General features: G+C 57.4%; 1 protein-coding gene across 1 annotated transcript; it reads left to right on the forward strand.

Annotated features, from left to right (window-relative positions):
• The first annotated feature begins 4434 nt into the window (after positions 1 to 4434).
• TMEM132E (transmembrane protein 132E) lies at positions 4435 to 60443 on the forward strand. Its single transcript, XM_043583697.1, has 9 exons — positions 4435 to 6045; positions 47860 to 48790; positions 50237 to 50383; positions 50659 to 50851; positions 51656 to 51799; positions 54131 to 54336; positions 55910 to 56198; positions 57116 to 57307; positions 58293 to 60443. Exons 1-9 carry the CDS (start codon positions 5979 to 5981, stop codon positions 59346 to 59348), a joined length of 3225 nt encoding a protein of 1074 aa, XP_043439632.1. The 5' UTR covers positions 4435 to 5978; the 3' UTR covers positions 59349 to 60443.
• The last annotated feature ends 9221 nt before the right edge of the window (positions 60444 to 69664 follow it).

Consider the following 69664-nt stretch of genomic DNA (forward strand, 5'->3'; position numbering starts at 1 on the left):
CCATTATAGGAGGACAGAAGACACATGGACACAATGCCATGCATGCTTGGATTCAGGAAACAAGACCCCCCAAGTGCACAAAATAAGGATGGGTGTAGGGAGTGTCCAGGAAGGCTTCAGAGAGCAAGAGGTGTCCAAAGTGAGACGGAATAAGTGAATGAGGATGTAAATGCAATTACTAAACCGAATCTAAGGTCTGAGCTGAACCAAATGAGGGCTGAACCCCCAAAATAACGACCTGGGAGCCTCAATCCCTCCCTCAAAGAGAAGACTGGTTCCCAAGTCCACAGCGGGACTGAGACAGGTGGTAAAACTTTGGGGATGGCCACACTGTGGGGCAGGGTGCCAGGCTTATCCTTACACTGGGTTATATTCCTGTCTGTCAATAACTGGCTGTGTGACCTTGGGCCAGTCACTAGCTCTCTCTCTGGGCTTCGGGTTTCTTATCTATACAATAAGAATATAGTGGATTCTTATCACAATCCTAATTGAGAACCTGACCCCCTACTAAGGGGGATGGGGGAGGGTGGGGATTAACCGTGTAGTAATGACTGGTTGCTCAGGACACAGAAAGAAACTGAGCAGGGTAACTAAGCAGGATTTGGACCCTTGCCTGGTGATGGTGCCGGCTGGCCTAGCCTGGCTGGGGCAGAGGATTCACACTGGGGAATTAGCTGTAGCACGGTGCTGTGCAAAGGACACTACCCTCTCGTCAGAGGCTCCTGTCCCCGGGAATCCCTGTGCTGGCCTGCACAGCACTGCCTCCGCAGCCGCCCCCACGCCCCCGGCATTGAATGTCCCCACTGACTATGAGTTTCTCCAGTCAGAGGCAATAGCTTTGTCACAGGGCATCTTGGGAACTTACACCTCACAGTAAAAGTGGTTAAATGGGTTACATACCTGAGTTGGAGCTCAGCTACTTTCTAGCTGTGCGAACTTAGGCAAGACACTTAACCTTCTCTGAATCTCCGTCTCCTCGTCTGGAAAATAGCAATAATAGTACATACTCTTTTTTTAAGCTTATTTATTTATTTTGAGAGAAAGAGAGGGGCAGAAAGGGAGGGAGAGAGAGAGAGAGGGAGACTCCCAAGCAGCTTCTGCACTGTCAGCCCAGAGCCCAGGGCAGGGCTCAAACCCACAAACCATGAGACCATGACCTGAACCGAAATCAAGAGTTGGAAGCTTCAACAGACTGAGCCACCCAGGCGCCCCAATAATAGTATCTACTTAACAGGGTTGTTGCAAGAACCCAGATAATAATGCATGCAAAATGCCCAGAACGATGCCTGGCATATCAAAAACACTCAATAAATGTTGGCTATTATATGACTAGGCACTCAATATGGGTTTGTAGAACTAAGCTCTTGAACTTCCCCATCTGGCTCTTGTCTGTCTTATCCAACCGATGTATTCCAGTACCTAACACAATGCTTCACATATAATTAGAGCTCAATAGAAAAAAGTTGAAGTATTTAATAAAATGAATTAACTAATAAAATGAATGAATCAAATGACCTCAGTTTTTGCAGCTGTAAACGGAGAGGGCTAATGTAGGAAATCTCTGAGCCCCTCACCAGCTGAGCCAGAGTACAATTCTAGGGGAATCCCAGGAACTCCCTCCAAATGGTGACTTCCCCTTAGTGAAGTCCCACGTTGGCCTGTCCATCTTCTCTTCTCCGCAGGCATCCTGAAACACGGGGACATGCTGATAGGGCAGATGTCATCAGGTCCACCATGGTGGCAGAGGTGAAGCCAGGTGCCTGGTTCAGCCTAGCTCCCTCGGGGACATCCACACAGGGCACAGGGACCTGACATAGAGCCCCACTGACTCTTTGGCTGTCTGGCAGGAAGGTGGGGCTGCTCCAGGCAGCACCCAGGAGCTGGGGATCTAGGACATCCCCAACCATTGCCAGCCCTCTGGCTAGAAAGACACCTGACCCTGAACAAACTGGTAACAGCAGAAAGGAGACGCCACCACCTGAATGAATAAGGCGTCCATTTGGGGAAGAAGAGTACATACATGTCAGTCCTTCCTCCAGTCTGGGCTCCTACCCAGGTTCCAGGTGGGATCCATGAGGAAGCCCCACAGGTGAGGTGGGGGCAGTCTGTGGGTGTGGCAGGAAAGGACCGCAGGAAGGTGTGAGCCCCTTTCCCAGTAAATGACATACGGGATTGGGATGGTTATGGCAGCTGGCTGTGTCTACCTCTTGCCCGCTGCTCTCTCCCTGAGCTCTAGAACAGTAACAGGCCCACGGGGCACTGGAGTTGGAACAACTTGGGCATTTTATTCTCCAGGTGGGCTGCCAGCAGCCCTCCACTCCCTAGGGTGAGGAGAACAAACTGCCACTTGGAGCAACAGAGAATAATCAGATATGCTGACCAGGCAGAAGACTCTTGGGGGGGGGGGGGGGCAGAAGAACCTGGGACTGAAATTACATAGCAGGCTGCCCCCCTTTCCTGACCCTGGGCCTCAGTCTCCTCTGTAAGAGGAGCCAAAATGTATGTTGCCTTATAACTTAACACAGTGGCCATCAGTGATTGGCTGAAAGTCTGTCTTCCCCTCTAGAGTGGAAGTTCCATGAGGATGGGCTAGGTCTGCCTTGCTCTCTGTTGTAAGCAGGGCCGGTGGGGCTGGAGTCACTCACCGAAGTGTTGTGAAAGGAGAGGGGGAGGGGAGGCTACTTTCTCTTCACCTAAGAGCCGGGGGAGGGGAGGGTGGATGCGGTGCAGAGAAGAACCAGAAGTCTCCTGGGCTCGGTTTCCAGAAAAGGCTGGGAGAGTGGCTGGAAATGCTGGCCCACGTCAGCGGCAGACATCTGGGGAGGATGGCTTGCCCCACATCACTGGGTCCTCAGCTCAGAAAAGCAAACTTGTGTCTCTCCTCTGGACTTACTCTTTACAGGCCCTGTGCCCCCTTCCATTTGGGGAGGGAGAAAGGAAGGTGGCTTCTTTTCCCCCTTTCTTCCATACACGGAGCTCCTCGCTAGCCTCTCAGTGGGATGGCTAATAAGCCTTTGGGTGACATTAATTGCCGTGAAGCATTAGGGGCCTAATGAGAATCATCTTCCTTGATGACTCCAGCACCTTCCATCCATCCCCAGGGCCTCCAAGTGCCTGGGCAGCCCTCGGTAGCTGCGCCTCGGAGCTCCAGACAGATGTGGGCATGGGGGAGGGGCGAGAGCGGCTCTCGGCAGGCCCCGGTTCTAAGCTGAGACAGCAACAGCAGGCTGCCAGGGAGGAGGGAGGCTTCCAGGAACCGTCCAAGCCCATTTTCCAAAAAGAAAATGCCAGTTTCCTGGATAACAGGGTTAAGAAGTCTAGGGCAGAGTCAGGCACATGGGGGACATAGATTGAGCACCCCAGCTAGCCTTGTTCTGACCTCCCTCACCCCACACTCTCTGGACGCATGCACACGTGTGGCGGAGTGGCCCTCAAGATCCATAGTCACCCCCCCCCCATAAGAGGTATGTCCATAGGCTTGAAGACCCCGTCCCTCCCGAGTTGAGTGGGATTGAGACCCGGCCCCTGGGGGCTGGGGCCCCACACCCAAGGATGCTATAAAATCATTGCCATTGATCGAACGCCTGGCTGACGGTTGACGGTTGACTTGTCGGGTCTGATCTGGGTTGCGCTCTAATGGAACCGGCCTGACGGTGGGAAAGAACGCCACCCCCGTCGCCCCTCCCCCTCGTCAGCAGGTGCTCTGGTGAGTGTGCCAGAGGGGCAGATCCCCACCACTACCCGCACGTCCCTTTAAAGGCTTGCAAAACAACCTGTAGAAAGGCACGTCCCCCTCCTCTCCCCCCCCCCCAGCATCGGACGGGTTTTTCCCCAGCTGCGCCCCAGATCCATCCCAAACGAAGCTGAGCCGACGAGTTCCCGCGCGGCGGAGGGGCAGGGCGCGGCAGCTCGGTCGATTCCCACCCAGTGCCCCCCGAGAGCCCCGCACAGACTCAGGGGGTGGGGGTAGAGTGCCCCCTACCCGCGCCTCTGGCAGAGCGGCTGGAAAGCACCTCCGGCGCCCGGCGAGGAGCGTGCTTCCTTTGAAAAGGGACATCGGTGGTTGCGGTGGCGTCTACCCGGGGGAAATGCAGCCACCGCAGCCGGCCGGCCCCGCTCGGGCCCCAGCGCTAGCCTACAATGGGGAGGAAAAAATAAAACATAAAAGAGAGGCGAGCGGAATCGCGAGGTCGGCCGCGGCCCGAGTCTCATTAAGGAGCCGCGCGCGCCCCCAGGCTGGGAATGCGGAATGGACACGTGGACCGGGGTGGGGGGAGCAGGGTGGGGGGGGGGGTGTCTCCGAGGCGCGCGAGTCGTGGGCCGCGCGCTCCGGGCCCACGTGACCACGGGGAATCTGGGAGGGGAGGGGAAGGGAGCGAGCGCGCCAGGCTCCGCGCCCGCTACTGCCGGGGTGGGCGCTGAATCCCGGACGGGGGAGGAGGGCGGGCGGGCGCGAGTGTGTGTCTCTCTCGAGTCATTTACGGCGGAGCAGCCGGCGCGAGCGCCGAGGAGGCAGCGGCGGCGGCGGCGGTGGCTTCGTGCAACTGTGGCTCCCCCCACCTCCTCTCGCTTTTTGCTCCTTGATTCTTCTCCCCCCACACACGTCCATGGGGAGCCGGCCCCCCTGCCGGCACCTCCTCTCGGCTCGGCCCCGTAGGCTCCAGCTGCCGCCTCCCTGGCCGCGGGCTGCGCGGGCGCCCGGTGCCTCGGCCCCTGGCGTGGCGCCCGGGTCTCGCCGCCCGCAGCCTGGGCTGGCGCGGCGCTCCGCTCGCCCAAACTGACTCCGAGAGAGGCAGCCGATGCCCGGCTGCACCGAGACAGCGCGCGAGCCGGTATCCGGGGGCAGGGCGGGGGCGGCGGGGAGAAGGAGACATCGGAGACTCTGAACCCCCGAAAAGTTCAAGGTTTGTGCAGGTCCCCCCGGGGAAGGCGACGAGCGAGGTGGAGCGGCGTGCCCCTCTGCTGAGACAGCGAGACCTGGGAGGAGAGGGGAGCGGCTCGGGGCCGCGGCGGGCTGGCCGAGCCCTTCTCCATCCTAGTACGGCTTACCGGCCGGGAGGCTGAAGTCGGCACCCCTGGCAGGGAGGGCGCGGGTCGAGCGCATTAGCCGGCTGTCCCGCTCCCCCGCTTCTCCGAGCCCCATCTCCATGGGGCAGCGCGTTCCGGCCGCACCACCCTCGCCCCAGCCGCGGAGCCGCTGCCCGGGCAGGCGGCGCTGAGCCAGCCTGCGTGGAGCCCGGGCCCTGGTCGAGACTGGAGAGAGCGCGCTGGAGCCGAGCAGCGAGCTCTGCGAGGGGACGAGCTGCTGGCCGCCTGCCTCGGGCATTTTGTCCCGGCGTCGCCCAGGGTGGTGGCGACCCGCGTCGCCGGTCTCAGCACCGCACGGAAACTTTTCCTGCTCCAGATGGATTAAAGTTGCCTGGATTTGCTCTTTCTTTGCGAAAGAAATCATTCATTTGCACCTAACCTGGAATTTCTATGCTGGGGCTGCTGCAGGGCGCTTGGAGGAAGGAAGCCGCGCTATCTATGTGGGGTTACTACCGAAACCGAAGAAACTGGGGCTTGCGTCGGAAATCTGCACCCTCGAGCGAGTTCGGGTTCGAGCTGGGCCTCGGGGCTGGGGGATCCAGCACTTGGCTCTAGGCAGTCCCCGAGACGCCGGTGGCCACTGGGCTCCGGGACCGCACGTGCGGCTCCCCCCTCGCCGCACAGATCCTGCAGGGGGCACCAGCCGGGGGAGGTGGAGGCTCCTCCCGCCCGGAGCTGCGCCCCTACCAGCTCCGAGGGTGTAGCCTGCGGCGCCTGGGACGCCCCCTCCCCTCAAAGTGTCCCCGAATTGCACTCCCTGGCCCCCCAGAGCTTCGGCAGAGACATTCGGGCGCCACGGCCACCCTGAGTTGGATGTGACCAAGCCCAGCCTGGGGCTAAGTCGTCGAGGACTGTTGCCCCCTCGGCCCCTTCCCGCTCCCGCCTCGGCCATGGCCCCAAGGATGTCGGGCCGCGGCGGCGCCGCCCTGCTCTGCCTCTCGGCGCTGCTCGCCCACGGTAAGTGTCGCGGCGCGGATTGGGAAGTGAAGATGCGGCGGGCGCCGCTGGAGGGGGCACAGGGGAGACTGGAGAAAGGCAAGCCCCCACCCTCCGGACTCGCAGCCGCGGTTCCCAGCCTGGCATCTCGGGCTGCTGCTCGAGTTACCTTCAGTCCCCTAGCCCTTTGGCGGGAGCGGCGGCTGCGAGCCCCGCCCTGGGGACCGAGCCCGGCTCCCGAAAAGGGCGGTGGGGGGAGGGGGGGTAGGCACTCCAATCCTTTCCTGGTTAGAAAGAGGGTCCAAACCCTAGAGTCTGGGGGCGTGTCCGCCCACGGAGATCTATGGGGATCCAAGGGATCCGCTAGATCGCATCCGGGCCGCCCTTCCTTCCACTTTCACCCCCGCAACCTGCGGGGCTGGGGGCCGTTTGGGTCCGCCGGGATCCTGTCTTCTCCGCCGCGGGCGCGCAGGCCAGTGCGGGGCCGCGCCGCCGGCCGCCTGGCTTCCTGCGGCGGTCCTCGGGAAGGGAAGTGGACTGACCGGGGCCCCGGGAGCCGCGGCGGCTCGCCGCTCGCCGCCCGCCGTCCTGTGAGCTGCATCTAAATGGCCGGCTTAGCCGAGCCTGGAGGGCGGGGGTCTGGGCCACGGGCGCGGGCCGGGGCGGCGAGCGGCGCGCGGAGGGGACGGGCTCCGCGCTCTCGCGTTCTGCAATCTGTTGCGTCTGCTCCCTAGGCTCGCCCCGGGCTCCGCGGTAAAGGGGGTGGGAGAGGGAGGGGCCGGGGTTGGCGCGCTTTGGCAGTGGGACAGCAGGGATACGGGTAGGGGACAGAGGGTCGCTGAACAGCCCCCCCCCTCCCCAGAGTGGGAACTCCGAGCCGACGGGAGAAGGCTGCAGCGGGCCTTCCGCAAGCTGGAGGCGCTCCAGGAGGCGAGGGGCGCTGACCGAGCGGGGAGAGGGAGAGAGCTGGGGCGGAGGAGGAGAATGGAGAAGAGAGGCCCCCTGCCCCCTCCCAACACGAAACCAGCAGACCTGGGACACATTTCCCCCACCGGGGGTGGGGGTGGGGAGGGCTTTGTCGCCCCACGCTGAGGGGTGAGCCTGGACAGGCTGGAGGCGACTTGGATGGAGAGGGCAGGGGGCTCTCCGGGTTGATGGAAGACCCTCGATGTGTCGGGCTCAGCGTTTGCCCACATCTGCCCAGTCCTGAGGGGCCGGCCCAAGCCCCCCCTGAGCTTGCCCCCCGCCTCTAACCAGCTGCCTCTCTCACCCTGACCAAGGCGCTTCCTCAAGGTTGAAAGAAGGAAAGGAATGGGTTCCGGGAATCTGGGGGCCTGGGGTTAGGAGTGGGTGGGGAATAAGGCCAACCTCCCTCTAGGGTAGATTGGCTCTTCTCTGCCCGGGGGGTTGACTCTGGGTGGGAGCCCATTTGAGTTCAGTTCACCAGACACAGCCAACCTCAGTTCTTTATCGGAAAAATGGGCAGGGCAGCGGGAGGGGGGTAGGGGCAGGGGGAATGCAGCTGGGAACCAGAAATCTCGGCTCCGTGTGCAAGACTGAGGGTGGGGAGGGGGTGGGGAGGTGGGCTGTGCCCCGTCTGGGCACTGGAGGTGCAGGGGCTGTGCCTGTGACCCGGCCCTGCTGAGCAGGAAGTGTGGGCGCCTAGCAGGAGGAAACTGAGCTGGGGCCTGGGTCTAGGCGTGGTTCTGCCCCCTCCCGCGGTCTTGTGTCTTATTGTCGGGTCTCCTTTCTAGAACCCAGCCATGGCCCCACCTGGGGGCAGCTCAGCCGCTCTTATTAGGTTCCCACTGCCCAGCTTCCTGACCCCTCAGCCTGGTATTAAAGATCCTTTCTCCTCCCTCACCTGTTAGAATCCTGCCTGCTTCCAGAGACCCAGCCCCAGTGGGGCCTTGGCGTCCTGGCCCTGCTTCTCCTGAGGGGTAGCAGTCTGCTTCGTTTCCTCCTGAGATGTCCCTGTCTTTTCTGCACCCCGTTAGTCCTGGAGTGGTGGAGGCAGAACAGTGGGCTTATTCTCCTCTGTCCCTCCACACAGCCAGTGCTAGTATGCACAAGACCCCTGGCTGACCAGCGATCAGAAAGAAGCTATTTGCAGAGGTGGGGTGGGATTCCCCCACTGAGCAAGTGGTTTCCCTTCCTGGTTACCTGGCTCCCTTTCTGAGCCCCTTCCCGGAGTTCCCATGCCATGCCTCAATCTCCCCATCCTCAGGGAAGGGTGCCAGGAGATGCTCAAAGCTTGGGGAACTCCCCACTCCAGAGCTGGATAAGGCCAGAATCACAGAAGTTCCTCCCCCCTTGAGAAACAACCCGTCTTCCCTGGACTTTCCTCCTTCGGGGCTGTGTGACACCCACCCACCCGGACCGTCCCTCTGTCAAGAAAAGCGGTCATGGATTTAGTCTCACTTCAAGCTAACTGTTGGTTGGGATTTCTGGGCTCTCCAAAGATGCTGAGATAGGGGAGGGACTTGTAGTCTTCGGTGCCCAGCAGGCTACTGAGGCCACAGGCTTCTGACCACACAGCCAGACTGGGAGCCAGATAGCCTAGGTTTCTGTCTGACTCTGGCGCCATCCGGCAGGGTGACCTTGGGCTGTCTCCCTCGTGCTCCCCATCTTGCACAAGCAGTCCCTCGCGGCCCTGCCCCCCTCACATTCTGCCAGAACCGCTGGGCAGATACCATGTGTGGACAGAAACCCACTATGTTTTTAGGGCCCAGCTCAGCCTGTGGGGCAGCAGCCCTTAGCCTCAAGGCTTCTTCCAGAGACTATCAGAGAAGGCCACTTTCCTGCATCTGGTCTTTGGGGAGGCTTTCTGCTCCATTTTTAGTTTGAATGGGAGTTTAGGGGGGCAGGGTGCTGGTTAAATGTGTTGTAGAGCTGATAATGTCAGCCTCCTACTCAGTAACCTGCACTGGCTCCCCGCTGCCTGTAGGATCAAGGATACACTCTTTGCCCCCCCCTCCCCCCCCCCGGGATCAGAGGCCCTACACGATCTTGTCTGGGTCTGCGTCTTCTCCTCGGTGGCACTTCCTGCCTCTCCGCTTTTGCCCCCACCAGCCCCTCCCTCTGGAATACCAGCCTCCAGAAATCCTTACCTCGCCATCAGAGCCCAAGTCAAACCTCATCTCGTCCAGGGAGTCTGCCTCTGTTACCCCTGGGCTTCCCACCAGCAGCCCCCACCCTGTGACAGAAACAATGGCTTTTTCTAGTGCAGCCTTGGCTCTTTGTGTGGCCTTTCCAGCACTCCTCGTGCGCCGGAGTGTGGGTGTGTGAAGGGTGTGCGTGAGCCTGTTTGTGCATGTGCACCCCTCCTGGTCCCCACGTCCTTGCATTTAGCACAGAGGCTATGTGTTCTTCATTTTTTCCCCACTCTCCAGTCTTGACACATGGTAGGTGCTCAGAAGAAAGGGATGGGGTGGGAAGACAGCCCCGTCTTGAGGGGCCCTCCCAGTCACAATTGAAAAGGGAGCTCTGGGGGCGCCTGGGTGGCTCAGTCGGTTAAGCGTCCGACTCCGGTTCAGGCCGTGATCTCACGGTTCGTGAGTTCGAGCCCCACGTCGGGCTCATCCCTGACAGTATAGAGCCTGCTTGGGATTCTCTCTCTCTCTCTCTCTCTCTCTGCTCCTCCCCAACTTTTGCTTTCTCTCTCTCTCAAAATAAATAAATAAAGCTTTAAAAAAGAAAGAAAGAAAGAAAGAAAGAAAGAAAGAAAGAAAGAAAGAAAGAAAAGAAAAGGGAGCTTTGGTGGTGGGAGGCGGAGGGGGGGCCATGCAGAAGCCGGGACAAGGAGGAGGTAGGCAGAGACACCAGGAAGAGACCAAAGGAATGGGGCAGGGCCGTGCCCACACCCTCTTGAGGGGCACATATAGGGTACACGTCTCTGGAGTGACATGTTATAACAGCACTCCATAGGATACGAACGTAGCGTCCCACGGCAATCTGACTGCACAACCTCAGATGTGTGCATCCTCACCTTTTGGTCCCCAGCCTGGCAACCTCGAGCCTCCCTGGTAGGTTGGGGCCACACTCTCCCCACCCCACCGATGACCCTTTGGAGATGCATGAGGGACACCGCAGAAGAGGGTCAGCACTGACCCCTAGAGTGAGGAATGGTGTTCCCCCACCCCCCGACACACACCCCCGTCTTGGTCCTGGCCACATGGAGCCCTACACCACAACACAGCCTTGTTATGTTTAAGACCAGTAGGTGGGGATGTGTTATAAACTTGGCGGCAGAAAATGAGCTTTATTAGAATCCTGAGGATAACTCAGTGCTTGGCTGTAGGAGGCAAGGCCACGTTGGAACATGAGGGGAGGGCCTGGGGCCCTCGCTGGGGCAGCCTGGCTGGAACTGACGGACCCCAGGCCGGAGATTGGCAGTGAGTGCTCAATGAAGCCGCAGAAACTGAGACCCTTAGAGGCACTAACTCCAACCCCTGCCACCCACCTAGGGCAGGAGGGTGGGTGGGGGCGAGGGGAGGGCTCGCCTTGCTGCCCTACACATGGTGATGTCCATCCCCAAACCTGTGACTGAAAAGGACCACACGGCCACCGCTGCAGCCCTCACGCAGATGAGGAAACGGACACTCAGAGAGGGACGGGGATTGGCCAAGGTCACCCTCCCAGTTTGTTCTGGAATCAGAACTAGCACCAGAGCCCAAAGGGAGTTCCTGGAGTGGCGGTCTGCTCCAGGCCACTTGGCAGGGATCCCACCGTCTCTGTTGCCGCCCCCCCAACCCCATCTCCCGGCTTTGTCCAAAGACGTGCTTCTGGCCTCAAGCCAGCCTCGAGTCCCAGCCAGTCAAGACAGCCAATCACCAGTGGCATTCACAGACCTCGCCGGGCACAACAGGGAACGTGGAGGGGTTCCGGACATGATCTTCAGCTCTCTTTCATGCGTCCAGTTGAAGAGATGAGAAAAAGGCCCAAATTCTGAAATTCAAGGTAGTTTGAAATCAGAGTTCCCCAGGAGAAAGGAGGCGGGGGTTCAGATCCTGAATTTGTCATCCACTTGCTGTGCAACCGCAGTGAAGCCATCTCCCTCTCTGAGTTTTTTCCTTCTCTGTCAATGAAGGGACAGTGTCCCCCACACCCCCGTCCACGTCTCTTGTTGTGATGGACAAGCCTGCTGTTTCGTCCCTTAACGTGTCTCTGCTCCGTGCGGTGCCTCCCTGCACAGATGCCCACATTAGATGCTAACAAGGGGATCGGCTTCCCTCTCTCCGTTCCCTCCCCAGAGTTCTCCTTACTTCTTCCTTGGCGGTACTCAACACAGAATTTTAATAAGAGATTAATGAGCCAGGTGTGGTGGTTTTTTTTTTTTTTTAAGAAAATGAATTTTTTTCTATTTTCCTACTCTTCTTACATGGAAAGGGGGCCTCCTTACCATCAATTCAGTCAGCTCTGCTGCCCTCCAGCTGTCCCCAAGGATGGGACACTGGTCTCTGGGAGGCCAGTGCAATAACAGGGCACAAGCCTCTCTGGGGACACAGGCAGAGAGGCCAGAAGTCCCCTTCTCCTTTCTTCTGTCCTGTTTGCCCCTTTCAGTCCCGCCTCCCCCAGCCCCCCCATGCACACACCTCCACCCCAGGCTCTGGAGACAACCCAGCAGGATGTATGGGACGTTGGAAGCAATTACCTGGATTACTCAATGGTTGTTGCAGGAGAGAATGAATGCAAGAATGAATAATTCGGTGCCGGAAAAAGGTGGAAAAGGTAATTGAAGGAAATCCCTTTTGGCCTAAATTTTCTGCCTTTGGAAAGTTTTGCTTTTTTTCTTTTAATGTTGCATTTATTTTTGAGAGAGAGAGAGAGAGAGTGCAAGCCGGGGAGGGGCAGAGAGAGAGGGGGAGGCACAGGCTCCAGGCTCCGGGCTGTCAGCACAGAGCCGGACGACGTGGGGCTTGAACTCCGAGTGGCAAGATCATGACCTGAGCTGAAGTCAGACGCCCAAACCGACTGAAGCCCCCAGGCCCCCCTGGAAAGTTCTGCTTTTTATCAAACTTGAATCCTTCCTGCACTCTCTTGCTACATTCTCGCCCACACCTTCTTGGCCTGTGAGGATAGGCAACCAGTTACTCTCTTCTCTTGAGTGACTTTTCCTGTTCTGCCCACACAGGAGGCAAGGGGCAGGGCACATGCTTACTGGCGGAGTTTAGCAGCCTGTCTCCATTTCCTAGGCCCCTACCTCAGGGCCCTCAGAGCTGGGGAGTGATATGCCCAGGGTCAGCTGGGTAAACAGGACAACACTCAAAATAGTTGAGCTTTTCACAGGTATCTTTCTCCAAGAAGCCAGGTCTGAATGGCATCAGACCCTAGAGAGCAGTCCCCTGGCAGCCGGGACACCCTTAACCCGGAACCCTTGCCCAGGCACCCAGTCCCAGAGGTGGCCAATCCTTAAACAGAATGAGTCACAGTCGCACTGAGTGACAACCTCCCTGCTTTTCTGAGGGACAAAAGGAGAAGAGGGAAAATCGTTTCTACCCCCCGGGAGTGCCCAGTAGGACAAGGGGCGTCACGGTCTCGTGCCAGAGAAGCCCCAGTCCGATGAAGGAGGCACAGCCCAAGCCCTCAGAGATGGCCTTTGTCCCCTTGCACGGTGAGGGTCTGACGGAGAGAGACAAGATGACCACCTTTGCCCAGAAGCACGGGGCCCCACCTTACAGACCTCCTCCTCCACTCCCCGCCACCCCCAGGGCTGTTGGAGAGCATATGCTCTGGGCCAGAAGCGAGTGTGTTTTGGGTGGATTGATTCAGACAATGCAGCAGACTTGTCACGGCAGGAGAACGGTGTCACGGGGAGCTCGCGGCCCAGGCTCACGCTCGCATGTGCACCCACATGGTCATGGGCACACCCAGACATGCTTGAGAGATCAGGCAGCCCTTTGGGGTCAGATCCACAAGCTCATCTGAGTTCCACGGCAGCGGCGGGGCGAAGGCGGTGCTTGCGATCCCCATTTTACAGATGGCAAAACTGAGCCTCCACAGAATCCTCACCACACCAGCTCTACTTTCTAACCCTGAACAGGGAAATCTTCTTTGCCGTACCTGTCTGTCTCTCACAGGGAATAAGCACGGACATGGACAGACAGACACGTGGGCTCCCTCATCTCGAGCTCCTCTCCCCTTACTCTCTAGACCTCTTTCAGTCCCTTGAATGAATGTTCTTTTCCGTGCCAGAGCCTCTGGACATGCTGTTCCCTCTGACCAGAACACCCTTCCATAGCCATCTCCTGCTCAGCCTTCAGGCCGGAGTCTAACCACACTTCCTCTTGGAAGCCCACCCTGATTCTCAGGTGGGCAAAGACCCACTGCCTTCTTCAGCTCCTTGCCGATTTGCCGTGCGCGTAACTGTGCTGTGTGGCCTCCCGGCTGGCCGTAAGCATGAGTGGACCTGGAAAGTGGGTGGCCTCTCCCCGGCCACTGTATTCCCGTGGTCTGCTGGGAGGTCTGGGACAAAATAGGTGTTTGGTGATTTGTCAGATGAGTCCATGCACATACTTGTGTACATACACATCTTCCCCGTCACTCTGTGAGTTTTCAGTCAGGGCTTCCCGTGGGCCAGGCGCCGTTCAAGGTACTTGTCTTAATTTAACAAAAATCCCTGCACTCATGGGGGCTGTGTTCTTGTGGAAGGTGGTGAGGCACGCAGACAGCAAGTAATAGATATACTGTATTAAATAAGTGAACTATATGTTAGAAGGCAAAAAGGGCTATAAGGAAAATAAAAAAGGTAGGGTATGGGGAATTGGGAGTCTGTGTGTGTGTGTGTGTGTGTGTGTGTGTGTTTTGGGAGGGGTTGTGCAGTATAAAATGAATGCTCACTTGATAAAGTGTCATTAAGCACACTTGAAGGAGGTAGGAAGCAAACGAAGCGAGTGGGGGAATATTACAGAGGGCAGGCCCTAGGGCAGGAGTGGGCTTGACCATTCAGATTCAACAAGGAGGCGAGACTGGGCTGGACAACAATGCGGGATGAGGACAGCTGTGGCAAACGGGTGGCTCTTGTAGGAACATTGACTTGTAGGCTCAGGGAAATGGGGAGCCAGGGGTGACCTGAGCTGCCGGCTTGCAGAGCCCCAGAACCTGTGGGGTCAGTGGCGCAGGGAGGGACCTCTGTCTGCTCCCTTTGGCCCATTGACCCTCACAGTCCTGGCTGTGGCTGCCTTTCTGGCTGCCCCACAGCCACCCCATCAGGGGCAGGCCCAGGGTGCGGAGGGGGCAGGCTGCAGCAGAGACGATCCAAGCATTGGCAAAGCTGATTTCCAGACCCGCCCGGCCGAGGAGCCATGGGGCTGTCCGGCCCTCCTCTGATGGGCTCGGACCTCTGGAACTGCAGCCCTGGATGCTTCCATGGCCTCTTCCTGCCAGGCCCCCACCATCGCCCCCGTGATGGATGCCAGATGCCAGTATCTTCATCTCAGCTGGGGCATTTGGGATGCTAAGTTAGCTGCAGTTTATGTCACAGATTCTGATTTTGTTCTAACTAATTATCATCCCTTACCAAAAAAAAAAAAAAAAAAAAAAACCCACTCCAGCGGTCAGGCGGATTATAGGCACTTGCTTGGACAGCGATCTTCTAGACCACTCTGATTTGGGAAGGAAGACAGCCAGGATGTGTCCCGGCTCTGTGTTCCAGGAAAGCAAAACCCAATTTCCCTGGATCCCTGAACACCCTGCAGTGACTCCAGATTACCTGTTGCTTTGACCTCTCTCTGTGTCCCTGTTTTATGTCCGCAAGAGCTGGGTTGGTGGCCCCTCCTTCCACCACCAGCCCCCTGCCACCTGCATGACCTCTGCAGCCCACGCCCCTTAGGCAGGGAGGCGACCTGCCCCCGGGTGGGTGTTGGGGGACCGCACTCTCCTGGGCCCTGCCCCTCCTGGGGAGAGAGAAGTGGTAGGAGGCCTTTGTCCAATAGGAAAGAACTCTTGGATTGAAAATAGGAAAAATTACCATTTTCTCCGCTGCCAACACAGCAGAGAAATGATCTCAATTTTCTGTGGCTGTTCTCGGCAGGAGGAACACTGCCAGCCGCCTGCCCCATGCATGAGAGGTCTGAAATGCTGGAGGGAGGAGGCAGGAGCCGGGGGAGGTAGTGGAGTGAGATGCGGCGGGGGGACTGGCATAGGGCAGAGGCCTGCAGCCCTCCTCCAGCACGGCCCCCACTGACCACAAGCCTGTGTCAGAGGAGCTGTTGAATTATCTAACTGCCTCGCTCATCACTTCTGTTAACTGAGTACCTACCATATGCCACTCCCTGTGCTGGGCACCAGGAATTGTCCCTGGGGAGCCAGGAGTAGACTTTCGTCCATTTTGTTTTAGCCCTGATGCCCACAGCTCTCCTCCCCTACCCTCACTTTTTCCCTGTGCTTAACTCTAAAACCAACCTGCCCGGCGTCGTCACTTCCTGTGTGACTTCAGGCAAAGCCACTGAACCACTTCGTGCCTCAGTTTCCTCATCTGCAAATGATTATAAAAGTACACAACTTGTAGGGTTGTTATGGTTCGATAAATGAGTCATTGTTTCATATCAGATGTTAAGAATAGTGACTTGGGGGCTCCTGGGTGGCTCAGTCGGTTCAGCGTCCGACTTCAGCTCAGGTCATGATCTCACGGTTCGTGAGTTCGAGCTCCAAGTCGGGTTCTGTGCTGACAGCTCAGAGCCTGGGGCCTGCTTCGGATTCTGTATCTCCCTCTCTGTCTCTCTTTCTGCCCCTCCCCGCCCCTCTCAAAAATAAACATTAAAAAAATAGTGCCTTTGGGGCACCTGGGTGGCTCAGTCAATTAAGCATCCGACTCTTGATTTTGGCTCAGGTCATGATCTCATGGTTCGTGAGATTGAGGCCTGCTTTGGGCTCTGCGCTGACAGCACAAAGCCTGTTTGGGGTTCTCTCCCTCCCTCTCTCCCTCTCCCCTAGCCTGCTCGCACACAAAGGCTCTCTCTCTCAAAATAAATAATTAAACATTTAAAAAAAAAATAGTGCCCGCCCATACCAAGTGCCAAAACTGAAGGTTGTCAATGTCATTGTTGTTACTATACTATCACATGCCCGGCACCTTGTTAAATGTAAAAATGAAGAAAATACGGTGCCTGTCCCAAGGGGGGCTCTAACGGGGTGCCCTGAGCAAATGAACCATGTCTGCACAGACTGTGATAAAATGCAGTCGTAGGTTGTCGGGAGGGATAAAGTCGTAGGTTGTGGAGGGAGAACTCTCATAACTATTCAAGAGGTCAGGGGAGGCTTCACGGAGGAAGTGCCGCCCCTGAAGACCAATCAGTCAGCATCTACTGTGTGTCTGATACCCTAGGGAAGACAGAAACGCAGGGCAAAAATGGTTGCTGGCCTACAATTCAGTCCAGCGAGGGAGAGCCAAGCTGCCTGGGATGGAGTAGCAGGATAGGCAGACTAAATGCAGGGTATATGGTTGGGAATTCTTTACCTGGATGATCTTTAGAGATCTCTCAGAGCTTTGACTCCATGTTCCATTGAGTGCTGGGGAGCTACTGAGTGCTCTGGAGTGAGGGAGTGACATGATCAAAGCAGGGTTCTCAGCAATGAGTTGGTTGGGGGCAGTCTGCAGATTTGAGCAGCGCTGAAGAACGCTGTTGGGTGAGGGCTCTTGGGAAGGATGGTAAGTGACCCTAGCTGTCCTAAGAGGTACCACCATATGGCAAGGAGCCCAGCCTTAGAACCAGAGAGACAGATCTGAGTGCTGGCTCTGCCATTCTTCCATGGCCTGACTTCTTTCTACTCCTTGGTTTCCACCTGTGAGACCTGATGGCAAATGTGAGGCACAGAGCCTGCAGCGTAAGGCTCAGTGTTTGGAACTATCTTGATTATTTTAGCAGCTAAAGACCACGGAAGAAAGGGCACTTTAGCCCACAGCCATTTATGACCCCTGGGAGGTGGGGGGGAGTAGGGGGGTAGTCAGGAGTCCTGGAGAAAGTGGCTGGGTAGGAGGAGAGAGGCAAGATCGCCCTCAGTATTTTCAGCAAAAGCCCAGCCTTCCCCCCTGTTTCCCACCTCCACCAGCAGCCAGGGCCAAAGGGGACAGATCCCAGGGGTCCCTGCCAGCTTTGGGCTCCAGGGAACTCTCAGACAAAGCCCTGTCAGGTCAGAGAATGGGGGTGGGTTTTCAAGTCGTGCAAATGTAGGTTGGCATCTCAGCCCTTGACTCGGTCCAGCCGGGTGACCCAGAAGCCTCGGCTTCCCCCTCTGCAGAATGGGAATAATAGCATCATCTCTCTTGAGCTGGGCTGCTGCGAGGGTGTAAGGGTGGATGTGCCCGGAACAGGAGCCGTGAGCCTGCCGGAGGGCTCAGCCCAGTAAATGTGGTAGGTTCTGTTTGTTTCTTCCCTCTTTTGCCTGGAGCCAGGCCTCGCTGCTGGGAAGCATGGTTAAGACAGTGCCAAAGACTTCCCGGAGATCTGTTTTCTGGTGGTTGGGTTTTTTCATTTCATTTTGTTTGGGGTCTTATTTTTCTTACCCTTATGCCTCCTAGCAACATGCTGCCTGTTTGAAACACAGCAGTGGCCAGCAGCCGGCCCCTCACCCTCCCTCCATTCCTCTTCCTTTCCCTTCCCAGGAAAGCCACCACCCGCGTCGGCCCCCATTCCCAGTGCCTCTCCAGCCTGGGGCCAGGGGAGGCGTTCTGCCGTGGCACTGCCTGGGTCTCACTGGGCCGGTGAGGCCGTGGCTTCCTGATATTTGCATTGCATTCTCGGCAGGTCTGCTCGGTGACCAGAAATGGGGTCTGGAGTTATAGACGCGGAGCCAGGGAGGTTCCCAAAACACGTGCTCTGATGCGTCCTGTAGCCCAAAGCACATGGAGACCCTGGTCCCTGAGCTGCCTCCTCCCCCGTCCTCCGGCTCAGATTGCCCATCTGCAAACAAAGAAAAGCAAACCCATCCTGTAGGGGCGTTGAGGGCAGGGTAACCGAGGTTATGCACCCTGCCGGCACAGCCAGAACTCAGTACAGGTCACGGTAACCATTTCTTATTCATCGTGAGCCCCTAGGAGTCCCCTCAGGGCCCCAGTCTTGCCAGCCTCCCACCAAATCTTCCTCTGCCTCTGGGCTGTCACAGCCAACCACTGGCCTCAGACACAGCCTTCTTCCCACTGGAGTTCATTCTCCTTGTCTCTGAAATTGGGGCTGCTATACTGGGTCCCTGAAATCAGGGCTGCTATATTGGATCATTGCTGCCCAATGGAAATATACCACATGTGGAAGGTACGTTTTCCTAGTAATCACACGAGAAAACAGTGAAAAGAAACAGGAGAGATGAATTTGAACATACTCTAACTGATATATTCAAAAGTTTGTCATTTCAACATGTAATCAGCACAAAAGTTAGTGAGGAATTATTTTACATTGTTGGGTTTTTTTTTTTTAATTTTGTGTGAAATCTTCGAAAGCCCCTGTGTCTAACTCTTACACATCGCGATCCCAGCCAGCCGCGTTTCAGTGGCTCAGTAGCGAAGCCTAGAGAGTAGCCACCACCCTGGACGGTGCAGGGATAGATGCTCCCCAAGGACCTTACCAAGTTCTCCCCTGGGAGGTTCCTTGGGGACCCCTGGAGTCAGCCCCCTGGGACTGATGAGCTGGGCCACTGTCCTTTCCGCAGTCCTTGGAGATTCCCTGCCCACGTGGAGTCGACTCAGTTCCGCCCCAGCCCTGGGGTGATTCGTGGGGGACCTGGAGACCCATCCATGCAGGGCCCGGCAGCTCCCGGTCGCTTCCCCTTCCCGTTCTACCGGGAGATCCTGTAAACCACACGTCACACCAAGTCCCTCTCCGGTTCAGAGCCCTCCACCTCACTGAGAGTGAAGGCCAAAGTCCTTACTGTGGCTGACAAGGCTGGCACGATCTGTCACTTTTCCCGACAATACCTCTCTGACCGGATCTTCCTTCTCAGCCACTTGGCCCCCACCACACTGTCCTCTGCTGTCCTCATACACGCCAGGCACAGAGCCTCAGGGACTTGGCCCTTGCTGTCCCCCATCTGGCCTTTTCCCCCCAGATAAGGATGACTCATGCCCCCACGCCCTTCAGGCCTCCACTCAAGTGCATGCTGTGGGAGAGCCCCTCCCTGGCCATCCCCTATCCAAACTGGCCCTGCCCACACCTCCCTCTGCCCCCCACTGTTTCCCTTCACCGACAGGTCATGTAGTTAAGTGTCTGCTTGTTCATAGACTGACACGCCCTTGGAATGGAAGCTCCTGAGAACAGGAGCCACATCTCTTTTGTTCCCTGCTATATTCCCAGCACCTGGCTCAGGGCCGGCACAGGAGAGACGCTCAGTACAAATTTGTGGAAGGAAAGAATTAAAAGCTTGCTTCTTTCTCTCCTCTCACCTTTCTCCCCAGGGAGCCACTGGGAAGAGAGATCTCGGAGTTAAATGGGTGACAGAGACCAGAGGGAAGTAATTTCTTCCTCCCTGCCTCCCTCCCTCCCTTCCTGCCTGCTTTCCTTCCTTCCTCCCTCCTTTCTCCCTCCCTCCTCCCTCCCTTCCTTCTTTCTTTTCTTCCTTCCTTCCTCTCTACCTTCCTCTCTACCTTCCTCTCTACCTTCCTCTCTACCTTCCTTCCTCCTTCCTTCCTTCCTCCTTCCTTCCTTCCTCCTTCCTTCCTTCCTTCCTTCCTCCTTCCTTCCTCTTTCCTTCCTTCCTTCCTTCCTCCTTCCTTCCTTCCTTCCTTCCTTCCTCCTTCCTTCCTTCCTTTCTTCCTTCCTCCTTCCTTCCTTCCTCCCTCCCTCCCTCCCTTCCTCCCTCCCTCCCTTCCTCCTTCCTTCCTTCCTTCCTCCTTCCTTCCTTCCTTCCTCCCTCCCTCCCTTCCTCCTTCCTTCCTTCCTCCTTCCTTCCTTCCTTCCTTCCCACACTCATCTGCCACATCCTAACTTGGTGGTCTTACAAAAATTACTTCACTGCACTGTGGCTCAGTTTCCACATCTATAAAATGGGAGAATAAGGGCACTGGTCCCATAGGGTTGTTGGGGTGAATAAACACCTTAATGCCAGTAATGTGCTCAGAGCAGTGCCTGGCTCGTAGTAAGTGCTCAGTAAACGATAGCTCCAGTTTTACTCTGCACACATTTTTGAGCACCTACTCCGCGCCTACTGTGACAAGCAGTGGTCATGTGCAGGGAAGACGTGCTCACCAGCTGATGTGGGACAAGGGCAGAAACCTCCAGTGCAGTAGAATCGGTGCCAGGGTAGCAGAGGTGCCGGTGACTTTGGAGAGGAGCAGGGTGTAGCTTCCCGTCGTTTTGCAACAACCGCTCTCAAAGGCTATGCAAACTGGTGACTTGAGCTCCGGTAACAACAACTGGGGCAGCCATTGTGTGCAGAGTCTTGCCCGCCCAGTGACTGCGGCATGCTCGAGAGAGTACAGCAGAGCGGTTCGAAAACCCCACTATGAACAACACCCACCTCTTAGATCATGGGGTCCGATGGGCTGTGTATGTAAAGGAGCCAGCACTGCCTGGATGCAGAGTGTAGACCAGAGAGACTAGACCTATTATTACCCTGGCTATTGATGTACTGGCCAGAGGGAAGGCAGAAAGTGTGAATCTCCCTGCACACAGCGCCCTGCCTGCAGCTGGCACTCTGTCAGTGCGTGTTGAATACACGGAAAGCAGGTGTCCTCTGATGTCCTACCTGCACCGTGGCACAGAAGGGCCGCTCGGTGGGGTGAGATACTTAAGGTCAGAGAAGCTTGGGTCAGGGAAACTAGATGGGAGCTACGTGCCCCTCTCATGCCTCCCATCCATATTTGAAAGATAGGGACACTAAGGTCCAGAAAGGGACAGATCTTGGCCCAGCTCACACAGCGGTCTGTGATGGCAAAGCCACACCTAAGACCCAAGTCCCTGATGCCCAGCCCAGTGGGCTTGCCAGGTGTCTTCGGAGGTTTTGCATGAGGGCGTTGGAGGCGAGGGCGTGGCCAGCAATCACTGGAGGAAGCCGGTTGGTCAGTCGCAGATCAGGGTAACCCCGCCATCTCCGGCTTCCCCCACGGCTGTATCTGGGGGGTAGGTCTCAGCGGGCATGGTGTTTACACCGAGTAACCAGATTCCATCTCCAATAATCACATCACAAACAGCATGAAATGCGAACTGTGGGGAAGGCTTTGCTTAATGTGCAACCGGTTTTCTGATTTTCCCTCCACTCGCTCCCCGCCCCCACTTCTCTCGCCGCCCAATCGCACGCCCGCACATGGATGCACACATACGTGACCTGCATTCTCCAGACATCCAATTCAGGCCTCTGATCCCAGCCCAGCCAAGGTCACTTAGGTCCTTGTTCGGGAGAGCAGCTTCCCCTGTCTGGGGGGCTGGGCAGGAGGAAGGGGTGTTTGAAGGTCAGGTTCTCATCCCTCAAGTTCGCTACCGTTTCCTACCGAGACCAAGAATGTGGTACCCTGGGCAGTTCAAAAGTGGCTACCACACACTTTATCACCTCATCACAGGTAAGCCCAGCTTGTGAAATTGGCAATCCTGATTCCCATGGTATGGACGAGGAAACTGAGGCTCAGAGAAGGGAAGTGACTGGCCCAGGTCGTAGAAGGGGAAGGCTGCCTTTGCCTCTTGAGAACTGTCGTCTGCTCCCCCTGGGCCCTATCTCCTGAGTCTGTTGGTCCAGGCCCAAGGCCCCTCCTCTTGCCCCAATATCAGAGGAAGAGTCACACCCATTCAGCTTGGTCCCAGAGCCATCAACTCACCCATGCAGGTGCCCCAGTTACAAAGGGGAAACCAAGGCATACATCCACTGGTGCCGGCTCCCCTCCTCATGTGTCACATCTCTTCGCCCACCATATACTCCCCATCCATCCATTTCCTGGGTCCCTGGCTGCTGCTACCCCAGCCTTGAGAGATTTGTCAGAGCGGGACCCTGCAGGCCCCCTCCCCCTCCCCACACCCCTCAGAATCCAGATTCTCCTTCTTGGCAACCCTGCAAAGCTGATCTGCATAAAACCATCCCCGGGCCCTGCCTTTAAAAGTCTTCATCTTTTCTTTTCTCCCTAAACGGCCCCTAAATGATTTCTGTAAATTGCTCTAAGTAGCTAAAAAAAAAAAAAAAAAAAAGAAAGAAAGAAATAATAATAACTCAGCGAGTGGCTGCCTGACCAGAATGTGGATGGCTCTCCTGTCTGGCCGCAGCTCCCAGCTCCTTCAGGCCCAGCACCCAGGCACAGGGTCCTCTGCTCCTTAACCCAGGAAGGGGCTGCACTGCCTCTGAGACCCCACCTTGCCTCCTCCCTCAGGCAGGAGCATCCCCCATCAGACAGGAAGATCCCTGGGACACTGACATTCTCCCTTCCCCTTCCCCCACCCCTCCAGCCTGTGGACCCACCAAAGGCAGAGCTGGGCCTCCCTTCTCAGTCTGGGTCTCCTCCCCCATCAGACATGAGGCTTTCCCAGGAGAGACTGCACCTGCCCGGTCAGGCAGGGGGTTCTCTCTGGGCAGGACTAACTCTCCTTGTTCTGCAACCAGCTGCCCTGTACAGCCTCATTTCCTTCACCCATGTTAGAAGCTTGGGCCCTGATTCCTAGACTGGGCTCCATTTCTATGACTCAGTCAAGCATGCACACATTCATTCATTCATTCTACGAAGCTTTCCTAAATACCTCCTTTGTGCCAGACTGACTGGGCACGTGCCCTTCTGCAGAGTTGACTCCTTTATGGTGCTCCTATGAGCAGGACCCCCAGACATAGGCCTGGTTCTCCTGGGGGTAGGGTATCCAGCCAGAGGGCCAGCCGGGGCGGCATCCCTCATGGACATGAGCCCAGCCTCACCCCTTAGCCACCGTGATGACCTCTTGGCCAAGGTGGACCAGAGAGGGGCCCCTCTTGGGGAGCAGAGGCCGGGGGTGGGAGGTAGGTGCTTCCAAGGAGACCCTGGCCTACCCCCCACTTCCCTCCATAAACTCTCCCCAAGCCCCCCACCCCCACCATCTCCTGGCCACAAGGGGCTGAGATCAGGGCCAGGAGACCTTGATCTTAGCAACCTAAGTCCTAAGCATGGACTTAAACAAGTCTCTTCTCCCTTCCGGGCATCAGTTTCCCTTTCTAAGAGGTGACAGAATTGGACTCCATGACCAGGGAAATACATAATCCATAATATATTATAATATGTAATATATATTGCCAGGGATATACATAATCTATAATGTATCACATACTATATATTACATATGATACGATTACTATAGGATGCAGTCAAAGCAGAGCTACTGGTTAAATGGAGAAGAGAGGTGCCCCCCCCCCCGAGGGCTTATCTGCCCCACCCTCCCCTGCCACCCCAGGGCAGCCCTGGAGACACCGAGGGAGCCCAGCTGGCAAGCTCTGGGTCTACTTAATCCATCCCTGAGGCCCCATCCACTCTGCCTTTGGGGGGGTCTGGCTAGAGCTGCCTGATTAGGGGCAGTCCTTCCACCTCTCTGCCCCCAGTTACCTGGGACCACACTCAGTTCCCCTGTGGGGTGAAGCCCATGAGAAGACTTTGGCTTTTGCCTGGGCCCCCCAGCACCCCCTAGGGTCCCTGAATGGGTCCAGCCTCCGGTTAGAAGTGCTGGCATGAGAGCTACTCAGAAGGTGGCAGGTGGGACCGGCCCCAGGACAGCCCCGTCCACCCCTGACAGGAGGCGGATTGTTCTAGATGGGATGAATCCCGTTTGTCACCCTCCCTGCACTCCCGGTGATGCGCAGAAGTTGAAAGGGGGAGAATAAACAGACACAGCCCTCCGCTTCCTCTCCGATTTAATTGGAACCCCATTAAGTGAGTAATTGTTACAAATGTGAAATCACCTTCCACCAACTTGGGGACGTGAGCCTACGCTCAGCCTGACCCTATGGGACCCAGGCAGGGACCCAGCCCCGGCCCAGCAGTGCAGGCTTTCCAGGGGCTGGGGAAGTGGTGACTCACAGAACTCCTGACCGCGCCCCCCAAAGCTGGGAGAGATGCAGGAGGATCCCGTCCAGCCCCTGCTGCCCGAGCACAGCCTCTGGCCTCCACCCTCTGGTGTCACATTTGGCTGCCAAACTTGATTGACCCAGGATGTGGACTCCTCGCCCCAGGTCTCACAGACACTTGCTTGGTCCGAATGAAGGTGCGTGGAAGTGTCACCGTCGAGGCAGGGACAAGGGTCCCCAGAAGAATGGGGGTAAGGAGGGGTGAGGGGCAGGTGTGATGACAGTGTCTGTGGATTCAGGGGAAAGAAGTAGAACAACTCAGGGAGCAGTTCTGAATCTTGGCTGCACATTCAGGAGTTTGTAGATAACTCCTGGTGTCTAGGGTCCCAACCCTAGTGATTCTGAGGCCACCAGCTTGGGGTGCGGCATGGGCTCCCAGGTGATTCTTCAGACTCACTACTGGGGCAAAAGGGGTCGGGGAGGAGTGAGACAACTGTCCCCTTCCAGGACCCACCCAGACCCGCCCGCCTGGCAGGGTCTGGGAACCTGCATCTTACAAAGCTTCCTAGAACCTAGATGATCCCGGTGGGGATGTCCCCATGCTGGGGTCCTCTGGGGAGGGGACACTTGGAGGGCCTGGGGGCCAGAGGCGCTGGGGTCCCTGGGGAAGAGGAGGAGGCTAGAAAAGGTGTTAAGGATGGGCCTATTTTTAAGTGATTTGAAGAGAAACTTTCTTTGGTTTTCTCTCTTCTCTTTCTCTCTCTCGCGTGATCCTGTTTCAGGACCCAGAACTCAAGGTGACACTCTTAGAACTGCTGTTCAGTTTCATTATACACATAGTAGGTACCCAATAAATATTTATTGAGAGGCGCCTGAGTGGCTCAGTCGGCTAAGCATCCGAATCTTGATTTCGGCTCCGGTCATGATCTCACAGTTCTTGAGTTTGAGCCCCCATCGGGCTCTGTGCCGACAGCGGGGAGCCTGCTTGAGATTCTTTCTCTCTCCCTCTCTGTCTCCGCCCGTCCCCCATGCTTGCTCATGCTTGCTCGTTCTCTCTCTGTCTCTCGCTCAAATAAAATTTTAAAAATATTTAATAAACACTTTATAGGCAAAATCTGTTGGGTGGGCTAGCCTGGGAATGTAACTGCTGTCGATGATACTGGCTCTATGGAGGAAGGCATTGAAATGTGTTTCTAATACCCAATTTCCAGCAAACTTTTGATGAGCAGCCATGTAGAAGCTGGTGTGTGTGTGTGTGTGTGTGTGTGTGTGAGGGAGAGAGAATATTCTGCTCCCAGTGAGCCCAGCATGGACCTCACCCACCTTGGGGCCCACAGTGAGATGTGATATGGGTACCCAGATTGAACTCAGTGGGCATTTATGGAGATGGCAGAGAGGAGTGTGGTCAGAGGGAGGAAGGCCTGAGTGGTGGTTGAGGAGAAGATCAGAGAAGGGCTGAGGCATCCAGGACAGGCAGACGGGCAGGGGTTAGAGTGGCCAGCGCTGAGCTGGGGCCCGGGATGTGGCTGTGAAGGACACAGATGTCAGGGTCCTTTGCACACGGCCTCCTCCACTGGGGGGGGGGGGGCGGGGTACAAGGACAGATCAAAGATTCCAAGTAGAAAAAATGGCTGGAGATGGGGAGCTGTGAAGGGGAGGCCATGAGGTCACAGGACCCCCTGACCTGGAGCTTTAGCCCGGGTCCAGCTCACCGTGGGTCTCTACAGTGTTTGCTGTGGGAAGAGAGAAGGGACAGTCCCCACCAGGGAGCAGGCAGAACCCAGGAGAAGTTGGAGTGGGGAGGAGTCTCCTTACTGCCTTCCCACAACACAGGATTTGGGCAGTGACAGCTGACCAGAGTCCTGGGAAGAGTGTCACCAAAGACCAAGGAGGGCTCTGGCTCACAACCTTCTAGGGGTTTGCAGGAGACCCCAACTTGACCATCACCCCAGCATCATTAAGGAATATGGTGGAAAGAAGAGAGAAGCAGAGCCTGGTCCAGAGGCCTGGCCAACAGTGTCCTTTCCCGGAGCCTCTGAAGTGCAAGAGTCAGGTAGCATCTCCAAGGAGGAATGACAGTCAGCCTACTGGCCATTGGTCCCCAGGGCATCACTGTCACTCCAAGGGGCAGCCATTAAACTCAGAATGAGGGGCTTGGGAGAGCCCCCCAGCTCTCTGGGCTGCCATATATCTGGAACCAGGCTGTCTTTCCTACAGCCAGGCTCAGCCTGGCAGGGTACTCCGACCTCTGGCCCAAGGCTGTCTTTGTCCCCAAAGTCCCAGCCCTACTTCCTGCTGACAGAGGACTCCAGAGAGGCGGCCATTCACAGGAGAGTTGACCCTGATGGCCTTGGGGGAGGGGGCTATCCCTGACCACACAGGGTGACAGTGATTAAATGTACCAGCAGCTGGGCCATCCGGGCCCTCCCTGCTGCTAATTTGGGTCAATTAAGCCAATTTGTCTTTGTCGACTTGAAGTCCCTTCTCTGTAATGGCTGCAGTCCCTCTGGGGCTTCCAAGGGAGGAGGGAGCGGGAAGGGAAGGAGGAGGCAGTGCCCTGGCCTCGGTGGCCATTCTCCCATCCCCATCCCAAAGCCCCAGGCTCAGGGACATTCCTGAACCTTGTGACCCCTCCCATTGCACTGCCCAAGGGCCTCTGCGGCTGTCACCCCTGCAGGGGCCCCATAAGGTAGGTCAGGCAGGGTTAATCCCTGTCCCACAGATGAGCAATTAGGGGTCCTCCAGGGAGGAGATGACTCCAGGTTAGCGGAATAGAAAGATCTGAGCCAGGCATTCAAAGCCCAGTCCAGCGCTCCTCTCCCCAGGCCATTTGGACTTACAATTTCCTGAAGGTGCTCAGTCTGTGCTCCTGAGGCCCAGGGGAGCCCCGCTGCCATGGTCCCTGAGAGGCTCCAAGGAACACAGTTTGGAAACCACTTCCCCACTCTCTCAGGTTCCACCTTCCACAAGAAAAGGGAGGCAGGGACAAAAATCAGTGTCTCCAAAGCAAAGCCAGCTGCGTCTGCTTGGCCTCCTGGCCAAGGAGAGAACGGCCATCTTCTGGAAAGGGCGATAGTGCTGCCTGGAAGCTGGGCCCTGGGAGCGTCTGGACCTGGCCTCACCCACAAGAGGGGTGGGAGCAGCAGCACTTTAGGCAAGCACGGGGTCAGAGGCCAGATCCCCAGCCCGACATGCAGCTCCAGCTACCCGGCGTCTCATGAGGCCCCTTCGCTCCTCTGGGCCTTAGTTTCCCCATCTGTAGCATTGCCGGACGTGAAGAGGAAATTGGGCTAGGACCCTATGGCTCTCGCATTTGACAAGTCCTCCTAGAGGGAGTGGAGGTCGAGGGGAAGGAAATGGAGTGCTCCCTCTCTGCCTCCATTCTGTCGAGGTGAGAGCAGGCGCAAGAGGTGAGAGCAGTCCTAGAGGACTGGCAGGGAGGAGGGGGATCCAGAACTTCACAGTGTCCCCTGAGGGCAGCGCCTGCTCAGATTTCATCCCCAGGGACCCAATCTGGGCCTAACACTCAGGGCAGAGGGAGGGCATCGGCTGGGGCAGTGGTTTCCGGGGGAGGCAGGCAGGAGAAGAGAATCTGGAAGGCGCCACAGGCAGGGTCAGCGTCCGGCACGCAATGAGTCGAGCTCCCCATTAAGCCCCTACCAGGTGGCTTCCTCAACCCATCTCATGACCAGAGTCACTTCCACCAAGGGCAGAGGGTGGGGGAGCACGTCCAAGTGGGATGGGGTAAGTGCACCGTCTGCAGAGAGATGAGAGTCCCCTCTCAGGAGACCTCCAGCTGCACAGGGCCACACAGTGGCTCAGCCTCCTTCGGGAGTTCGTCCTGTAAGATGCGTCCCAACCTAGGCCAGGCTCCCAGGAGAGGAGGAGGGCCAGATGGCCGGGGCGGAGCCCAGAGGTAGTTTGTTGGTGCTAAGTTCTTACGTGAAGTCATCTTTGTGGCTGCGTCTTGGCCGACAGGAGACGGGATGGGTGAGGGTCAGGTGCAGGACTGTGGCAAATGCGGGAGAGCCTCACCTCCCCGGCATCCTCTCCCGAGTCATTCCCTTTGAGGGAAAGCCAGTGCTGCATCTCGGATGTGTGTGACCTCAGGCCTCTATGGTATCGGGGCCCCCAGGACAGGAGGCTAGGGCGACAGACTCACAGACCACCTGGAGCCTCGGGGCAGATGCTTCAGGGCCGGGAAGGGACCCAGGGAGGGGCCAGCTTAGCCTCTTCCTGTTGTTACTGGTGGGGAGACTGAGGCCCAGAGAGGTCACAGGGCCAGCACGCCATGTAGACGTGCTCCGTGAAAGCCAGCCGACGACTCCCAGCCTTGGCCAAGTGTTGCCTTCGGGGTCCTATTAAATAAACCTCCACGCCATGGTAGGTGGGAAGAAGGGACGTATGCTGTGCCCACTCCTGCACAGGCATCCATTTGACAGGGGACACACGGGACAAGGTGGGTGGCGGAGCTGAGCAGGCTTTGGCCTGGACCTTGGAGGGAGCCCTCAGGGGCCGTTCCTTCCCTGGGTGTGATCGGTGGCACTGTCCTCCTCCGGCCAGCTCTTTCCCCCGCATGTCCCCATGTCCCCCGACCCTGCCTTCTCAGACTCCTTGCAGCTTCTGTCCATGCCCGCCACTCTCAGCTGTGTGCCCTGGTGGGCAGCCCTCCCCCTCGGCCGTCTCGGCCATGCTCAGTTCCCTGGGCACGGGACCCAGCCATCATCCGTGTCTCCTCACACGGCTTCCTCACTCTGGTCACCCACCGAGCCTGGTCACCCCAGAGCCCTCTGTCATTCACTGCAACTGCTCTCCTTCCACCCAGAAGCCCAAGTGGGCAAACTGCCCACCATCTAGACCTCTCCCCCTCCTCCTCCTCCTCCCTCCCTCTCCTGGCCTTGGGTCTGGTTGACCGAGTTGCTTTAAAGTGACAGCAACAAACACTATATGTTAACCAGCTTGGATTTAAACAAAATTTTTTAAACAATAAAGAAAAGAAAAGAAAAGAAAAGAAAAGAAAAGAAAAGAAAAGAAAAGGAGAGGGAAGGGGAGGGGAGGGGAGGGGAGGGGAGGGGAGGGGAGGGGAGGGGAGGGGAGGGGGGGATGGGAAGGGAAGGGAAGGGAAAGGAAGGGAAGAGAAGGGAAGCAAAGAGAAAAAGTGACAGCAACCATAGTTGTCACTTACTGGTGTTTACCCATTACCTGGCGTTTTTCTAAGGGATTCGCACATATTAACTCATTTAATCCTCCCAATGACCCTCTCAGGCGGGTACCAGTACTATTTCCATTTTGCAGACAAGGAAGCGGGCCCAGAGAGGGTGGTAATTTACCCAAGGCCACACAGCAGCTGGTGAACGTGAAGCCAGGACCAGGCGCACATATGCCCTCGAGTCTGCGCCTCACAGTGGCTTCTCTGGGAAGGGCCTCTGCTTCCTCGCTGTCACCACCCCGCTCGGGGCTCCACGTCTCTCTGCTGGACCGCTGCACCTGAGTCCGGTGTCCGGGGCGGACTTTCAAAATGAAAGTCTGACCGTGTCACCACCACCCTCCCACCTTTCCTAGTTGCCTATGTATGGGGTGGAGGGAATATAGGGTGGCACCCGAGGCCCTGATCTGGCCTTGCTCTTTCTCCTGTGCCATCACCCACCTCTCTGCCCTCTCCCCCAGAACACATCCCCTCAGGCTGCCCCCCCCACCCAGATGGCCACTGGTGCCTGAACTCCCCAAGCCCCGCAGGTCCCACAGCGCCTCGCTGACCCGCCCGTCCCTGACTCTTCCTGGCAAAATCCGGCTCACGGGCCCCAGCTGAGGGCCCTGCTGAGTCCCCGTCGGACTCCATTATTCCCTGCTCTGTGCACCCTCAGCAGCTTAGTTAGCTACCTGTGAGTCTGTCCCTCTTGGAATCCAGTTATGACCTCTCTGGGCCTCACCTGCACATGGAAAGCCTTTGAAGGACCAAATAAAGGAATGGATGCGTTTTCAGGAAGATAAAGTCCTGAGCCTAATGAGAGTGGTTTATTATTAATAACCGTTGCGAGCCTTTATTACTGAGAACGTATCTGTACCAGGCACCACACGCAGAGTTTGCTTCGTATCCTCACGGCACCCCCTTGAAGCATCCACTTTAATGGAGAGGTGGCTGAGGCTCAGCGAGGTTGAGTCGCTCGCTCAAGGTCACACAGCTGGAAAGAGGCAGGGCTGGGATTCAAAGCCAGGTTTCTCCGAGTCCAAACTTGAGCTGCAGACCCTCCCACCCCCGCCACTGCTTGCACTCCCGCTGCCCAGAACGGCCCAGAATAATGGGGCAAGTCTGGAGGGGCCGTGCCTACATGGGCAGCACTGAGCGGGACGTGCCTGTCCTCTGCTGCCTGAAGAGCGGCTTGCATTTCCGTATGTAATCAGCCATGAAGTCCTAAGTGAGCAGACTCAGGTCCCTTGTCCCTGACTGTCACACGGGCAATTGGGGCCCTCAGAGCATGAACCATATGATGAGTGAGGGCTCAGCCCAGCTCCAGAACCACCTGGTTCTTCACAGCGGAGCCCAGCAAAGGTATCTCTTTTTAGAATAAGGGGTTGGGTCGGCTGTGCTTGGCACCCCCATCTCCGTAGCTACACGGGACAGGAGGGGCTGCCCCTTTTAGGCGAGCTCCTATGGAGACCCTTCCTTGGTCATCTACAGCCAGCCTGCAGGAGGTGCCAGGAGCCCCCAAATACACCCCCAGCATCAGAACGGCCTGACCCCGTCCCGCTCTCCCACCTGGGCTGCAGACAGACAGGGAACTGCGCTGTGCCTCCAATAAGCCATGGTCTCGTCCACTGGCAGAAGAAGGGCTGAGACGATCTTTCAAAGTCCCTCATCAGCACCAGGATTCCACACATCCAGGAAAGGCTATCACTCAGCTATTGCCGTGACGATGCCGCATAACAGACTTCCCCATCTGTCTTAAGGTGTGTCTATTTCTCGTGAGTCTGCCTGGCGTCTGGGGTTCGGCTATTCTAGACCGGGTTTGGCTGGCTGGACTCCAAGCCGCTGTTTGGACCCCGGGCTCTCCATGTCTCCCAACATTCTCTTTGGACCAGGTGCTGCTTGAGGGCTTACTCTTCTTGTGATGGAAAGTCCCAGTCGTGCAAGCACATCTCAAGCATCTACGTGCGTTTCCTTCGCTCAAATCTCACTAGCTAAAGCAAGCCCCAGATCAGGAGCTGGGGAGGTATACCCCACCTACCACAAGGCCACGGCCGGGGCACAGCTGCACCGTATGGCTGCAGGACGTTGAAGAATTGAGACTAATAATTCCATCTGCCACCCAGGGAGAAAGTGAGGCAAGTCAGAGCCGGAAAGGGACCAAGAGGTCACAGGCATAGAAACTGAGGCCCAGGGAGGGGATAGGACGTGCCCAGGGAGGTGCGAGACCCAGTCTCATGCCCTTAGTTTGTGCTTGTGTTCGACGGACCGGACCACCTGGAGTGGGGAGCAGTGTGCACCCCAATCCCATGACCTCTCCTACCAAGCAGAGACATGACTGCTTCAGTTTCTCCAGCTGCAGTCCTATCTGCCCTCCCTGCCCGCACCTGGGCTGCCGGAAAGACAGCGCTGGGCCTCTTATCCCCTCTCTGCATCTCGCACTCACCCTTTCCCCCCCTCCTCCTTTCCTTTCCTTTCCTCCGCCCTTCCACAGCAGACAGCAGTTCCTAAGAACGGTAACCTCCCAGAATCTCACAGCCAACCCTCTGCCTGTGCAGTATCACCGATGGAGATCGTCAGCCTCAGGTGGCTGGGATCCTTCTGGGGATGGGGAGCTCACTACCCCCACAAGGCAGTCCTTTCTGTTATTGGGCAGCTCCAACCCCAAGAAATTCCCAACTCATTTTTAGTTCCAAGTCTTCCTCACCACCCCCCCCCCAATTCCATTCATTGATCTTAGCTCAATATTTCGGAAAACATACATGCCAGCCGGGAACTGGGGATACAGAGATGAGAGTCTGCCCACGTGTCCAAGGGGCTGCAGTCCACATGGGAGGCAGACAAGGGTACAGGGTGACAGGCATTTGGGTGGGAGGAATCATGGTTGTCCTTGCGAGACGTCCTCACCTTCCTGGAGCGTCAGGACATCTTGTCCTCTTCCCCAGGGCATCTTGAGATGCTCTGGTGTGAGCAAAGACTGTTGAGAATGTGACTCTGTTATCTCCCTTCTGGTTGCTTCCTCTCGAAAATGAGCAGAGTCGTGGGACCCTGAGAACGACCAGGGGGCATTAGGCCCACAGAGGAGTTTGAGCAGATCTCTTTAGCAGAGACCGGGAAGCAGGTGGCCTTAGCATGGAAGAGAATGTCATCTGCTCTTATATGGCCCCTCCCAGAATCTGAGGGCTGCAGGGAACCTCAAAAATGTCTAGTTGAATATCCATCTGGGTGCTTGGAGTCAGGAGGGGTAGGCACACTAAACATGGACACAGAAGCCACTGTTCCCCCATCCGGCCCTCACAGAAGACATTGTTCATCACGTGTGGCTCTCTCCTTCCCTTGAATGTGGGCTCAGATTCAAGCCACTCTCAACTCCGGCTCCTCTGCAGGAGGGATAAGAATTTCTTGACCGGTCTTGCTTTACAGCAGCCCACACAGGCTTCCTAGAGGAGGCGGGATTTGGGGATTGAAATGAGCAGACATGGGGCGAGCACGTTCCGGGTGTGGAGTTGGGGGGGCATCTGGGGAGGGCCCTGTGCTCAGTTCTCCTGCCTTCCCAGCAGGTGCCTGGGAGATCTCTCTCAGAGAGCCTCTGGGAGGCGCTGCCGTGGAGTGGGGCAGGGACAAGGACAGGATGGGAGAGGAGGGAGAAGAAGGCAGTTGTGAGCGGAGGGGGCCATGGGGTGAGATGGGGGGCTAGGGAAGGTGCCCGCCACGGGGTCTGGCCCCTTCACCTCAGGATGCCTGGAGCCCAGGCTGACCTGACGGGTTGTTGCAATAACATAAGCTCAGGAAATTCTTTGTAATTATGGCACTCGCTTCCCATGCCCCGCATCAGCCCCTCTGAACAGCAGTTTTATCCGTGTCTCCTGCTTTTGCCTGCTGTCTTGAGTGTATGTTGGGGGTGGGGTGCCTGGGAGGCGCTGGGAGATAAGGCCGGGCCCCACCTCTGGCCTCCCTGCCTTGCTCCAGATCCCTAGGGGCTCCCCATCACCCGCAGCATGATGGCCCGAACTTTTAAAGGCAATTACTCACGTGAAAGCCTTTGTGAAAATCCCTGTCTACAAAACCTGCCGAGGACCTCTGCGGCACCCCCCCTTGCACCACCCCCAGGCCTTGTAGGGTCCGGTACCCTTCCGCAGGGCCCCAGGGCCCCTGGGAATACAGTCTGAAAACCATTAGGATAAAATCCCCAGACTCACCCGTCCAGCACCAAAGCCTTTCCCACGCCCTCGCTGCCACCTGCTGTCCACCTCAGCTCCCTATGCCACCCAGCCCAGAGCTGCCTTCACCCCTGGCCCCGTTGCCCACCCCCGCTCGCTCCGCCTGAAAGCCCCCCACCTCCCGGGTCTCATCACGCTCCTTGGTTGATGTATTTCTACCCTGCTCCAAGGCCCCGCCACTCAGTCCCTCCTCCCCCTCCCGGCGTTTCTTATGTGGGCATCTGCCTCCTCCTAGAACACCCAGGGTACCCTGCACTCCTCCTGAGCCTTGCAGCATTCTACCTTTTAGCGTGGTTATTTATGTACCTGTCTGGTCTCCCTGTTAGCCTGCAAATTCCTTCCGGGCAGAAACTATCTTCTTTATCTCTGGCTCCCTGGCAGCTCCCAGCAGGGTTTTGAGCAGAGAAGGGGCTGAGTAAATATTTATGTGTTGAATATCTTTATTGAGGACTGTTGTACTGGGTGGTCAGGCTGCAAGGTGAAAGGCCCAGCCCCTGCCCTCAGCAAGGCTTCGGTCTAAGAGGAAGCAAAACCTGTACAGAGGAAAATGCAGAATGGTGAATGCGAGCAGCTCAGAAGTGCCTAACCCGGTCTTGGGGGCGGTCAAGGAGGGCATCATCAAGGAGGTGACCCTTGAGAGGAGTCAAAGGTCAAGGAGCACCCACCAGGTGGAGCGTGTGGGGAACAGCACCACAGGCATAGGGAACAGCATGTGCAAAGGCACAGAGGCAGAGGGCATGGCTGGAGTGGCCCAGACCCAGGTGTGTGGGCTGGGGAGTGGAAGGAGGTGACTCGAGAGCAAGTAAGGACCCACGACCGGGGCACTGTGGGAATGAAACACTCGTGGGGATATGGGACCGGGAGGAGGAAAGGAAGCATCCCATAAGGAAGAGGAATGGGTTGCAGTGAGGCAGAGCGGAGGAGGAGGAGCAGGGTGTCTGTGTTCTCCAAACCTCAGTCTTCTCATCCGTAAAGTGGGTGGTTACAATCAGAGTCTGGAAGACCCCAGCCCTGGATCAGAAACGCCCATGGCGCATCAGGTAGATGACTGACCGTCAATCGTTGTGGTGCCAAGAGAAACCAGGCACAAGAGGGCCTAGGCTTCGAGGGGCAGTTAGGGTAGGGCAGAGCAGATCCGGAAGGCTCCATGGGGCTGAAGGGGGACACCCGTGAGCCAGAGTCTGTGAGAGCACTCAGTAGGGATTCCCACACCTGTTCTTTGTAACACCCGTGTAGAGGTGGGTTTCCTTGGTCCCATTTCGTGGGTGAGGGAGCTGAGGCTCAAAGAGTAAGTGGCTTGAATCCAAGGTTGTGACGCTGACCCTCTGCTCTCTTCCCAGCTGGCAGGCAGATCTCATCATCCAGGGCTCCCCACCTCCACCCCCAGGAAACCGGCCCAGGTCCTACAGTCACCCTGCGGGACACTTCCTAGTTCTTTTTAACGCCCTTTGACAACCCTGTGGGGCAGACCGAGAAAGGATGGTTAGCCTCCTTCTTAAAGTGACCAACTGTGTTTTGCCCAGGATGGGGGGGTAGTGGGGACTGTCAGTATCAGATTGGTCGCACTACTCATTCTGCAGGCCCAGGTCACTCCTTGCAGGGGGCAATGCCCTGGTCCCCAAACTTGCCCTCACACACACATGTTCCAGCCCAGGGGCCAGCTCAAGAAGGGGCCTCCCTCCCCAGCTACCCAGTTCCCAAGGCCCCAAGCTGGGGGCCACAGAAGACTCTCTAGTGAAGAGACTAGACAGCTTGTAAGTGAGTCAGGAAGACCAAGGCAAGGCTCAATGCCGAAGGACAATCATGGGCCCCTCCTCCAGGTCCGGATGCCCAGACCAGCTTGGAGTGCGCTCTCCTCCTTCCTGGGTGGCTCTCTCTTCCCCAGCTGGAAACTCCCCAGATGGGGCTTTGGCTGTGCAGCCCCAGCAGACCACCCCCCCTACCGCCACCCTGCTGACCTGTCCCAGGGGCCACGAGTCTGAGTTCCAAACGCTGCTCTGCCACAGAACCCCTGAGATCTTGGACAGATACCCTCCTGTCTCTAGGCCTCAGTTAAAACGGGCTCAGAGGAAGGCCCACCTCTCAGGCCGTTGTCAGAACGTGAGACCTGGGCTGTGGACGGGCCGAAAAGTCCTGTGTTCATAATAGCGCCAGCCGCCGGAGCTGTTCTGGAAACACAGCTCAGTTGGTCCAGCATGCCAGGTCTCCTGCTTCCATTGCTCCCAGGAAATGAGCCCAGGGCTAGGGAAATCAGGAGGCCTGAAGGAGCCTAACCCCAGCTGTGTGGCCTTGGGCAAGCCTCTTAGCGTCTCTGAGCTTTGGTTCCCTCACAGGCAGAAATAGGGATGTTATTTATTTCCTGGAGTTATCGTGGGGACAGGAGTCTAGCCTAGTGCCTGTGGTCTGTAGGCAGCCTCTAAATATGAGCTGGGCCCCCCACGGGCTTGCTCGGCCCTTTGGGGCCACTCTGTTCGCTGCAGCCCTGACCCCCAGACTGGGCTGGGCTGGGCTGCAGGGGTGAGGTGGTTCCCCAGCTGTCCCCAGAGCCTCCCTTCCCAAGGCCCAGCTCCAAACCCCACCCCCACCCCCACGGGCAGGCACACACACACACACACACACACATTCTCTCTCTCTCTTTCTGTTGTTTGCGGCTAATTGTTTATTAGGAGATTCGGGGCGGCTGCGCCAGTGGGAAGGCTCAGCTTGCTCCGCTATAATTAGGATAATGCCCACTAGTCATTTAGTGAAACTCAGAGAGCAGCCCCTCCCCCGCGGTTCCTGCTGCAGCTCCCAGGCCCGGCTGCCCAGCGTGCTCCAGTGCCAGGCCGCCCCACCCCTGCCCTCAGCCCACCTCCTTACCCCTCCATCCCCCTGGGCACCCGCCAGGCTGAGGTTTTCCTCCCTCCCTCTCCTGGTTTCTTTCTCTCTGTCCTCTTCCTCTACCTCCCCCCTGCTCTCCTGACTCTAGCTTCCTCTCTCCTTTTCTCAACACCAACCCCCCCCCTCCCCGCCCAGTTCCCTCATCCTTGCCTCATGTCTGCTCTCCCCCTCCCCTTGCCCTCCTGGGAGCCTGAACCAGAAGCTGGGTTGGGAAGGTCAGCAGAGTAGGTCAAGCCTGGGTTTCCAGGCCCCAGGCGGGGGCAGTTCTAGTGGAGGCTGTGACCTCCTGGGGGACCCGCCTCCTTCAGGCCTGCTCCCTTGGAGGGGCCCTCCTTGCAGCTGTTCTCCCCTCTTCCCTGCCCGAGGCTGGAGGACTGGACCGGTAGAGCAGGGCTTGATCTCCAAAAGCCCCCTCCCATGAGCACAGCAGTATGACTCTATTGCCCTATCCCCCATGCACTTAGGGTCTTCCTGAAATCCCAGAAACAGGGGTGTTTGGGGGGTTAGGGGCTTAGGGTTCTGGGTGTGAAGGTGGGGACCCCCACAGGAATGGCCAAGCAGGGAGCCGTCCGCCTCACGTGGCCCGAGGTGGGGAGGGGCAGCGGGCTGCTGAAGAGTATCCATTAGTTCACCAGCAACCAGGGGCTCTTCCAGCAGCTTCCTTTTGTTCTGAGCCCCACAGCCACCAGTGGAAACCAGACCTGGCCACATATGAACCCCCAACCCCTCTTCCTCCACCCTGGACCCTACCCCCCACCCCCGCTCAGCCCTTTCCACCACAAAAGAGACCTCACATCAGACCCATTACAGCTGGGCAGACTGAGGGTTTCACTCGCCCTGATAGTTGTTGCAAGGGGCAGAGGTGAGGACGGGGTCCCTTCCAGCTTTTCAGAAGTCAATAAAAGAGCTGTTCCCCAGGGGTGAGAGATGCTTGCCTGGAAATACAAGGCCTCCTTGTCCTCACAAGCCTGTCTGAGCCTCTGGTCCCCATCCTGGGATCACAGATGCAGACAGACTAACAGACAGACACACACTCACGACTCATAAGGGCAGGCTCACAGAGCAGGCACTGGGAGGGGGGCCTGGGACACTGGGCATCTGGAAGGGGCCGGGCTTCTGTCCCTCCTCTCCTGGGCTCCCCCAGCCCAGGAACCCTGTCTCTGGGCTCAGGCTCCTCCAGCCCAAGGTCACCGTCCTACATCTTCAAGTCTTTGCCCCCAAGAGGTCTGTATCACCCTCTCTAGGGCTAACGCTTCTCACCCTCCCTCTCTTCATGGGCCCCAAGGCTCTGGACCCCCGGGCCATCTGTAGCTTACAGCATCCCACAGAGAGAGCAGAAGCTGGAAGGGAAGGGAGTGAGCCTGGCTCAACCAGTCCCTCAGGACCAGGCTTGGTCTTGCCCTGGGATTGCTTCCCTCTGGCTGCAAGGCTCTGGGGCCAGCAAGATAGTGCCCCTGGGACCAGCAGGGAGCCGGGGAACAAGAGCCCTGGCTCCAGCGGGTCTCCCATCTGCCTTGCTGTGCACCCAGGATGTCCTCCCTGCCTGGGCCTCAGGTCCCCTGCCAGGTGCCCAGGAGCAGGACTGGGCAGATGGTCAATGCCAGCACACAGGGGCCACAGCAGCTCCCTGGGGGGCACGGCTACCCGAACTTCTGGTGCCCTGGCCCTCCTTTGGGCCTCTGAGAAGCACTCCCAGCCCCCAAGTTAGCAGAGCTTGATACTGTCTCTCATTCACCAATACTCTCCTCCTCCCCTCTGTTTCTGCCTGCATCTGATTTCTCCCCTTGCTCTCAAAGATGACCGGTCACAGCTGAGCGGCAGGCAGCCGCTGGTCTCATGGAGCAAGAGTGGCCAGGTCAGGATGCCGGCCCGGGATAGGGCTGGAGCAGGGGGCCTGGAAGCTGGAGACTGGCCCAGACTGCGTGTGTGCGCGTGCATGCGGGCATGCGTGGCTGTGAATCAGCACGCACAACCTCCCAGGGTCCCCCCCCCACCCCACCCCGGTCGTTCATTTGTTCATGGCTCTGTGCAAAGCACCAGAAGGCTCGGACATAGTGAGGAGGGGGAACAGTCACTGGGTTTCGGAGGCTCTCTGGGCCCTGGCTCAGGAGGCTGTGTGGGTTCCCTTCAGTGATGGGGACAATGACTGCCAAACCATAGCTGACATTTAAAGAGGCTGACTGTTGGGGCGCCCAGGTGGCTCAGTCAGTTGAGCCTCCGACTTCGGCTCGGGTCATGATCTCACGGCTTGTGGGTTCGAGCCCTGTGTTGGGCTCTGTGCTGACAGCTCAGAGCCTGGAGCCTGCTTCGGATTCTGTGTCTCCCTCTCTCTCTCTGCCTTCCCCCACTCACTCTCTGTCTCTCCCTCTCTCAAAAATAAATAAACATTAAAAACAATTTTTTAAATAAAGAGGCTGACTGTGCACCAGGCATGGGTGAAGTACTTTATAGGTCATCTTATAACACGTGCATTTCCTTCTCAGAGCAGCCCAGCGAAAGAGAGACTATCGCCCCCTTGGACACTTTAGGAAACTGAGGTAGAGGGATGCTAAGCTGTTTGCCCAAGCTCACACAGCTGATTGATGGCACAGCCAATCTGAGGGGAGCCTTCCTGACCCTCAGTTTCCTCATCTGTAAATGCAGGGTAGGGATCTTGCCATTGCTACAGCTAAGGGACCAGGAGTTCTCCTGTAGATGCAGGAAGCGACCTGGCCAATCATCAGTGCCGCAGGCAGCAGGCAATTTGGGCAGAGTGGACAGGTGCCCCTTCTACTGGTCCCTCCCCTCGGCTTGTTCCAGCCCAGTGTGGCAGGGGGTGTGACAGCATGGGGAGGCTGCCTCCCCAGGATTTGCAGCCTCCTGGGGGCTGTGGGATACTGGAGGCTTGGCTTGCCACAGGTCCTCTCCCTGGAGCTCCTGCTCTGCTCAGCCCAGCCAGGGCTACAGGCCCACGGGGGTCCTTAGTGCTGTCACACTAGGTGCATGGTGAGACAGCCTCGCCTTGAGGGAACCGCTTTGGGAAGAGGCAGAGCGAAGCTGGGGAGGGAGGGATAGTGGGGCTCAGGGTGGGGACAGACATCTCAGGACCCAGACCTCAGGGAGGCACCCATTTCTCCGCCGGGCTCCTCCTCAAAGAGGTGGTTCACCACAGCCCCAGCCTTGGGTGGGGACATACCTATATCGACCAGCCCGGATGGCATCACATAGGCACATAGGCACCAGGCTCTGGGCTTGGTGAGCAGAGCCCGGGGCTGGGTTTAATTTCCTGCTGGCTCCCTGGGCCCAGCATCTTTGTGCAAGACCCAAACTGTTTAACAGTATATAGAGGCCCTGCCTTAGGAGATACGGGAGGGCATTGTTTGGGGCCCACGGGCCCAGCTGTCACCTCTCCTGTATCCGGCTGACCCCTGCGTGGCCTAGAACCCACCAGACTCCCTGCACACATGGCCCCTGCCCACCCCTACGTCCCCCATGTGGCAGGCAGCTCAGAGACTGTCCGCTTCTTCCTGATGAGGTCCAGAGAGGGGAGGAAACCGCCCCAGCTCACTCAGCAGGCCACCGGCAGATCTTCCTGAGCTGGATTCCAGGGGCCCCCAAAACTAGTAATCCTTTCAGCCTCGGTGACACTTTCGAGCTCCTTGGGACACTGTGCTTCATGTGCCTGTCATCTCTGTACTTGTCCTTTTTAACTCAACAGACACTGACAGAGGGCCTGCTGTGAGCTAAACAATGCATCCAGTGCTGGAGAAAAGCAGATCAGCACTTCTCCCTTCTCACAATGAAATAACCAATACGTGTTGAGTGAATAAATGAATAAACACTGAACGGTGAACACTGACTCTGTGCCAGGAATTACACCAGGCAATTTGTTTATTTAGTCATGGCAACCCTATGAAATAGGTTCTATTATCCTCATTTCCCAGGTGTGGCAATCGAGGCTCAGAGAGGTTAAGTAACTTGCCTAAGGTCACACAGCTAAGGAAGTGTCAAAACTGGGATTTGAACTGGGATTTGAGCCATTTGTGTGGCTCCCAAACCACATAGGTTCTTTCTTCCTTTTCTTTCTTTCTTTTTTTTTTTTATTTTCCTTTTTAAAAAAAATCTTGGAATAGCTTCAAACACTTTCCTTCATTTTTAATGACATTTATTGTTTTCTTTCTAATTTTACAAGCAGTACATGTTCATCGCAGACAACTGGAAAATACATAAAAGCATAAAGTAAAAAATAACAATCACCCGTAATCCTCACCCCCCAGAGATAACCACTATTAGCATTTTGATGTATTTCCTCCCGGTGTCTACATCTTTTTATGTAAAATTGGTAAAATTGTAAAATTTTACACCCTTCTTTGTTTAGTTCAAACTATTTTGTGAGCATTTTCCCATCTGAGTGAATATTTTTTTGAAAACTTGATCTGTAATGCTTGCACACATCCATTCTTAAGCATTTGCTTTTATTTAACCATGTCTTGCTTTTGGACACTTAGGTGTTTCATATTTTTTACTTATAAACGTAACATTGCAGTGAGTATCTTTTTACATAAATCTCTGAGCCAATGTCTATGGACGAGATTCCCCAAGGGGAGTTCCTGGGGCAAAGAGCATGAGCATCGCCAAAACCTTTAAAACGTATCTTGAAAGCGCGTTCTAGAAAATTGTCTACAGTACCCTCCGACAGTAGGGCATGCAGATGCCCCGTTTCTTAAAACCCTTGCTAATACTGGATCTCACTAATGAAAACAACCACAAATGAAAACCAAAAACCTTCCTCAAGACAGGTTTTTCCCACTTCACCTCACTCCGTGGTTCCTGGCATATGGGTTGATGATTGATTCTCCGTGTTACTGATATGGGGAAATGGGTCCTCAGAAATGGCATGCTTGCCCCGGGTGGGAGCTACTCGTTAGCCAAGGAAGAGCAGGACTGGCACCGGGGCACCCCTCCTCCCAGCCAGAGCCCTCTTTCAGGCACCTTCAGAGGGGAGCTTCCTCCCCTGAAGCTCTCCTGGGCCAGGGGTGTTTCACACCTCTGCTGTGGGCCTGGAGGTTTGAGCTTGTTGGCGGGGGGGGGGGGGGGGGGGGGGGGTGTCACTGTGCAAACCCATCCCTGGCCTCTTGATAGTGGACACATAGACCCCAGGATCCTCACCACCTACAGCAACCATATCTCTTGCTCCCATTCATTCATTCATTCATTCATCTCTTCACAGATTTGGCACCTGTATGTGCCAGGCACCGTTCTAGGCTCTGGGTACTTCATCATCCACTGTCAGCATCACCAAATTATGTCATACAAGTCACTTCAGTGTCTCCCAACCTTTCCCGCTGGGCGCCATGTTTTCCAAACTTCTGTGATAATAGCGCCTGGGGTGCTTGATAAACACACATCATCAGGTCTCTCCCCTGGAAACTCTGATTGTGTTAAGCCTGGGTCCAGCCCTAGAATCTGTTTGCTTTTGTTTTGCTTGCTTCCTCTGATTCTTACATTCAGGCAAGTTCAGGAGCAAGTGCCAAAGGCTCCCCAAACATTGACATCTGGTGTGGCACCTGTGTGTGTGTGTGTGTGTGTGCGCGCGCGCGCACACACACAGGCGAGTAACCAAGCGGCTCCCAGCACAGCCCAGCACCCTCAGGCCCTGCTAGGACACCCTGCTGTGTCCCTCAGCCTCAAACTCACCAGAGCTAATGACGATCTTTTTTTCTGATTTGCAAGCGATTAGTTTTAATTTGGGGACAATTAGAGGTAGAAGCAGGAGGCATCTGATCTTGATTAGAAGCCGGGAAATGGCCAGAGGCACCCCCATCCCCAGCCTGCCTGGCTGTAACCTCCGTGTAGATTAATTTATATTTTCAGTAGGTTCGTGGGGGTGGCAGGCTGGCCTGTGTGTCTGGGGAGAAAGTGGGAAGGTTTTGTGGGGGTGGCCAGAGGCCCCTGCTGTGCTCCCAGACCACAAAAGCCAGACTGAATTGAAGAGGGAGAGCCTCTGTGGGGCACCTGGGTGGCTCAGTCATTTGAGCGTCAGACTCTTGATTTCAGTTCAGGTCATGATCTCACAGTTTTGTGGGTTCGAGCCCTGCATCGGGCTCTGCGCTGGCAGCTTGGTGCCTGCTTGAGATTCTCCCCGACTTCCTGCCCCTCCCCCATTCATACCCTCTCTGTCTCTCAAAATAAATAAACCTATAAACTTAAAAACAAGGAGGGGGGAGGGCCTCTGTCCAGCCACTGGCCCTGCGCAGATGTCTCATAAGAGGGTAGAACTGAGACTTGCTAAGCACCCCCTGAGTGCCACCCTTTGCGCTGCGCAAAGCTGGTCCAGGCCCCGTGTCTGCCTGTCTCACCATCGAGTTGGAAAAGCAAAAGCATAAATAAGTAGGTGCCTTCTGGTGTAGGGGGTGGCTTGGGAGACTTCTGCACAGGTGAAGGGGCACGCAGGCCAGTGTCCTGCCTGCGGGGAGCATTCACTGAAGTGACTAACGAAGCAGTTCGATGGTAATTTGCATGTTACACCCAGACCAGGGCCAAGCTCCAGATCAGTCGGACCCAGAGCTGGACAGAGCAAAGCAGCACCCACGGGTCCTAGTGAGAGGTGTCGGGGAGTGCTTCAGGAGGAGGCAGAGCCAGGGCAGGCGTGGAAAGAAGATGGGACCCCCACACCCCATCCCAGCTGAGCATAACCCCAAAGTGGCCCGGGTCGGTGCTCCTCAAGGGACTGGGCAGATTCAGTGCCCAGGGAAGCTGGGTGGGGGGAGAAGATTCGAGGAGGATGGGAGTTCAGGCCTGTTGCATCCACAGACACCCCATTCTTCGTTACCAAGCTGTAAAGAGCTGTATGTGCCTTCTGGGGCTGTGGGAAGAAGGAGATGGCTCAGCTGAGTTGGGAAGGGTCACACCCTGGGTCTAGTCTCAGGGAGAGGCTGGGACTGCCTCAGCCGCCATCATTATCCCTGAGCACAAAACCAGCATGATCCCCACCCAGCTTCTTCCCCTGGATGGTGTCTCCGCTCCTGACTGGGGAAACTGAGGCTGTTGGGGGGCAGAAACAGCCAATCCCCATGTGTTCATCTGCTTGGGCGGCCCTAACAAAGCACCACAGACTGCATGGCTAAAACAACAGATTTGGCTTCTCGGTTCTGGAGGCCAGAAGTGCAAGGTCAGAGTGGCAGCAGGGTGGGTTTCTCCTGCAGCCTCTCTCCTTGGCTTGCAAAGGGCCGTCTTCTCCCTGTGTGTTCACGTGCTCTTCACTCTGTGTGTCCGTGTCCTCATCTCCCTACTTGTTCGGACACCAGGCGTATTGGATTGATGAGCTCGGTTTACCCTGATGACCTCATCTTACCCGAATCACCTCTTTGCAGACCCTATCTCCAAACACGGCCACATTCTGAGGTCCTGGAGGTCAGGTCTTCCACGTATGAATTGGGGTGGGGGGTCACAATTCAACTCCTAACACCCATCATGCGCCGGAGAAGATGTGGAGAAGCCCTCTCTATCAGAAGGCGGCTCAGTCAGTTGAGCGTCCAACTTCTGCTCAGGTCATGATCCCACAGCTCGTGAGTTCGAGCCCCATGTCGGGCTGTGTGCTGAGCTCAGAGCCTGGAGCCTGCTTTATACTCTGTGTCTCCCTCTCTTTCTGCCCCTACCCTGCTTGTACTCTGACTCCCAGGGCTGCACCCAAATGCCTCCGGAGGCCCAAAGCTGTTTACACAGAGGGGAACCTAGCTGCTGCTCCGGGGGAGAGTCAAGGCCACTGACAGGAACACAGTGCAAAGGGTGGTCCGCAGGGTGAGCTGGGCCCAAACACAAGAGCAGGAGTTGGGAGCCTGGAGGCCAATGCTCTGGGGAGCAAGTGAGAGGGTGAGGGGCAAAGAGTGGCCAGGGTTCAAAGCCAAGCCTGAAGAACCCTGTGGGGTGCCTGATGTGGGGCCCGAGGGGCAGATGTGCGCCAGCCCGTGAGATCAGCCCCCCTGTGTTGGGGGCGGGTGGGGGGGGGGGGTCCAGGCTGTCATGTCCACCCCAGCCACACCCCTTCAGCACCTCTGGGCCCAACCAACCTCAGTTCTGTTAGATCCTCCCCTCCCCTGACTGTTGTCATTCAGGGAACCTGCCAGCAGCTCTTTCCTCCCAAGGCCAGGCCCTGCTTTATGCTGAGATAACAGGCCAGTGCGCACATTAGCACACACACACCTTCCCAGATAGCCTTCCAGAAAACCTGACCTGTCTGCTGACAGCTCCACGGGCCTCAACTTCCTCCCCTCCAGCCCCCCACCCACCCCAGACCACCTCCAGGGCCTCTCCCACCTCCCTGGGGAAACTGAGGTCCAGAGAGATCAAGCAGCTTCCTTTATGCTCCACAGTAAGTGGGCAGGAGAGCAGAGGTTATAGTGCTGGGGCCTCAGAAACACCTCCACCACAGAGGAGGCCTCAGGGCCTCAGAGGATAGAATGACTCACAGTGGTGACTGGAGGGGGTGTCGTGTGTCATGATGACACAAATACGAAAATTGCACCACCCTAATACTGTCTTTTCTGGCTCTCCTTTCTGAAAGCGAGCTGTTTTCTTAGCACAAGTCGCTTCCCCTTTCGGAAACCCAGACTCTTTATCTGCAAGGTTGCTGCCTGCCACTGAGAACCGTCCCCCTCAGTGGCCATCCGGTCTCCTCTCGATGCCTCGTGGAGGAGGCCCTTGTACCCCACAGAGCGTCCCAGTCGTCGGGTTCTGAGAATTCCGTTCATTCCACAAGAATCTATGGAGGGCAGAGGGGTGCATGCAGACATGGCCTCCAGGCCCCTCCCCCGTGCCCCTCTGAGTCTTCTGCCCATCTGGTGGCTCCTGCCCCCACTGTGCCTCCAAGGGGTCCAGATGGCCAACCGTGGGGTGGGGACGATGAGAGTGTCGTCAAAGGGGACTAAGTGCTTACTTAGCAGCCTTTGGGATCTCCTGGGGACAGTAAGCAAGGCAGGGTCAGTGGTTATGAGTTCCGTGTCCCCAGCCTGTCCACCCCGGATGCTGAGCACTTACTGCTATGGCAGCTGCCCTTCCTCAACCCCAGCAGGACAAGCACGGTGGCCCCTCCCCGCCTCGGCCCAGGGCCCACAAGCCCTGGACATCCCACCACACGGAGCAGTGCCCCCCTCCTCCTCTCCCTTGGCCTTTTAGCCACTCTCCACATCCTCGTGGAGGGGCTGATGTCACCATCTCAATTTTAGATATGGGAACCAAGGGAAGTATCTTGCCCATGAGTGTCATGGGGAGAACCTTGCACCTGAGTCCTGGATTCTTTGTTTGTCTGCTTCCTGCCACTTCCAAAGCAGTTTGGGTGGTTTCTGAGCTCTGGCTCAGGCTGTTCCCCTGGACTCCAACATGTGTCACTTGGACCAGCCTCCCCCTGATGGCAAGGACAGCATCTCAGAGACTCCAGGTGTAACTGTGGGGCAGGGACTGCAGCCAGGAAGGCTCTTCCCATCTCTCCAGACATCTTCCTGTCCTCGTCTTGGACCTAGCTGTCCACCCCGCCACTGCAGCCAGCATACCTTGCAGGGTTCAGAGCATCTAGTGGGGAAGGTGGCCTGGGAGCAGAGTTCTCCAGGGAATGGGAGGAGCAGTCTGGTGATTAAAGCATGAGCTGCCCCCCGCACGGGCCTATGCCCTGCCCCAAGCCAAATGCTTCTTTTTTTGAATGAGGAAATTAAACCACAGATTAAAAAAAAAAAATAGGCCATAGGCACCAGAGCCTCAAGAGCGGGGAATTTTAGTTCATTGCCTTTATGAGGAATTGGATGTGAAGGTCTGTAGAACTATCAAGGTTTCATTGATGGTGGCAAAATAATAAATGGGCATAAACTGCAAGGAACCACTATAGCGTTGCTTAGAAGGCTCTTCCTTGGGACACAGGTCTCTGCAAATCACTCCGCGTAAATCAGGCATGATTTGTCAGAGGCTTGCTCAGTGCACGGCCTCCTAGATAACTAACTTCCATACAAGACAGGATGCGAAGTCCCCTCCGAGAAGGAGAGTCCCAGGGATTTGAGGTCATACCTTGGAAGGCTTCCTGGAGGAGGTGGCATTGGAGCTGGACCTCGGAGGAGGATTCCGATGTGGATGCATGCAGTTGGGAAAGGGGAGAATTTGATGCAGAAGGCACAGCATGAGCAAAGAGGGGAGATGGGGCAGAATCAGCAAGTGCTACAGGCAGAGATGGTCCAGTCATGCTGGCAGCGTGGGCTTGGGAGGGGGAGTCCTGGGGCAAAGGGGAGCCTGGAACCCCACAGTAGAGGACCCTGAATGCCACACTCAGGCCCAAAGTGAGTTTGGATTTTGTCCTGTAAGCAGAAGGGAAAGAGTCTATAAAAATGCCTACAGACATTGGCATTGCGATGCACAATTTATAGAGTTCTTTCTTATTTGATTCTCGAAAACAGAGCAAGTGACAGCACAGCATCCTTTAAGACCAGTATTATTATTATTATTATCAATTACTATTATTATTAACTTGATTTTAAAGGTGAGGAAAGTCACTCAGGGCCGATGAGAAGATCCAGAGCTGCTTCTCAAACCTCAAACCCCCACAGCTTGGTCCTTCCTATTCCAGAACAGTGTCCAACGGGAATTGAGCTGGCAGTGAGGGGCCAGCAAGGTCTCATTTGTGTCCAGGAGAAACAAATCTCTCTGCTGCTGTGGAGGGGAGTGGATGCCAGGGAGGTGGTTAGAGGGAGAGGGGAGACCCAGTCAGGCGGTGTTATGTTGTCATAGCAGCGGGATCAAGGCAAGGTTCTGGGGATGGAGGACAGGGGGCAGCTCAGGACACCTCACAGAGTCAAGAGGTAGAATTGCTTTTGGCAGGGTCCTTCTGGGATGTGGGGAGGGGACCAGAGATGGCAGACCCAAGGCTTGAGTTGGGTTTGGGAGAGTGGGGTCCCATTCCCTGTGTATACAGTGCATGGGGAGAGGGCGTGGGGGGGGGAGACAAGGGATCTCTGGGGGCCCTGCACCGTCTGAGGCAGAGGGAGCAGGAAAGGGCTTGGGTTTGAGAGTCAGGTGGCCCTGGGTTGGAAGCCTACTGCTGGCCCCTTTGGCTCATGTGGCTCAGGCAAGTTGCTTAAGCATTCTGCACCTTTACCTGTAACATGTGAGAATAAGCTCTCAAAAGAGAGAAGTTGTTGACAGAACACGATTGAATCCGTGGAAATGGTAGACTGTGTAGCTCAGAGGATCCATCTGAGGATCAAATAAGCTAATGCCGGTGGCGCCAGCGTGGAGCAGGTTGGAATGGTAAGAGCGCGTTCTGGGGGCCCCCTCTCCGCTCTCGGCCCTTTACCCGCACACACTACTCGGGAAGTCTTCAGCAACCGCACCTGGAGGCAGAAAGCAGTTTCATCCTCATTTTACAGATGAGGATGTGGGGGGATAAACCCTCTTTAAAGCCTCACAGGGCTTTGCGCTAGTGTCCGGTTTATGCGCACGCTGCAGCAAAAGAAACCAGGCAACGGTGAGCGGAAGGTTAACACAGCAGCACAGAGGGGCGCGCTTGGCACGGACACCCGCTGCGGGGTGGGAGGCTGGGGTGCCCTGCCGTGCCAGCACAGCCTCTGCTCACCCCACTGGGCTCTTTCCCCTGTCTGTCCCCAGCCTCCGGCCGCTCGCACCCGGCCAGCCCCAGCCCACCCGGCCCGCAGGCCGGCCCGGTGCTGCCGGTCAGCTACCGCCTGTCGCGGACGCGGCTGGCCTTCTTCCTGCGGGACGCGCGGCCCTCGCCGCCTGCGGTAGCCAACGGCTCCCTGCAGCGCTCCGAGCCCTTCGTGGTGTTCCAGACCAAGGAGCTGCCCGTCCTCAACGTCTCCCTGGGGCCCTTCAGCACCAGCCAGGTGGTGGCCCGGGAGCTGCTGCAGCCGTCCAGCACCCTGGACATCCCCGAGCGCCTGACGGTCAACTGGAAGGTGCGGGCCTTCATCGTCCGCGCCCGCGTGCCGGCCTCGCAGCCCGAGGCCCAGGTGCTGTTCTACGTGGCCGGCCGCGACTGGGACGACTTCGGCGTCACCGAGCGGCTGCCGTGCGTCTGCCTGCACGCCTTCAGGGACGCGCGGGAGGTCAAGAGCTCCTGCCGCCTCAGCGGGGGCCTGGCCACCTGCCTGGTGCGGGCGGAGCTGCCCCTGGCCTGGTTCGGGCCCCCAGCCCCCGCCGCACCGTCCGCCGCCCGCCGCAAGTCCCCGGATGGGCTGGAACCCGAGGCGGCCGGGGAGAGTCAGCAGGCTGAGCTCTACTACACCCTCCACGCCCCGGACGCGTCTGGGGGCTGCGGGGGCGCCCGTCGGGGGGCCGGGCCTGGGGCAGGCGCCCGCGCAGAGAGCCCCACCCAGCACCCCCTGCTGCGCATCGGGAGCATCAGCCTGTTCCGCCCGCCCCCCAGGAGGACCCTGCAGGAGCACAGGCTGGACAGCAACCTGATGATCCGCCTGCCTGATCGGCCCCTCAAGCCTGGCGAGGTGCTCAGCGTCCTCCTCTACCTGGCCCCCAACTCCTCCTCTCCCTCCAGCCCCAGCGTGGAGCATTTCACACTCAGGTAGGGGGCATGTGGGGGGAGGGTCCGCCTGCATCCCAAGGTCAAATGCATACCTGGCCGCTTGCAGGGGTGAGCCAGCACCCTAATCCGACTTCTTCCATTTCTCACTTTGGCTACTTCAGGAAGGCACCTTGCTTATTTGAGCCTCAGTGTTCTCATCTGCCCGGTGACAACAAAAATTTCTGCCCTACCTCCGTAGCTCACAGACATGGGGAAGGAGAAATGTTTGTTTTCACAAGCATAGGTATCAAGAATCATAGAATGGGGTTGGAAGGGCCCTTAAGCCTTAGCTGGTGTAACTCAAAACGGTGTACCCATTTTGCAGCTGAGGAGACCAAAGGCAAAGAGAAGAAATGGAGATCAGACAGCAGCCCATTGGCTGGGAGTCAGAAATGAGCAGTAGTGTGTCCATGTGTCAGGACATTTGCCCAATCTTGGAATTAAGAGAAACATTTTCAGGAGTCCCAGCCTTTTCTGTACCCTGAACAGGATACAATCCACAAATTCAGAAATACCTTAAGCCATATCACATCCTCACAAAACAGGATGGAATTTAAACCACGTTGAATGATTCTGAGAATGCAGCAAAGGCCCCACCAAAATATTCCCCCCACCCCAGGCACTATGCATAGGACCCACAACATTGCCGTTAGCCTCCGACTTCTTTGAGTTAAGTATTACCCTCTCTCCTGAGTGTACCACCTTAAAGTTCAGATCTTCCTGGAAGGGATGAGACCTGATTCAATGATTGATACGTGAATGTGAATATGAGTTAAATCAGTCATCACAGATCTTGGGCTACATTAATAGGAGTAAACATGTAGAATTAGGGAGGTGATCACCATTCTGCTTTAGCCAGTATGAATCGGAGCATAGCTGAAGTGTTGTATTTAGTACAGGGCGCTACACCTTATGTGTGCAGTGTCCAGAGGACGGTGACCTGAACCTGTGGCAAAAAGTAACAATTGGAGGAGCTAGAGATTTTAGGCCTGGAGAAAAGACAGACTCGGGGAACACCCGCTCCCCTCCGGCTGTCTGAAGAACCGTTACAATTGAGACGAAGGGGGAGTGTTGTCTCCTGCCCCAGCAGAACCCATGACTAAGTATAGGAATGGGGTTTCCAATCCTTAAGGGCTTTCTGAGAATGGAATGGGATGTGCACAGTAGTGAGTTCCCTGTCACTAAGGTATGCAAGTAGAGGTTTGGTAAAACTTGGCAGAGAGATGGGGTAGAAGCGATTGTAGCCTCCACTGAAGGTCAGCATTTTCAGCCACATGATACCAGATTCCCCAAGTTCATCTCAAGCATGAAGTCTAGGACTCAGGGTAATGTACTCACCTGCTCCCCCTACTCCCAGCCCCAGCCTGGGGGGTGGGGGTGGCCAGGTGGGCAGCCATAGGGCCCTAGGCTGACCCTCTCACCCTTCTCCCTCCCACTTTGTCCCAGGGTGAAGGCCAAGAAGGGTGTGACCCTTCTGGGCACCAAGTCACGGAGTGGTCAGTGGCATGTGACCTCGGAGCTGCTGACTGGGGCAAAGCACTCAACAGCCACTGTGGATGTGGCCTGGGCGCAGGGCACACCCCTGCCCCCCTGGTAAGCTGAGGTTGTGCCTCTGCCCACCTCTTTGCAGGATAGCACCTGGGAGGGGTGGGGGAGTTCTTGATGGAGGAAGCCAGACCAACAGAAGGGCTGGGGCTCGGATTGTGGGGGCTCTGGGGCCCGGGTCGGGGCACCTCAGGTAGCTGGAAAAGGCTCAGAAAGCTCCAGGAGGCAGGATGCCAAGGAGGGCGGGGGTCCTCATCGGGGTCCTCATCCCGAGCTGCTCCCAGCTCTTCCTCCCGGGCTCTGCTTCCTTCCTCCCCCTGCAGGGAAGGCCAGGGGCCCCTGGAGATCCTGCAGCTGGACTTTGAGATGGAGAACTTTACCAGCCAGTCGGTCAAGAGGAGGATCATGTGGCACATTGACTACCGCGGCCGCAGCCCCCTGCCTGACCTGGAGCGGGCGGTCACCGAGTTGACAGTCATCCAGCGGGATGTACAAGCCATCCTGCCCCTAGCCATGGTGAGCGGGGCAGGTGACTGGGCCAGTGGATGCATACGTCTGTCACGGGCACGTGTGTGTGACAGGCACGTGCACAGCTGAGCGTGTGTATAGATCAACGCATGTCCGTGTGAGCCTGCGGCCAAGTGCGTGCCTGTGAGTAAAGGTGTGCGCATGTGTGTGCGCGCGCTCACTGGAGGCAGGCGGTGCTCTGTTCCTGGTGCTGGAGTAGGACAGCAGAGGCTCGCGGGGACAGAGGTGGGAGAAGTCACCCATGGAGAGGGCACTCAGGAGAGGCTTCCTGGAGGAGGCGGCCATGCAGTTGAACCTGGAAGGAAGGGCTTATATAACCAGAGATGAGGAGGGTGCTCGAGGCTGAGGATCGTGTGGGCAAAGGTGCGGTGATGGGAACGTGAGTAGTTTGTTCTAAGGAGCAATGGACTTGGGGGTGCCATGGGTGGTAAGGCTGGAGTCACTGGGCCAGCCTGAGGGCACCTGGAATGGTCAGCAAATGTGTTGGATGTGACGCTGAGAAGCATGTCAGATGTTGAGAGAAGATGGTGGGGGACTGGCGAAGGGTTGTCTCCTGGTGGCACGGTGGCCTCCTGAAGGCTGTGGCAGGAGGCCAGGTGAGCAGAGCACCTGAGAAGGCAAGTGAGACTGGGCGGAGGCCCCTCTCTGCACATGCGTGCTCGTGTCCCCAGGGGAAGGACGCGCATCTGAGGAGTGGGGGCTCCAGGAGCCTGGGCCTTGGCTGGCCTGTCGTGGGAGAGCAGATGACCACCATAAGCACCCCAGCTCATCAGGGCCCCACTCTCCCTGCAGGACACAGAGATCATCAACACGGCTATCCTGACAGGCAGGACGGTGGCCATCCCTGTCAAGGTCATCGCCATCGAGGTGACTGGACTTGTCCTAGATGTCTCTGCCCTGGTGGAATGCGAGTCTGACAATGAGGACATCATCAAGGTGGGCGTCCTGGAGATGGGCCCCCCACACACAGGGAAAGAGGCCTCAGACCTTCAGGGGGAGCAGAGCCCCAAGGCAGTGGGGATTCACATCCCAGGCAGCTCCCCTTGGTAGGCAAGTGGAGGAGAAATGGGGGTGGGGGAGAATAGCTTCGCATCCCACGTCTAGCCTGAGGGGGGTGAGGAAAAGCCCTGGGTACTGCTATCCTAGAGGGCTTCCTGCAGGAATTTGAAAGAGGCCATTTGGCAGGCAGAGGGGAGAAGGCAGCGTTGACAGCCTGAGCTCAATCCAATCCAGCAAGTGATTATTGAGCCCTTGCCCATGACAGCCAACAGGGAAGGCAGCGGGGATAGGGAGGGAGCCTACCCCTCAGGGACACGCCCTGAACCCAGATGCTGGTGACCAAATGGAGAAGCTTCAGCTCTGGGAGGAAGCCCCAGAAACATGCGAGTTAGTCCAGGGGTGAAGGTCATGTAAGGAAGGACTCTCTCAGGGCACACGCCCCCAAGTCCTCCAACTCCTGAAGCACCCCCCCCCCCCCCGCGCAGTAGAGCTCCTCCCCAGAGACCCACTCTGGGCCCCCGGTCCTCATGACCCAGCAAACAGGACATCGGTCTTACTCAAATCTCCCAATTTGCCACCTCCCCAAGAGGGCCTCCAGATTTGCCCTCGCCCCTGGTTTTAGATGGTGTCACAGGCCATGATGCACAAGGGTGCAGCCCCAGTATCTGTGTGGTGGGTGAGCTGTTTGTTGGGCCAGCCTCCAGCAGGTGCCAAAATCAGATGATCAGACAACAGAATCTGTTCCCTGTGTCTGTAAATAGCTCAGCGTGAAGGAGAACGGGAGGAGTGGGCCGTGGGTGTCCTTCTCCCTCCGGCTAACTGGGGCTAGCCTGGAGTGTGCTCGCTCTCTCTCCCCACATTCTGCCCCAGATCCCTCCAGGTCTGGGGAGCTGGAGCCTCACTTCACCCATTCCCCACCCAGGAAGAATGCCCCCTTCAAAGTCAGCCAGAGCAGATGGCTAGGTACCACAGCCCCATCCCCTGCAGAGCAAAAGCCTTGCCCAGGCCCTTGGGGCTTCCCGGTGCTGGCAGGCTGCGTCAGGAAGAAACAGACCTGCTCTCAAAGGCTGTCACCCAGAACCTGCCCCTGCCCCCCCCCCACGCTCCCCGACCCCGGCCGCAGAATGGACCAGAACAAAGTCTTGACGGCTTAGATACCAAAGGGGAATTCGCAAAGATGCTAGGTGGAATCTGTTTCCGTTCTCAATGAAATACACTCAGGTTCTTTATGGAGTTGGACAACACTCTGAATGGACTTTGCCAGCCTTCTGAAGTGGGAAATGAACATTTCTGGCAGAGCTGCTGTCCCACGTCCCACCACCCCCCATCTGAGATGCTTAAGGGAGCTGGCAAGAGTTTGGGACGAGCCAGGGGCTCATCACAGATGAACCACAGCCCCGGCCCCCTCCCCGCCCCCACCAGAGCCTCCAGAGTGTCCTACGCCCGCAAACCGCATGATTAGACCCTCCTCGCACGCGAGGGGGGGCACCCAGGGGCCTGTAGCAGCAGGAACACTTAAATGCGTTGCACACAAGATTCACTGCTGCGTGTGCCGGGTACATACTGGGCACAGTTGACGTGCACACCCACCTACATCTGCCCTGATGTACCGGCACAGGTGTCAGCGAGTGGGCACAGGTGTCCACCAGGATGTGTTCAGCAGGCATGTGCCCACCCAGCGAACCTCTAGGAGTATAAGCTGGTGTCCTGGTGGGCATGCATCCGTAAGAGCTGCACCCACCGGTGGCAACCATCCACCTGTCTGTCCTGATTTTTCCTCTCCCCGTCCCCCACCTCCACCCCAGGGCTAGAGCAGTCCCTGCGCCTGAAATTAACCAGCGGCTCATTTTCCTGGGGCCACAGGGCCAGATGGGCCATGGAGGAGTCGTGGGTTCAGGACAGGCTCCCTGCCCCCTCTGCACTGTGGAGGGTCCTACCAAGTGACACCTGCACCAGAGCGCAGGCAGTCATGCGGGGGAGGGGAGCCAGCCCCCGGGGGTGGGGTGGGGGGAGGCGTCTGCTGGAAGGCTCCTCTGAGGGGTGGTCTGTAAAATCACGGGCACGCTGGCTCCTTGCCAGGGAACAAAACCCTCCTGTAGGAGCCACTGAGAGATGATGCTCGGTGGAGAAACAGTGGGAACAGGGACACCAAAGCCTGACGTTCCCCCCCCCCCCCCCGGAGGAAATAAATTCGTCACCTCCCCTCCAGCCCACAGGATGCCCCCTGTAGGGCAAGACAGGCCAACCAACCTCCCTCCCCCTCCCCAGGTATCCAGCAGCTGTGACTACGTGTTTGTGAGTGGAAAGGAGTCTCGCGGGTCCATGAATGCCAGGGTCACCTTCCGCTATGACATCCTCAACGCCCCCCTGGAAATGACAGTCTGGGTCCCCAAGCTGCCCCTGCACATCGAACTCTCGGACGCACGCCTCAGCCAAGTGAAGGGCTGGAGGGTACCTATCCTCCCCGACCGGAGGTACAGCCCCTCCACACACAGTGGACACTCGGGATACTCACAGGTGGACACAGCCCTGGCACATAGTCTGATCCACACATGTGTGTAAGACCCCAGGTGTATACAGTCTGCAGGTCGGTGATGCAATCAGCAAACTTTTATTGAGCAGCTTCCTGTGTGCCAGGCACTGATGGGTGCTTGAGACATGGGGTGGGTGTGGCCAGTGCCTGACCCGGCCACGCCACGAACATGGTAGACACGGGAAGCCCTGTGCACAGGGAATCGAGTGGCACTAAAGGAGACAGCCACCTCTTCCTCCAGGAGAAGTCCAAGCAGGCTTCCTAGAAGAGGTGACTCTGGGTATGCCTCTCTGGGGCACGTCCTCCACTCACCCCTCATTGCTGCTGGAGAGGAAAGCCAGCAGGGCAGAGAGAGAAAGAGTGGCAGGCAGCTAAGAGGGGAGGGGAGGGGCTGGGGGAGAAGCAGGCAGCCAAGGGAGAGCTGGGCTCAGCTCAGTTCTGTAGAGATTGGGAAAAGCAAGGTCCGGTGGACCGGTGGATCGGAGCCTCTCAAATTTGAATGTGCACATGAATCCCCTGAGGGCCTGTTCAAATGCAGATTCTGACCCAGTAGGTCTGGGAGGGGGCCTTCTGCAGGGGAACCAGCTCCTGCCCTGCCCCCCCCCCCACCAGGTGCTGCTTTGAGTCATGACGGGGGAGTGAACTCTGCAGCCAGATAGGCTGGGTTTAAATCCTGTCTGCTGTTTACTAGCTGGGCCACCTTGGACTACTTACATAACCTCTCTGTGCCCCCGTTTCTTCGTCCACAAAACGGGCACGTTAACACTTACCTCATAGAATGGTTGTGAGGATTCATTAACACAGGCACAAGAGACCTGTGTGAAGGGATATTCTGGTTGCTGGATGCGTCCAGAGCAGTAGCAAAGCACGAGCCACGCCCTCTGCTCTCTCTCCAGAGCACACTTCCCTGACAGTGAAATCTCCTGGTTTTAGCCTCTTAGGCAATCTGGATAGGCTGAACTTCCCAAATCCTCAAGTCCTGGCGCCCTTTTGCTTACTAGCGCCTCCCTCGGCTCACCTGTCTGCTCTCAAGTTTCACGATGAGCAGCAAGGGGAACCAGGCCGCACATTCCACAGGCTGCTTGGAAATTGAAATCACACCAGCTAAACCTCCGAGTTCATCTGCTTGCCGCACGGCTGTAAGGATACAATCTGGCTGAGCGTTCTGGAAGTCTGTAACAAGGGCTGCCTTCGCTCCAGTTTAGAGCTGAGAACAGGGCCAGGCGCATGCCTGGCGCCGAGAGAGAGAGAGAGAGAGAGAGAGAGAGAGAGAGAGAGAGAGACGGCACTTGTCAGGATTTGACATCAGCTTCTCCCGGGCGTGCCCAGCAGAGGCCGGGAGGCACAAGGGAGGGTCAAGGAGGTGCCTTTCTAGGAGAGGAAAGGCTGGGGAGTCCGGGCTCCAAGCTTGTCAGAGACAGAAGGAACGGGGCAGGGAGGGGGCTTGCCCCTTTGCACGGCTCCCACCCACAGCGCAAGGGTGAGGAGTGACCCCCTGTGCCCCGCCCCCCCAGGTCGGCCCGGGAGAGCGAGGACGAAGACGAGGAGGAAGAGGAGCGTAGGCAGAGCGCCAGCCGCGGCTGCACCCTGCAGTACCAGCACGCCACTCTGCAGGTGTTCACCCAGTTCCACACGACATCGTCCGAGGGCACCGACCAGGTGGTCACCATGCTGGGCCCGGACTGGCTGGTGGAGGTCACCGACCTGGTCAGCGACTTTATGCGGGTGGGCGACCCCCGCGTGGCACGCATGGTGGACAGCAGCACGCTGGCGGGCCTGGAGCCAGGCACCACACCTTTCAAGGTAGGCACAAGGCCAAGGCCAGCAGCTCTGTGGATCTGCGGGCAGAGAACACAGACGTTCCCGGGACAGGATCTCTAGGGCCTCTGGGGTCCACCCCAGCCGGCCCCCAAAACACACTCTCTTCCCCTCACCCCGCCCTTGCCCCCCCCCCCCCACCACCAGAGGTGAGCTCCTTCACTGCCCCCTTGGTGAAGGCTCTCCCTGCAAGCCCTATCAACCTTTACCCACCCGTGTAGATCGCTCGGCGTGTTCCCTGAGAGCAGGTGTGGATGCGGAGAGGCGGCAGGGGAGAGGGCCCAGGAAGGGGAATTCGGGGACCTTAGAAATTCAACTCTGACCCTCCTACAGCGGGGTGCCTGGGCAGAAACCATCCATCTAAGAGGTTGTGAATAATGGCCCCTGGGCTAGGATCTGCCCGCAGACGTGATTTATCTGTAAAGCAGTGGATCCAATGTTGAAATCTTGGGAGGTTTCTCATTTTTCAAAATCTAGATTTCTGGTTTTACAAAATACCAGGCCCACATTCCCACCTGGCAATCATCAGCTGGTCGGTACTGGTGCCTCCTTGACATGAGCGTGAGTTCTGTTTGCCAAGGTCCCTACCTTCCCCCTTTGTCTCTCTGACATCGAGGCCAAACATCAATGGCTATTTATCGCTGTGGGGGGCTGTTGTTGACCTTAAAATCTGCCCACCTGTCTCATCCGTGTTCCTGCCTGGCTCTGGCGAGCCCTTGACTCTCACTTGGCCTCTGGACCCTGGTTTCCAGTTGCAGCCCTAAGGCAGAGCCCAAGATTCTTGCCCCCCAGCTTGCCCCCAGGGGTGGGCCTCTCTTGCAGCACTGGCTTTTCTTCCCAGGCTGGGAATCGGGGGGGTTGCTCTCCTGGCCTTCGCCCATCCCTGCCCCACTCTGCCTCAGGTGGTGTCCCCGCTGACGGAGTCTGTGCTTGGGGAGACGCTGCTAACAGTGACGGAGGAGAAGGTCAGCATCACACAGCTGCAGGCCCAGGTGGTGGCCAGCCTCGCCCTCTCCCTGCGGCCCAGCCCGGGGAGCAGCCACACCATCCTGGCCACCACGGCCGCCCAGCAGACCCTCAGCTTCCTCAAGCAGGTAACTGGATGCCCAGCCGGCCAATCTGGGGGCTTGGGGTGTGGAAGGAAGAAGGAAACTCCAGTTTTCCCTGGGGCCATGAGTCCCCAAGTTAGGGCTCGAATGGAAGATCTGTCTGCCCTTTGTGCCCTACACACCCGGCCCACCCCATTCCCCTGCCATCTGCACCGGGAGTCTGGCCAAGGTCCCGCTTCTTGCATCTGCCACCAGAGATGCTCCTGCTGAGGGTTCCCCCTCCCAGATTCTCAGAGAACCCCCGTCACCTGTGCCTCCACCCCCAGGAATTACCCTCAGCCATCTCTGGAGCCCCAGTTACAGCCACCCCACCCCCCCACCCCCGACAGATCCACCAGGGCATAGGCTACAGGACAGAGGTACAAAGGTGACAGGCAGGAGCACAGGGAGCCAGAAGGCTGGTGTTGAGCACCGGGCCAAGGGTCCCCTGCCCCTAACCCGCTGCGCGACCCCAGGCCAATCCCTTCTCCCTGGGCCCCGCTTCCTCATCTGCAGGAGGGGCACTGCTCAGAATGTTTTAACAGAGGACAAGGGTGGGGTGGGGTGTGTGTTCTCAATGTCCACATGTCTCATGGGGATGATCCCAAGGTCAGGCGTGGAGATATGGGGTTGCTCCTGCAGCAAAAGGGACTTGAGGTAGACCCAAGGCAGAGCATACGTTCAGCCCATCGAGGGGCGAAGGATAAAGTGGGCGAGGAAATTCTCAGGGCCGTATGAGGCCATATTGAGCCCTTGATGCTCCCCACAACCTCCAGAGGAAGACTTCCTGCTCCTCCAACAATTCTCCCTAAGCACCTGCCACTCGTCAGGCACAGTTCCAGTGCTGGGAGTTACAGCAGGGAGGTAGAGTACCCCAGTCCCTGTCCTCATAAAGCTCAGCATCTGCTTGGTATCTCCCAGTGAAGCCAGCCAGGACTAGCTCTCTGACTCCTGTCCCCTTCTCCTCCTCCTCCTCCTCCTCCTCTTCCAGGAAGCCCTCCTGAGCCTCTGGCTCTCCTACAGCGATGGCACCACAGCCCCACTCTCCCTGTACAGCCCCCGGGACTACGGGCTGCTGGTGAACAGCCTGGATGAGCGGGTGGCCACGGTGACCCAGGACCGGGCCTTCCCGCTGGTGGTGGCCCAGGCCGAGGGGGCAGGGGAACTGCTTCGTGCAGAGCTCACCATCTCTGAGAGCTGCCAGAAAACCAAGCGCAAGAGTGTGCTGGCCACAACCCCAGTGGGCCTGCGGGTGCACTTTGGGCGGGACGAGGAGGACCCCACGTACGACTACCCAGGGCCCAGCCAGCCGGGCCCCGGCGGGGGCGAGGACGAGGCCCGGGGAGCCGGCCCACCGGGCACCGCGCTGCCCCCAGCCGAGGCCCCGGGCCCGGGCACGGCCAGCCCCGCGGTGCCGCCCACAGAAGACTTCCTGCCGCTGCCCACCGGCTTCCTGCAGATGCCGCGCGGGCTCACGGACCTGGAGATCGGCATGTACGCGCTGCTGGGCGTCTTCTGCCTCGCCATCCTCGTCTTCCTCATCAACTGCATCGTCTTCGTGCTGCGCTACCGGCACAAGCGCATCCCGCCCGAGGGCCAGACCAGCATGGACCACTCTCACCACTGGGTGTTCCTGGGCAACGGGCAGCCGCTGCGGGGGCAGGCGGAGCTGTCGCCGCCCGCGGGCAACCCGCTGGAGACCGTGCCCGCCTGCTGCCACGGCGACCACCACAGCAGCGGCAGCTCACAGACCAGCGTGCAGAGCCAGGTGCACGGGCGGGGCGACGGCTCGTCGGGCGGCTCGGCCCGGGACCAGGCCGAGGACCCCGCCAGCTCGCCCACCTCCAAGCGCAAGCGGGTCAAGTTCACCACCTTCGCCACGCTGCCCACGGAGGAGCTGGCCTATGACTCGGTGCCCGCCGGCGAAGAGGACGAAGAGGACGAAGAGGACCTGGGTTGGGGCTGCCCGGATGTGGCAGGCACCACGCGGCCCACCGCGCCCCCAGACCTGCACAATTACATGCGCAGAATCAAAGATATGGCGTAGAGGCGCCGTCCCGCCCCCTCCCTCCGGGGTAGGCTCTGTGTGGGACGCGACCGGGACCCCTGCTCACACTGACGCAGGCGGGCGGAAGCGGATGTCGTACTCCCTGTCCCTGCAGCTTTGCTCTGTGCTGGGAGGCCGCCTGCCCCAGCTGGGCCTTCCCCGCCGCCACCTCGCACCATACCCAATTGTGCCACCGAAGGCGGAGGGCTCCTTCCTCAGGAGCTTGCTAGGAGGAAAGCAATCCTTGTTCGACTCTTTCCAAACCTCCTCCCATCTTAGACAACCCCCTGCCCCAAAAGTGAGGCATGGAGGCCAAGCTTGGGGTGAGGTGGGCCCACACTGTGCCCCGCCCCTGCCCCCCACGTCCCCTGTCTTCCCCCTGTGTGGGGGAGCTTTGGGGGGGTCTTGTGTCACAAGCTGCACAAAGACTTTTCTCAAACCAATATTCAGGGATTTCTGTCCTGCAGGGTGGGGAGACGGCGGCTGCCCGCCCTGCGGAGGATCTTGCTGTGGACAAAACATGTGGGGGATGGGGGAGACACTTGTAGCATCTGCTGGCTTCCGGGTGCCCCCCCCCCTCCAGTCCCTTCCCAGGACCTGGGAGCTGACCCTACAGAGGGGTCTGGGACCAAGCCAGGCACCTTCCTGAGATCTCAGGACTCCCTCCTCTATCCCCACCGGCTGTGGGCGGAGCCTAGAGGGGGAGGAGCCCTGGGCCGGCCCTGAGCAAGCCACACCCCAGCACTGTGGTCTGAGCAGTCCCGGGGAGGCCCGGTCCCCCTGCTAAGCCCACAGCAAGGTCAACACTACGCCTTAGCCGCCCCTCTCGCTCTGCTGACCACTCCTCCCTCTCTGCAGGGGCAGCCACCCATCCCCCCAGGGAACGGAATCGGTGGGAGGGGGAGGGGGCACCAGGGGATGCTGTGGAGGACCTCGGGATGGGCAAAGGCAGCGGGGAGCCGGGCGTCTCCCTTACCCTTCCCAGCCCACAGCCACTTCTCTCTTGGGTTCTACCCACCACTGTGTCGGATTTTCTTAAATAAATGGGGGTGACCAGACTGGGGCGGGGCAGCAGCTCCCGGAGAACAGAAGGCGCATGGTGGCTGGCTCTGCGTCTGGTCCTTGTGCGTGCGTGCACACACACACACACACATGCGCACTGTGGACACACTAAATGACAGAGATCGCCCGGCTGAACCCGGCTGCCCCTTCTTCCAACATCCACATCCCTTCAGGCCCTGTCTTGCCGAAGGGGGTGCCCACGTCCAGTGTGAAGGATTTGCTGGCCCAGAAATGTGCCCTTACAGAGAGGTAGCTCTCCTAGGAAATGCCAAGGTTGTCTCGGGAGGGTGGGGCAAGCCTCAGGGCCTCGGCTCCGGAGAAAAGGCTTGGGGAGTGAGGGGGCACAGAAAAGTAAGGAGAGGGGTGAGAGCAGGTTGGTGTGCACACCTGAGCTGCTTCTGGATTCCCTCTCCACCTGTAGTCCACCTCCCAGAGACGGTCCCTCCCTGTCACTGTCACTGTCACCACCTCCCAGGGAGGCCTCTCTTCTGCATGGATTGATGAGGAAAGCCTGGGGCGGGGTCTCCATGTTCAAGCTGTAGGCAGGAGAGAGCGAGGGCTGTTGGGTGAGTACACGGCCTCCGACGGCCCTGGGGCACTGCTCCCCAGGAACTAGCAGCAGCCCCGGCCCCGAGAGGCACAGGGGACCTGGCCAGAGCAAGAGCCCAGCCGAGGCTGCCTGGCCAGCCTGCAGCGCCGTGGACGGGTGACTACAGCCACCAACATCTGTTCCAGAAGGGACCAGGGAGGAAGCCCGGACCTCCCTCCTGGCTCAGAACCAGGGCTGCATTGGCACCCGTGCCCAACATGCTGTAGTCCACCATGGAAGGAAGCCTGCTTTCTTCAGTCTTCTGCTCAACAGATCATGGTGGCCCTGGGGTTGTTGTGAGGACCAAATGACACCACATATGCCCGGCAGGAGACTAAGCTCCTAGCTCACACCTGCTCGTAGAGGTTCCCAACAAATGGAGTTTCTCAGGCCTCAATGTTCAGGATCCATTTGTTTATGCAACACATTAAGCTCCTGCCGTGCACTGGGCCCTCCTGGGGAGCGTGGGGGCAAGATCATGGGCCTGTCCCCCAAGGAGCCCCAGCCCCGCTGGGAAGATGGACGCGTCAACTGACCACGGTTATCTGGAATGATTGATGCTACGATAGCTTTACCCTGGGTTGGTGGGACGCAGGGGAGGGGGGAGGAGACATTCTCAAACTGAGTTTGCTGAGGATGGGGCCAAGGGCATTCCAGGAAGGGAAGGGAGTGGGTATAAAGGCCCAGACGCCACCTACAGGGGCACCCAGCTGCGGAATTGTCAACTGCGTCGTCCTACCTGGGGATGAGGGGAAGGAGACACAAGCCACTGCTTGCCACCGAGACCTCCTTCCCTAATGAACCTCAGAGACCAGGCTGCCCCAGAAAACAAGGTGGGAGCTTCCACAGAGGTGTCTATCAGCATCCAGGCTTTCACAGACAGGGAAACTAGGACCCAGAGAAGGGGAGCCGTTGGCCAAAAGTCACACAGCAAACTTAATAACAGAGCCAGCGGCCTGCCTCCCGCTCTGTCCTATAATTTGTGTCCCTTTCTGTTCATCCCTCACCCCCTGTCCGGATGCGAGAACTCAGAAGCAATTGCTAGAAACAGCGAGCCCTGACCCTCATGCAGTTCAAGAGGGAGCAGGCTTGGAGGGAACGAGACAGGACATTAAGTTAACAGCCCCTCTGGAATGGCTCTGGCACCGAACTTCTCTTTAAAAATTTGTCTTCAACCCCAAAAATGAATCGAGGGACCTTGTAAAGAATAGTTATTGACAGAGAGCTGCTCGGGGAGCACTGAGACACCGGGCCCATGAATCAGCTTGCGAGGGAAATGAGATTTCCCAGACAGCCAGGCCTGGCAAAGGCAGAGCCAGAGGTACAGAGAAGCCACCTCGAGCCTGTCCCCACCCTGGTGCTCAGCTCCTTGCCCCACCCCACACCACTAGCTCCCCACCCCCACCAGCCCTGCGTGTGTCTCCGTGCCTGCCTTCAACAAATATTGACAGGCACCTACTATGTGCCAGGCACTACATTCCCCCTGAGAGAAGGCTTCAGGAGAAGAGGGAGAAGCCATGGAGCCCGCTGAGAAGGCTGAAAATACAACGCATGGGCCGGAGAAAGGAAACTCTCAACTGAAAGGATGATTCTTCCCAAGACAGGTTGGCAAGGACTCCTGGGTCTGACAGTGCATTTGCTGTGTGGCCTTCAGCCACTGTATCACCAGCTCTGGGCCCCCGTTTCCCCTTTTGTACAAACATGGAAATCACTACTGCTAGGCCATGTCCACTGACCTCCCTCACAAGGCCCCAACTGTTTCAACACCTGTATCACTGCAAAGAGTCTAGAGAGGTAGGAATTACTACTCCCATTTCCAAGAGACCATAACACAGAGAGGGCAGGTAACTTGCCAGTGGTCTCCAGCTCAGAAGTGACCAGGCGGGCAGCTACAAATTTATCTTCCTTTTGCTACCTCCTTAAGCACCATTGGCAACTGAAGGGGAAAGAGGTTGCAGAGATTTGGGGGAGGTTAAGAAGGGGGTTTCTAAAGATTTGGTGGGCTGGGATGGGGGCAGCCTGTAGGGCCACCGTTCAGGGCATGGATAGATCACAGAAAGTGTCTGGGGACAGATGGAACATTATGAACACTATGACCTCTCTGCCATCGTCAGAGGGACAGTACTCGCCTGCTGAGAGAATTCTATGACTTGCTTCGTGGCACATAACAGATAAACAGCAGAGTCCGGATGCAAACCCAGATTACGTGGTTCCGAGTTCCAGGTCTTTCCGCTGCCCCGCGCCGCCCTCCTCAGCGGGCATCTGGACTCCAGAGGATCGTTCTGATGAGGCCAAAAGAACAGCCAGGCTGGGAATCCAAGGGCTTGGTGCAAGTTCTCAGCCATGAGTCTGGCATGGCCATGTGTGGAACAAGCCAGGACCCTCAGCTAGAATCCAGGGGTCAGATGGTCCCTCTAGTCCCTTCAGTCTTGACGCTTTGTGTATCTTCAGGTGGGAATCCCTGGGCACCACCCAGCCCTGCCAGGCCACACCTCCCCCACCTCTACCCCCTTATAGAGATAGCTGCTGTGGGGTAGAAGGGAGAGTAATGGGCCTCAGCGGTCCTCAAAGCTCTGCCAGCCTCTACCCAACGCCAGCACGGGTTTGGATTGGCCGTGTTGGGGTGGGAAGAGCATGGTGAAGGAGCAAAGGGGGGTGGGAACGGTCACTATCCCTGTGTGCGCCAGACAGGCAGTGGGTCTCGGGGCTGAGACAGAGCGTGAAGGGTCCCCTGCCCACAGGGAGCTCCCAATCTGATGTCAGAGACCAGAATCTGTTCCACAGGAGCTCCCGGTCTTGTGGGGGGGGGGGGGGCGGGCGCGGGAAGCCACCTGCCTGTGACGAACGCCCAGTCTGATCAGGGCAACAGGTCGCACCCTGAAGAAAGGACATCATGCATTCAGAGAGATATAAGCACTGAGCCCACAGAGCAGAGGGGATGAAGTGGACGTGGAAAGCAGACAGCTCATCCAGGAAGGCAGAGGGGAGTGTCAGTGGCGCTGAGGGGAGTTGTGAGGAAGGGTCTACCAGATGGCTGGGACTGGGAAATCAGGACCCAGCACTCAGAGGTTTGGGAGATAGGATGGATTTCTCCTGGAGGAAAGGGATGGAGTCCTGCGGGGTCCTGACCAAGAAGAGTGGGTATGGGAGGCAGGATGTGACCCTCCCTCGGTGACCCTGGAGAAGCCCTGGGCTGCTGGGGAGAGAGCCGCTGTCCAGGCCTGGGAGAGGCAGGGGCGAGGGCCCCAACCCTTTACACCCTTAGGGGAGGAAAAGGAGACTGGCACATAGTGGGGAGGCCTGGATGGGGGCCAACAGGCTTGGATTCCAGCCCCCTGGGCATCCCCATTTGCAACGGGCCCTGGCATGAATCTCTGGCCCTCCTCTGGCCCCCTCCTCTGGCCCAAGGGATCTGGACTGGATGGCATCAGAGGGCCCTCCCCGGACTGACCCTCCCATCAGGAGCCCCGTGGTGCCCTGTGTGCAGACACATATACATCAATTCGAGCACAGGGATCACTGTGCCAGGCAGCCCCTCCCTGGGCAGTAGGAGGGGACCTCAGGCAGGGGTACTGCGGCTGCTCCCCGTAGCTCTCCCACTCCCTCCTGGAGTGGCCCTGTCAGCCAAGAGAACTGATGGCGAGCAGAGCAGGGCCAGGCACGGATCTCTGCGCCCTGCCACCAAGCACTTGCCCTGAAAGTGGCCTCCACCTACAGACCTATCCGGGAGGGGGGCGGGAGAAAGCCACAGCCAGTGGAAGAAGGCAAGCGAAGGGTCACCTAGGCACCCCCCCCCACCCTCCTTATTATTTACTCCCCACAACCACCTGCACAAGACAGAGTGGAGCCCACCCCAGGGATGCACTTCATCAGCGCTGACTGAGCTAGAACGCTGTTCCAGGCCCTCCTCCCTCTCACACTTTTGCCCACGGGGTCCTGCCTCTGCCCCTCTCCTCCCCGGTGCTCTGGTCCAGATCCCAGTCCCTTGGTGGGAAGACTCTCTACCCAGGGAAGGGGTGGGCCCGAGGAGGGGAGCTAGGCTGTGGTTGGCCCTCGGTCGGGGACCACTTCCTCCAGGGAGGGAAGAGGGGAGGAGGGAGAGCGTAGACCACTCCAGCCGCTGCAGCTCAGCCAAGGAAACCTCCAGAGACGCCTGAGTCACGAGGCGACCCCTCCACCCCAGCAAACCAGGCTCCGGGAACAGACACAACAAAGCGCCAGAAGCATCCAGTGATTAGAGAACTGCCTTTGTCAAAAGATGAGGAGCCAGGCTCTGGTGAGTGGTGAGGGGCAAGCAGATCACGCGTACACACGCTCCCCACGCGCGTGCAAAGCACACATAAACGCACGCTCTCTGAGCACCGCTGCACATCCGCACACCTGCCGAACTCACTGCCCCCCAACACGCATGCACACACAATAAACACATGCACACATAGGGCGCGTGCACACTATAGCCCCAGAGCAGTAACAAGCAGAGGCAGCCAATGTTTTTTTCTCTATTTTTTTTAGTGTTTATTCATTTTTGAGAGACAGAGACAGAGCGCAAGCAGGGGAAGGGCAGAGAGAGAGGGAGACCCAGAATCCGAAACAGGCTCCAGGCTCTGAGCTGTCCGCACAGAGCCCGACGCAGGGCTTGAACTCAAAGACGGGGAGATCATGGCCTGAGCCAAAGTCGGAAGCTTAACCAACTGAGACAGTGTTTGAGCACTTGAGGGGGCAGAACCCTCCAGGCCCTCCCCGCCCCCAGGCAGGAAGGCCCACAGTTTGAGAGAAGGTCTGCAGGGGCCTCATGAAGAGGGGCTGGAATGAAGACAGGTGGCACACTCTGGGCTCCAGTTGTCCCCAGGGGGTCTCTGCGAAGGTATGCTGTTGCCCCTCTGTGGAAGTACCCTGGGGTGGAGGGGGCGGGGGTTGGTCTACTGTAGAGCAGCTTGTCTGAGGGAGGGGCGGTCAGGAACATCTTTACCCCACACTTAAAACAATAAATAAATAGTCTCAGGCACTCAGAGGAATTTCCATTTACATGCAAGCCATCACTGAGTTAATTACAAAGATTCTTATCTGTTCATTAAAGCAGACTGGAGGGCCCTCTATTTGGAAACACTTTGCAGTTAAAGGGACCATGTTATTAACTCTAATGAAATGATTTATTTTGGACTCGTGCCTAGTGAAGTAGAACCTGGGACCAGAAGCCCTCATGGGGTGGGGAGGGTGCGCCCTGGTTCTCTGCGCTGACATTCTTGGTCCCGGAAAACCTCTGTGGGAAAGGGAACAGGGATCCACAGAGATTAACACCTCTCCTGTGGATGGAGGGAGCCCCGCTGAGGCTGGCTGGAGGGGAAGGGCACCCAAGGAGACTTGGGGGCCATGCTGGCCAGTCTGCCTTTGCCGCAGATGGCAACCGAATTGATTCCTCCCTGAGCTCAGTTCCTTGTCTATGAAATGGGGGTAAAATAGCACTTAACCTCATTGGGTGCTCGTAAGGATAAAATAAGTTCCTGCATGTGAATAACAGAAAATGTCCGGCCTACAGCTCACCTAAGTAAATGCCAGCTATTAGTTTATCATCTTCCAGGGAAAGATGAATTTTCTAAAGTGATGTGACACCTGATCTGATCCTCCCTATGATACTCCCAATTTTTTTTTTCCTAGCTTGGTGTTTAGATGTGGGACTTCCCTCTTAGGTTAAACCACCTCTCTGGGGTACCTGCACAATTTGTAGGGGAGGCTTGCAGTCCCTAAAAGGAAGATATCGATGTTTTGCTAATTTGGGGCAGGGGGAGTTCAGTCAATTCATCTGAGAGCCCAAAAGAGATCTGAATCCAGGCTGGCATCAGAATACCTACATTTGAAATATTTTTCAGGACGGACTCTCTACTGATATTCCTTGGAGCCATTCTAATACTAGGAGGTATGAACTGAATCTTTTTCGTGTGCTGGGAGCAGAGGGGTGGAGTAACTCGATTCTCTTGGTCCAGGTGACCTCATCAGGAGTAGAAATGCTTCAGGAGAGCAGGCCCCTGGAGCTGAGGCCAGGGACAGTCGACTCAGAGAAGCAGGATCTCAGCTAAGGCGGGCCAGGGGGCAGCTTGCCAGGCCACACAGATCCTGCTCCTGCTCCTCAAGCTGGCATGGAGCTCAGAGGACCACTGTGGGCCATAAGCAGGCAGCCAGGCGGAGATGTATATCTGCAGGGTGGAGATAAGGCCCAGCCCAACAGCAGGGGGCTTATCTCCCGCTGGCCTGTCTCTCATGGTGCTCACAGGCTGGTTGGCCTGCTACCATGGCTCGCCCCCACCCCCAATTCCCAGTTCCAATCCCCTCCTGAGGCCTGCATCTCGGTGAGCCCCCCAATGAGACCCTGCACCGGAGAGGGTGTGTGGTTCTGTTTGGGCCACTCTGTACTCCAGGCTGGGAGGGAATGAATGTATAGCGACTTTGTTTCTCGGCCACTGGGGCCCATAGGTTGAGAGGCAGCCCCAGCTTGTCCCCAGGGACATGGTGGGTGGCTCCTGCCTTTCCTGGCCCACCCGGGACCGACAGCCCATAGGAAGGCATGGCAGGAGCAATGCTCAAAGACCAGACTGGAAGAATCCCTCCCTTCGAGTCCTCAGGCTTAGCCCTCCCTACCTGTGCTTCAGTCTCTTATAAAAACAGGCTCTACCTTGGGGTACCTCAGGTCTACCTTCCGGAGGGTTTCCTGAGGAGTGCGGAGGGGAGTGAAACAGAGTCCAATGGCCAAATAGAAAAGGCATTGAGAAGCTCAAAATTTCCTCCTGGAAACCACATTAGGAGAACTCTTGCTGGCAAGGGAGGAAACCCAGACTCCAAAGAGATCAGAAGTAAGAGAGAACCCAGGGATTTGGAAACACAGAAGCCTTCTCCCCTACCTCACCCCCACCCACCGGAGCTCAGCAAGCAAAGAGGCAGGTGAGACTAGGAGTGTGGGCTATATCCTGGGGCCCACTGAGGCCTGAAGTTGCACTAGGTGTTACCTGAGTCTGGGAAAGGGAATGCTGTCCCCCAGAGCTCTCTCAAGGCTCCCAAATACCTCCTTTCCATTATTAAAAAAAATTTTTTTAATGTTTTTTATTTATTCTTGAGAGAGAGAGAGAGAGACAGAGCATGAGTGGGGAGGGGCAGAGAGAAAGGGAGACACAGAATCAGAAGCAGGCTCCAGGCTCTGAACTGTCAGCACAGAGCCGGACGCGGGGCTCAAACTCACAAGCGGTGAGATCATGACCTGAGCCGAAGTTGGACGCTCAACCAACTGAGCCACCCAGGCACCCCACCCCCCCCCACCTGCTTTTCCATTATTTACTTCTCCGTGAAATTTCCTAAGTTCCAGGCCCCCAGGTGTCTCCGCACCCTGGGATGAGCACATCATTGAATAAAGACTGTGGAGCCGACAGGGCTGGGTTTGAGTCTTGGGTCTGCCATTCACTTCTCGAAAGTCCCTTCAAATCAGCATCTCAGTGGTCCAAAGTGTAAACCAGGGCTAAAGTGCTCTTGTGAAAACCAGCCATCTTTTCCATACTGTCTAAGGCACACAGTAAGTGCTCAATAAGTGGTGGGACATTCACATCGGATCTTTCAATCACCAGTGCATCATCTGTCACCAGCCCTGGGAGGAATCCATTCCAGTTGTGGAAGAAAACAAGACCCAGAGCGGTAGAACAATTTGCCCCAAGGCCTAGAATTTCACTGATTCGAGTCTGGAAGGAGCCGGATTCGGATCTGGGTCTCCAGACCACTGTTCCTTCTTCCCAGCTGCCCCATCCCCAGGCGGACCTGACCTTCCGCGTTTCCGTGAAATGACTGCCCGGTGTCAAGTTTTAAGATTGGGTAAGGCTACCAGGCCCAAATGCAGGGCCTCATATCTCCTCTCCCCTGACCACAACCTCATCCTCTCTCTGTCTTCGGAGGCCCAGGGCGGGCCTCCAGCAGAGAGGGAGAGAAGGAGGAATGTTCCTCTTGTCTCTCGCTCTCCCCTGGGCCCTAGAGCAGGGCTGAGGGATAGGCCAGTGCTCTGTCAGCAGCCCCGGTCCAAGATGGATGTGGAACCTGGTAGGATGGTGTCGGCAACACTTGGTGAGATTCATTTTCCCCGCTGCTAGGGGAGAAAAATGTGGCCTCCGCGCCATTTATCTGCTCTGCAGCGAAGTGGTAAACAGGCAAGCCTCTCGGAGAACAGCCTGGAGCGGAGCCCAGCTCAGTAGGCCTCCCACAGGGGCTGGGATGCTGGGAGAAAGCACTGGGACTCATTTCCCCGGGGCGCCCACGACTGGAAGGACTCCCAGCTGTAGACCCACGGGGTGGGACCCTCGGGGGAGCCACACACACCCTCAGGAAGCAGAAGTTAGGAAGTCAGATGGACCATCTGGCCGCCGAGATGGATCCAGGAGAAAAATGGCTGGGTGCCCCCTGTCCCTGAAGCCCTGCCTTTGCCTGGGCTGTCCCCCGCATGGGGTGTTCTCTCCGCGTCCCTCCTGGGAATACCTGGGGCCAGCCCACAAGTCACCTCCTCTGAGGAGCCTTCCCAGATCCTAGCAGCTTTATTTCCCACTGCTCTTGGCACATATCCTATGAGCAAATTTGGCTTTAAATGGTTGAATAATTTTTATCCCACTTCTGCTCCATGCAACTGTATCATTTCTGAGCT

Source organism: Prionailurus bengalensis, chromosome E1 (genome assembly GCF_016509475.1).
Source record: "Prionailurus bengalensis isolate Pbe53 chromosome E1, Fcat_Pben_1.1_paternal_pri, whole genome shotgun sequence".
In the NCBI taxonomy this organism is placed as follows: Eukaryota; Metazoa; Chordata; class Mammalia; order Carnivora; family Felidae; genus Prionailurus; species Prionailurus bengalensis.

Bases quoted from the DNA above. Each gene is read 5' to 3' on its own strand.
- TMEM132E (XM_043583697.1), top strand. From the start codon at position 5,979: ATGGCCCCAAGGATGTCGGGCCGCGGCGGCGCCGCCCTGCTCTGCCTC. The intron at 6,046-47,859 runs GTAAGTGTCGCG...GTCTGTCCCCAG, and splicing joins CTCGGCGCTGCTCGCCCACG to CCTCCGGCCGCTCGCACCCG. The intron at 51,800-54,130 runs GTGGGCGTCCTG...CCCCCTCCCCAG, and splicing joins ACAATGAGGACATCATCAAG to GTATCCAGCAGCTGTGACTA.